Source organism: Ursus arctos, unplaced genomic scaffold (genome assembly GCF_023065955.2).
Source record: "Ursus arctos isolate Adak ecotype North America unplaced genomic scaffold, UrsArc2.0 scaffold_3, whole genome shotgun sequence".
In the NCBI taxonomy this organism is placed as follows: Eukaryota; Metazoa; Chordata; class Mammalia; order Carnivora; family Ursidae; genus Ursus; species Ursus arctos.
Window position 1 is genome coordinate 2824788 of NW_026622985.1, and position 72089 is coordinate 2896876.

Sequence of the window (72089 nt, forward strand, 5' to 3'; positions counted from 1 at the left end):
TAAGAAGTAAAACAGAAATAGAAGAGTGATAGCTCAAATATGGGTGAAATAGAGAGCAGGAAGATTATTAGTGATATCTGCATGGCTTCTGGCTGGCAGAACTGGAAAAACGCATCATGCTTTCCTACAAAGAAATATGCAGGAGCAGAAAAAGAATTCCAATAAATTCCACAATATAAATACTTCAAGAACATAGGAAAGAAAACAAGTTCTAACTCAATAAATGACACAAGCATTAATCTACTAAAGCAAATAAAATTGAAGAAAAGAAAACTGTAAATATCTTTCATGATCACATTTTTAAGATCCTTTAAAAATGTAGGAAATGGAATCTTGCAAAATAAAATGATATGACATCATAATCAGTTGGGTTCCGTACCAAAAATGCAAGAAACATTTAGTATTGAAAATTAGTCATTTGTAATTTGCCTCATCCTCATAAAGCACAACTGTGGTAAACCTACAGCTAACATCATATTTAAATGGAAAAAGTAAAATACTTTCACCCCAGTTAGGGAAGAAGGCAAGGATATCTGCCTTCAAAAGTTTTATTTACTAGTATTTACCAGTGCACTAGAAGTTGTAATTACTGCAACAAGATAAGAAAAATAATGAAATACATACTATTGGAAAGGGAGACATTAAAACAAATTTTATATGCTTGTATAGCATGATCATCTATATAGAACAACCTGAGAAATTGGCCAAAAAATTTATATCTATCTGGTCTATCATCTATCTATCACCTATCTATCTATCTAATACTATACAATGTTAATGGATTAGAAGACTTAATATTGTCATTGTCAGTATGAAAATTCTTCTCAAATCAACTACAGATTCAACACAACACCAAGCAAAATTCTAGCAGGGTTTTTTTTGGTAGAAATTAATGAGTTAATTTTAAAGTTTATATGAAAATGCAAATGACATAATAACCAAAGCAATTTCAGAAAAAAAGAAAATGTTGGAAGATTTACACAACCTGATTTCAAGGCTGACTAGAAAGTCATAAGCAAGGTAAAGTAGTATTGACCAAAAAATAGACATGTAAACCAATGAAATAAAGCAGGAAGTCAAGACACTGACCCACACATATGTGGTTAATTAAATTTCAAGCAATATGCCAAGTTAATTCAATTAGAAAAGAATATAATTTTTATCAAATAGTAGTGGAAGAACTGGATCGTTGTGTTAAAAAAATGAACCTTAATCATTACCTGATGCCATATCTAAATTATAACTCAAAATAAATCAGAGACCTAAACACAATAGCTAAAATCATAACCATTCTAGAAGATAATATAGGCAGAGATCCATAAAACCTTGAGATATCCAAATATTTCTTAGACAAGAAACATGATAAAGTGCACTTTATCAAAATTAAACATTTCTACTTTTCAAAACACATCCTCAGGGGCACCTGGGTAGCGCAGTCGTTAAGCGTCTGCCTTCGGCTCAGGGCGTGATCCTGGCGTTCCGGGATCGAGTCCCACATCAGGCTCCTGGGCTGGGAGCCTGCTTCTTCCTCTCCCTCTCCCCTGCTGTGTTCCCTCTCTCGCTGGCTGGCTGTCACATAAATAAATAAAATCTTTAAAAAAAAAAAAAAACACATCCTCAGAAAAATTGAAATGAAAGACATAATCTTAAAGAAACTGTTAGTACTGCATGTTTATGCAAACAATTTATACTGATAGTATATTTTAAAAAAACGACTCACTAAGAAGGAGGAAATCTACTCACCTTAAAAAGCAGAGGATTTAAACAGACTTAATAAAAGATGATACAAGAATTGCTGATAAACACTTGAAAACATGTTAGATATCATTAGTCACTAGAAAAATGCAAATTAAATCCACATTGAGAAACACAGTCTCCATGATAGCTATAATTGAAAAGATTAAAAATTTCTCATATATTGGTCTTTTGAGTATATAATGGGACAATTATTTTGGACAAACTGTTCTTCAGTTTCTTGCATGGTAACCTTGCACTTACAATTACATCCTACAGTTCCACATTGTGTGCTTATTCAAGAAAACCGAAATCATGTCCATACAAAGATCTTATATACATGTTCATTACATTCTTTATTCTTAATATCTGCAAACCGTCAACCGCCTCAAGCCTATCAAGGTTTGGATAGGTAAATAAATGGTGGTATAACCATATAATGAAATACTACTCAGTAGTATAAACAATGCATTACTTACTCATTTAACAACATGAATAAATCTAAATATGCATATATTTATATTATATATATATAGATTTATATATATGACAATGTATATATTGACAGGAATGAGATGGACACAAAAGAGGATGTAGAGTTGTGGTTGTGTGCAACTGAGGACTGAGAGATAGATTGAGGCTTGAGGACACTTTTTGTGGTAATGGAAATGTTCTATTTATTGAGTGAGATGGTATATACATGGTTATACATGAATGTCTATTCATCATTATCCTTTAATTAAAATGTGTGCTTTCTACCATATATAAAATATTCTTCAATAAAGTTTATTTTATTTTATTTTTTTAATAATAATTTTTATTATGTTATGTTAGTCACCATACAGTACATCCTTGGTTTTTGATGTAAAGTTCCATGATTCATTATTTGCGTATAACACCCAGTGCTCCATGCAATACGTGCAATACATGCCCTCCTTAATACCCATCACCAGGCTAGCCCAATCCCCCACCCCCACTCCCTCTGAAGCCCTCAATTTGTTTCCCAGAGTCCATAGTCTCTCGTGGTTCAATCCCCCTTCTGTTTACCCCCCCTTCATTCTTCCCTTCCTTCTCCTACCGATCTTCCTATTTCTTATGTTCCATAAATGAGTGAAACCATATGATAATTGTCTTTCTCTGCTTGACTTATTTCACTTAGCATAATCTCCTCCAGTCCCATCTATGTTGCTGCAAATGTTGGGTAATCGTTCTTTCTGATGGCTGAGTAATATTCCATTGTATATATGGACCACATCTTCTTAATCCAGTCATCTGTTGAAGGGCATCTCAGCTCCTTCCACAATTTGGCTATTGTGGACAATGCTGCTATGAACATTGGGGTGCATATGGCCCTTCTCTTCACTACATCTGTATCTTTGGGGTAAATACCCAGTAGTGCAATTGCTGGATTATAGGGTAGGTATATTTTCTTGCTCTCCAGTTACCATGTCTTGTTATTTTCAACTTTTCCTGACACATTTTTCACATTTTTCAACTTGGTGGGAATGCAAGTTGGAAAATAAAGCTTATTTTAAAAATGAGAAGAGAAAAATGAAAAATGTGTCAGGAAAAGTTGAAAATAAAAAGACATGGTAACTGGAGAACAAGAAAAGTTTAGAGGGGAATTAGAGTAGTCTGGAATTTTTAAGAATCATTTTCAATAAGTAATACAATTATATGATGTTGACTGTGTACAAAAAAATACTCTCTGAGTGATTCATACTTTTTGAGAAAACAGAGAGAAAAACTACCATAAAATGTTGGATTAAAAAAAAACAACTATTATTCAGTTTTCATTAACATAGTATAATATGAATCAAAGTACAATTGTAATGACAATCAAGAATACTTTTTGAAAGTTCTATAGATTAAATTTTATCTGCTCATTATTTTCTGTATTTCACCAAAATGGAAACAGCCATAGATCATACAGGATTAGTTTAAACAGATTAATGCAGATAAAGAAATAAATAAACTCCATAATGTAGAAAACAAACTTAAAGAAAACTTGGGGGATGCCTGGGTGGCACAGCGGTTAAGCGTCTGCCTTCGGCTCAGGGCGTGATCCCCGCGTTATGGGATCGAGCCCCACATCAGCCTCCTCCACTATGAGCCAGCTTCTTCCTCTCCCACTCCCCCTGCTTGTGTTCCCTCTCTCTATGGCTGTCTCTATCTCTGTCGAATAAATAAATAAAATCTTAAAAAAATAAAGAAAACTTGGGATAGAAAATAACCTTCTAGAACATACTGAGTAAGCAGGACACAAGAATAAAATATGGACACAATGAGAGTGAGACCCTAAGGGACCTTGGGGAGGGATTATAAATATCTAATAAATATCTAACATCATAAGTGTTTAGAGTAACCAAGTAGTTGAACAAAGTAAAGTAGAGAGAACAAACTGAGGGTTACCATATGTGATGTGTGTGGGGGGAGGATGGGTTAAATGGATTACGTGGGTTAAGGAGGGTGTTTGTGATGAGCACTGGGTGTTGTAGGTAAGTGATGTGTCACTACATTGTCACCTGAAACTAATATTATACTGTATGTTAACTAAGTGGAATTTAAATTAAAAAAATTGAAATTACCAAAAAAATAGGACATAAAGAAATAACTAGTGGGGTTATTGTACATATCCTCCACTAAAACCCCATTTGGACATTAAAAATGTGTTAACCATAAGATAAAATTAAGCTTTCTTTCCCTAGACCTTTAGCCTCAACCACTCTCCCTATTAGGTGAAAAGTAATCATTTAGTTCCTAAAGACTTGAAGAAAATACAGGTTATAAACTTATTTTAAGTCTCATTTTTTCCAATTACCAATGTCATACCTACTAAATCTGTTCGCTACAATAAAATTCAATCAGAAAGGCAGCTAGGTCAGAAGGAAACATTCCACTACCATAGTTCATAATATTTAGTTATTATGCTAGGAAAAAAAAAAAAAAAGCAAAAAACCTAGCTCCTATCTTTTTCTAAATTTTATACCTGAGAACCATGGCTGCATATATACACACACACAAAAATATTAATATATACACACACATATACATAATACATATATATATATATATATATATAATTTTGTATTAAACTGTTAACTGAGCTTTAAAATAACATACAAAATTTTAAAAAAACATAAAACAACAGTTTCTTTCTTTTCTTTTTTTTTTCTTTTTTCGGACTACAATCTGGTTTTATTAACACATTGGTCTGAGTAACTCATCGGCATTTCCTGAGAGCCAAGTAGGACACTAACAAGGTTCCAATGAATATGGTCCCAGAAAGACCTGCCATCCAGGTCTGGGACTCTTTGGTTCCAGAAAGACCTGCCATCCAGAGCTTGGGACTCTAAAGAGAAAATGAATATTTATGAAGCTTTACTGAGGAGACTTAGCGACTTAGAGTAGAATCATGGGACTCCTGGTAGAAATGTTAGTCCTGTAATTCTGCAAATTCGGAGCGGTTTCTTGAACGCTTCCTGTTCACTGCGCTATTGCATCTGTCGCTTTGCTTTTTCTCTGATTCAGTAACTATAGTGATTTTTCTTCTTACTGCAATGCCAGAAGGGATAGTGAGGTGCCTGGTCCAGTGAAGGCACCCACCATGCTGAAGGCCAAGAAGAATTTCTTCTACTGATGACAGCCAAGGTTCCAACCCCTACTGTCCTTGTCAGGCTATTAAATACCCATGGAAAGTGCCTTGGTCTTTTCCAAATATGTTAAGTAAGCACTCAACTAATGAGTTAATTCAATCACTTATTAATTTATTTAACACACATTTATTAATCATTTGCCAGCCTGTTTTAGGCTCTAGGCAAAAGTAGTGAACTAAACAAGATAGAGGTTTTTGTTTTTTGTTGTATAGATTTATTTATTTATTTTGGAGGGAGATAGAGAGAGAGAGAGCACAAGTGGGGTGAGAGACAGAGGGAGAAGCAGACTCCCCACTGAGCATGGAGCCCAGCATGGGGCTCAATCTCAGGACCCCAGGATCATGACCTGAGTTGAAGGCAGCCACGTAACCAACTGAGCCACCCAGGTGCCCCAACAAGACAGTTTTGCCAACAAATTCTTGTGGCATCAAAGACTATGAAAATCAAACTTAAACTTAATTTAATAGAGTTAAATTTAACTTTTAAGTTTAAGAATGTTTTAATGAATATTCTTTTAATTTTCACCCAACTTTTATTTTTGACATCTCACTGACTCAGGCATGAACCCATGTACCTATGCCACAAGGAAATCTCAAGTAAACATTTGATGCTGTGGTCAGAAATATCTAGATTATTTTCCCTTTCACCATTAAATAAATGGGTTCACCTAAACTGTATCTCTTGCTCTTGGTGTTAGCTTTTCCCCATTGTCTCTTGGTCATTCATAGAGTGAAAATACCCCAAACCATACTCCCAACTGATCCAAACATAACCAAGTCTTAAATACTCAAGTGAACACAGATTTGGTTTAAATTGAGACCCTTATTACATATGGTATAATGAAACAATTTCAATAATTAGGTGTAGCAATGGTAAAAACAAAAAGGGGTATTTTACACTGAGAAGAATTTGTAAGATCAGGCAAGCATTCAGAAATCTCAATCTGGTTGGAGCACCTGGGTGGTCAGACGGTTGAACATCCAACTCTTGATTTCAGCTTGGGTTGTGATCTCAGGGTCATGGGATCAAGCCCCACATCGGCAATCGACACAAAGTCTGCATCAGATACTCTCTCTCGCTCTCCCTCTACCCTTCCCCCTGCATTTATTTAGAGATTCTCTGTCTCTAACTAAATAAAATCTTCAAAAAAGAAAGAAGAGAAAGAAAGAAAGAAAGAAAGAAAGAAAGAAAGAAAGAAGAAAGAAAGAAAGAAAGAAAGAAAGAAAGAAAGAAAGAAAGAAAGAAAGAAAGAAAGAAAGGAGGAAGAAAAAGAAAAAGAAAGAAACCACAACCTGGAATTTCCTTTTATTTTTTTTAAAGATTTATTTACCTATTTATTTTAGAGAGTGAGAGAATATGCATGGGTGGGGGTGGGGGCAGAGGGAGAAGGAGAGAAGTAGACTCCACGCTGAGCACACAGTCCAACATAGTATTGAATCCCACAACCCTGAGATCATGACCTAAGCTAAAATTGAGAGTCAGAAACTTAACTGACTGAGCCACCCAGGTGCCCCTGGAAATCACTTTTAAAAGATCAAGAGAAAACTGAATATTCTCATCAAAATAAAAAGCTAATTACAGAGGGGCATGTGGGTGGCTCAGTTAGTTAAGCGTCTGCTTTCAGCTCAAGTCATTATCCCAGGGTCCTGCGATGGAATCTGCTTCTCCTCTCTCTGCCCACCCCCCTTCTTGTTCTCTCTCTTTCTCTCTCTCTCTCAAGTAAATACTTAAAATCTTTTTAGAAAGTTTAAAAAAAAAAGCTAAGAAAATCAAGTCCATATATCAACTTTGCAACAGTAAATACCATTACATACAGAAATAATCAAAAAGAAAAAATGTGGTTTAACAATAGCCAAACTTTGGAAAGAGCCCAAGTATCCAATGACTGATGAATGGATAAAGAGAATGTGGTATGTATATATACAATGGAATATTACTCAGCCATCAAAAAGAATGAAATCTTGCCATCTGCAATGACCTAGATGCAGCTAGAGTGTATTATGCTAAGTGAAATAAGTCAGTCAGAAAAAGACAAATACCATATGATTTTACTCATATGTGGAGTTCAACAAAACAGATGAACATATGGAAAGGGGGGAAAAAGAGAGAGGGAAGCAAACTATAGAGGCTCATTAATAGAGAACAAACTGAGGGGTGATGGAGGGGAGGTGGTTAGGGGATGGGCTAGATGGGTGATGGGTATTAAGGAGGGCACTAGTGATGAACACCGGATATTATATGTAAGTAATGAATCAATAAAATCTACTCCTGAAACCAATATTACACACTAACTAGAATTTAAATAAAAATTTGAAAGGAAAAAAAAGAAAAACTGTGGTTTAAGAAGTCCTTATATGTTGAAACTATTAGCATAGGAAACCACAAAAATATATTTAAATAGTATTATTTATTTGACATGACAGACATATTTTTATTCTCCAAAGCCACTATGTTATTTATAATAATTAGGAAGTAGTAAATTCATTGTAGTTAATGTTATTTAATTATAATTTGAGTAACAACTTTTGGAGCTATTAAGAGCATTGAATATTCAGTTATATGAAGATTAGGTTATTTTCCAAACCTGATATTCTACTTCAATGAATCATACCTGAAGAAATAGCTGTGAAAATAATTTGTATCAACAATATTTTCTTTTATTGTTAATTTATATGTTTGAAATGAAATGAAAGAATTACGATCGTCGACAGTGTGGAAAATACACATTATGTTCATCATGGCACAACGAACAAAGAGAAGGTTAAAAATACCATTAGGAGACTCTTTTTGGCAAATACTTCATGCTTTCACTTATAACATATACTTTTAGAATGCTATGGGGAACCCTTCAAATTTATTCCTAACGTATAATAGAATGTCTTAGTACTACTAAAATTAGTATGGCACTAGAAAATAAATGCACTTTGTATTCATTATTAGGTAGAATGTAATGAGTAGTTATTAATCAGAATTTATACTTCATATCTCCTAACACTGACAAAAGATATGAGGGCACATTCTAAATGGATGAACAAGTGACATTTTCATTTATAAAATATAGAGAGCAGTTCTTGAAAAAATGAATGTTTCAGTTTTACCATAGAAACTATTGTCATTTCAGGAAAATATCATAAATTTAAAAATTCAGATAATCATTGCGATCAAATCTGCTTCAACTTTTATGCTTTTAATTTTAACTTCCACTTTCTTGGAAGCTAGGTTATTTTTAAAAATCATTTTGCAGAAGAAAGAATATGAATCCTGAGTGACTCTAAGTAACCTGAGATTCGATTAAGGCTACAATTGTCAGGCCAGCACCTGGAACCCTGGGGAAAATCCCCACTTCTGCTAGTCTATTACTTTTCTAAATTAGCTTGTCAACCCCTGCCCATGCCCAGGCAATAGCCTGGCTTTTTCACTTGTCCCTCCTCAGTATTATTACCTTTGTATGTGAATACCATTCATGTGTAGTTTCTGACACTTCCATTCCTCTTAATCATATCTAGATGTTTCTTAGCTCAAAATTAAAGTAAATTTACTTCTCAAAGAAAGTTAGGAAATCCTCCCATGAATCCCTCAGGTTAATTGTGGAATGCTGACTTTTCTTATCTCAGCAGCCCCCAGTATATCCCTCTATGAGTCAGCATAACTTGACTGTAATAATGTTGCAGACACATTGAAATACTTGCCATGTGTTATTTGACCTTATATCTCCTTGAAGTGTGTAAGGCATTTCAAATACCACACGTTAAATAAATGTTGTGGATGAATGAATGCTGTTATTTTACTTCAAACTTTCTCTTTTCTTGCATTTTTCAAACCTCTGCTCCTGGAGCTTCCCTTCACAGCTCACCTTTGTTCTTCTTGGAGGGCTCCTTTACTTCCGCCAAGTTAAATGTTTATATTTCCAAGACCTCTGTCTTAACCGCCTTTTTTCTTCAGTTGTTCGTAGTGTCTTGTTTATGTCATTCATTCTCACGACTTTACTTTCTTCATAAGATGACAAATCAAATTGTACAGATAAAATTTCTCTTCACAGCTACAGGCCATTATTACCTTCCTAACAGATGAAAAATAATGTACTTTTTCTGCTAATCATAGCCCTTGTCACCAGTTGGCTTTTCTGGAAAGCATACCCTGTGGCAGAATTTAGTGTACAAGATATTTATATGGGGGTGCCCTTGGAATTTATACTTCAGAAAGGATGAAAGGGGCCAATTAGCCAGGTTGGGGTCAGGTATTGATCTGTGATGCAGGCCTTAAAAGAGCACTGGTCAATCTAGCAACAATGCCGAGTTCAGGAACTCAATGACCCATCAGAGTTGTCCTGGGTTGGGTCAAGATGGTCAGGTCTTTAGAACCCAAATCAGTCATTGCACTGGGTCATCCCTGAACATCCAGTTGTGTAAATAATTAGGAAAATAATTAATGGATCACATATTGCCTATATCCAGCTTTGTAAGAAATTGCCTGTCTCCCAAAGTGCCTGTGCCATATTGCATTTCAACAGGAATGAAAGAAAGTTTCTATCACTCACATTTTTGTCAGCAATTGGCATTGTTAGATTTTGAATTTTAGCCATTTTAATACATAATGGTAACTTGTGGTTTATTTCTTCAATACCCTAATGGCAAATAAAGTTTAATATTATTTCATATGCTTATCTGTGATATATATCTGCAGTGAGGTGTCTGTTCAGTGTCTGGTTCAGTGTGTTTCTAAATTTCCTTGCTTTCTTATTGTTGACTTTGAAAAGTTCTATATATAGTTTAGATTTAATTCCTTTAGCACGTATGTATTTTGCAAATACTTTCTCTTGGTCTGTGACATATCTTTTTATTCTCTTAACAGTGTCTTCTGCAATGTAGAATTTTTAATTTTAATAAATACCAACTTAAAAATCCATCTTTTATGAATGGTGCTTTTTTGTGTTTTATGTAAAACTCATTACCAAACATAAAGTCTCACATATATTTCCTATGTTTTCTCTAGAAGTTGTATATTTTTGCATTTTTTATTTGCTTTAATGATCCAACTTTATTTAATTTTTCTGGCGGTCCAATTCTCCTAGTACCCTTTGCTGAAAACACTATTCTTTTTCTAGTTGATACTGCACATTTGTCACAAATCATCTGACTCAATTTGTGTGCTTCTATTTCCAGTTTCTCTATTTTGTTCCATAGATCTATCTGCTTTTTTGCTAAGACTGTTCTGTGTTTGGTACTGGAGCTTTATAGCAAGTCTTAAAATAGGGAAGAAATTCAACTTTTTTTTTTTTTCCACTATGGTGTTGGCTAATCTAGGACATTTGCTGTTCCATAACATTTTAGTATTAGTTTGTTAATATGCACATAATAGCTATCCACAAATAGCTTTTGTTTTAAATTTCTTTGAACTGATAGATCAAGTTGGCAAGAAATGACATCTTAATAATACTGAATTTTTGAATTCATGATCATATATTACATCCCCATTTATTTTTATCTCTTTTGATGTCATCATCAGAATTTTGTAATTTTCCACATCTAGATGCTATAAACAAAATATTTTACATTTATATCCAAGTGTGTCATTTCTAATTTGGTGATAGTGTGAATGATACTGTATTGTAACTTGAAATTTCAGTGTTCATTGTTAGTACATATGAAAGCAATTTGATGTGTGTGTGTGTGTGTGTGCACTAATCTTGTGTCATTCAACCTTGCTGAAATTGTTCATTAGTCTCATGAGATTTTTGGTTGATTCTTTGGGAATTTCTACACATTCATGGCATCGGCAAAGAAAGATGATTTTGTTTTTCTTTCCTAATGTGTATAGCTTTCATTTCCTTTTCTTGTCTTAATACACTAGCTGTGACTTCTAGTATGATATTTAATAGACACATGAGAGGGGGCATCCCTACCTTTTTTTCAATCTCAGGGAAAAAAATTGTCCAGTTTCTTGCCATTTGCTATGTTAGCTGTAGGAGTTTTGTAAATATTCTTTTTCAACTTGAGGAAATTCTCCTTCTAGTCCTAATTTACTGAGAGGTTCTAGCATGAATGGAGCCACTATTTTGTCAAATGATATTCTGCATTTATTTATATGATTTTTTCTTTTTTAGCTTTTGATGTGGTAGAATGCTGGATCAGTTTGCGAATTGTCGAATCATCAAAAGTACCTGAAATAAATCCAACTTGAACATTTTGTATAATTCTTTTTTTTAATAAATTGTTGGATACATCTGCTAATATTTTGTTGAGAATTTTGCATCTATATTCATGTGACATACTGATTTGTGTTTGTTTGTTTTTTCTTTTTGTAATACCTTTGCTGGTTTTCATTGTTAGCATAATACTTGTATCATAGAATGAGTTGGGAAGTATTCCCTTTGTTTCTATTTTCTGAGAGAAATAGTAAAGAATTGGTATAATTATTTCATTAAGTGTTGTGATTCACCAGTGAAACTGTCTGGGCCTGGCACTTTCTGTTTTGGAAGTTACTGGTGATTCAGTTTATTCAATAGACATGGAACCACACAGATAATCTATTTCTCTTTGTGTGAATTTGCTATATCGTTTGAGTTTTTGTTACCGGGTCACACTGAATTAATAAAGGGAGCTGGAAAATTCCCTCAGCTTCTATTTTTGGGAAATATTTTATAAAAAATCAGCGTTTTCTTTTGGGGAGTTTTCAATCTAATACAATCTCTACTTGTAGGCCTATTCTGATTTTCTATTTCTTCCTGAATCAGTTTTGGTAGTTTGTGCCTATATAAGAATTTATACATTTGATCTAGGTTATTTAATTTGTTGGCATACCATTACACATAACATTCTCTCTCTCTCTCTCTCTCCATATATATATATATATATATATATATATATATATATATATATATATTTAATTTCTGTAAGATTAATAACAATGACTCCTTTTTCATTTTGATTTTAATAATGTTAACCAGTCTAGCTAAAATATGTGAATTTTGTTAATTATTTCAGAAAATAGTCTTCAGAGGTGAGGGGGAAGGGGGAATGGGATAGGCTGGTGATGGGTGGTAGGGAGGGCACGTATTTCATGGTGCAGTGGGTGTTATACGCAACTAATGAATCATCGAACTTTACATCAAAAACCAGGGATGTAGTGTATGGTGAGTAACATAATATAATAAAAAATATTTAAAAAATAATAAAAGAAAATAGTCTTTTGGCTTCACTGATTTTCTCCTGTTTGTTTATTGTTTATGTCATTTATTTCTGTTCCTGTCGTATTGCTTCCTTTCCTTTTGTGGATTTTGAATTAATTTGATCCTCTTTTTTTAGTTTCTTGTGGTAGAAAGCTAGGTTTTTTATGTGGTACTTTTTTTTTTTTTTAATTTAAGGTAGGCATTTACAACTCTGGGCTCTTCTTTTGTTACATCTCCTCAATTTTGATATGTTGTGCTTTTGTTTTTGATTATACCAAAATATTTTTACTATCCTCTTGTGATTTGCAGATTGACTCATTCTTGATTTTCTATTTGAATTTCCCCAAATTTATTTTGTTATTTACTTTTTTCTATCTCATTCCATTGTGGCAAGATACATACTTTGTATAATTTTAATCCTTTTCAATTTATAGAAACATATTTTATGGTCAAACATATAGTTTGTCCAGCCATGGTCTATGTGTGCTTATGAAGAATATATATCCTGCAGGGCACCTGGGTGGCTCAGTCAGTTAAGCGTCTGCCTTCAGCTTAGGTCATAGTCTCAGGATTGGGATGGAACCCCATGTTGGGCTCCCTCCTCAGTGGGGAGTCTGCTTCTCCCTCTCCCCATCCTCCTTCCCTGACTCCTGCTAGTGCTTGGTCTCTCTCATTCACTCTCTCTCTCTCAAATAAATAAAATCTTAAAAAAAGAAAAAGAATATATATCCTGCTGTTCTTGAATGAGTGTTTCCTGGAAATCTCAGGTCTGGTTATTTTGGTGTTGTTATTCTAGTGTTCTACTACCTTACTGATAATTTTACCTAGGTATTTTTTTAAGATTTTATTTAGTTATTTGAGAGAGAGAGAGAGAGAGCATGAAAGGGAGGAGCAGAGGGAGAAGCAGACTCCCTGCTGAGCAGGAAGCCCTATGTAGGATTTGATCCCAAGACCCTGGGATCATGACCTGAGCCAAAGGCAGATGCTTAACCAACTGAGCCATCCAGGCTCCCTTTACCTATTTTTTCTGTCCATTATTGAATGTTAGCTATTGATTTATTCAATATTATTTTTATTATATATCTCTCCATTACTTTTGTCAGTTTTTGCTTCATATATTTTAAGGCTCTGTTCTTAGGTACCTTTTGTTTACACTTATTTTTTCCTTGATGGGTTATTCATCATCATTATAAAATGTTCCTCTTTCTTGCTAATAACATTTGTCTTAAATTTTATTTTTGTCCAATATTTAGTACAGACATGTGGCTACTTTTGGTTACTATTAAGATAATATACATTTCTGCATTTTTAAAATTTGAACATTTTTGTTTCTTTGAATTTAAAGTATGTTTCCTTTCAACAGCATATAGTTGTATCAATTATTTAATCCATTCTGATAATCTCTGTCTTTTGGTTATACATGATAATTATTGTTATAAAATACATACAACATAAAATTTGCTATTTTAATTGTTTTAAAGTATATATCCCAAGGGTATTTACAAGATTCATAGCTACTTAGTTCCAGAACATTTTCATCACCAAAGAAAGGAAACTCATGTCCATTAAGTAATTGCTCACCATTCATTCTTCCCACAGACCCTGCCAACCACAAATTTGCTTTCTGTCTCTCTTGATTTGCCTATTCTGAATATTTCATGTAAATGGAGTCTTACAATATGTGACCTTTTTTTTTCTTTTTTCACTTAGCAAATGTTTTCAACATTCATCTATGCTATGTGGAAAAAGCCAGCACATATTAATGTATTATTCTATTTTTTGGCTGAATACATTGTACATCCATTGTATGGATATAGCACGTTTCATTTATTCATTCATCAGGTGATGGAGATTTGGTTATTTCTACTTTAAACTATTGCTAGTAGTGTTGCTATGAATATTCATGCATATTTATGTTAGAATATATGATTTTATTTTATTTTATTTTATGTTTTTATTTTTTATTATTTATTTATTTGACAGAGAGAGAGCATGAGCACACGTAAGGGGAGCAGCATGCAGAGGGAGAGGGAGAAGCAGGCTCCCCACCGAGTGGGGAGCTAGTTGTGGGGTTCCATCCTGGGACCCTGGGATCATGACCTGAGCTGAAGGCAGATGCTTAAATACTGAGCCACCCAGTCACCCCTAGAATATATGATTTTAATTCTCTTGAATATAATTGGAAATGTATTTGATTGATCATGTGGCAATTCTATTTAACTTTTTGAGGAACAATGAATGTGTATTCTAATTTCTCCACATCCTTACCACCACTTGTTATTTTCCTTTGTTTTTTCTTTTTCAATCATAGCCATACTGGTAGATATAAAGTGGTATCTCATTGTGGTTAAATCCATTTTCATTTAATGCAATTACTGACAAGGGAGGACTTATGTCTGCCACCTGCAATTTATTTTTGTTTTGTCATGTCTTTTATTTTACTTCTGCCCTCTACTATTCCCCACTTTTGTTTTAAATAGATATTTTCTACTGTGCATTTTAATTCCCTTTTTGTTTCTTCTATATTTTTTTACATAATATTTTAGTGTTGCCCTAGGGATTATAATTAACATCTTAAACTAAACCAGTATAATTCAGATTAATACCAACTTAACTTTAAAAGTAAATAAGAATCTTTCTCCATTTAATAGCTTTCTTCCTACCCCCTTTTTTTGTGATGATATTTTCATACGTGTCACTTCTTTATATACCATAAGCTCATAAACACAGAGACATTATTGCATTATGCAGTTTTTAAAATTTAGATAGAAGAAAAGAATCACAAATAAATACACACACTGTCTTTTATATTTAACTATGTAGTTACACTTACCAGTGATTTTAATTTTTTTGTGTGTGGATTTGAGTTTTTGTACAGAATGGATTCAGTAGAGTGTATTTTCATTTAAAATTGAAGGACTCTTTTCTATATTTCTTGTAAGGTATGTCTACTAGCAATTGATTTTTTTAGTTCACATCTTAATTCACTTTCATTTTTGAAGGATAGTTTTACTGGAATTACACTTCCTTGACAGTCTCTAATTTCAACCATTTGAATATATCTTCCCACTAACTTTTGTCCTCTATAATTACTGATTAAATAACACAGCTACTATTCTTACTGAATATCTCTTGTACATAATCAGGTGATTCACTCTTTTTGCCTAAACATTCTTTGTCTTTGCTCTAAATAGTTTTATTGTTATGTTTCTAGGCATGGAGCTCTGAGATTCCCTTATTTGGAGTACATTGAGCTTCAAGGATAGATGCTTTTCTGTTTTTCATTAATTTGGAAACATTATTTATTTAAATATTATTTCTGTCTTCTCTCTTTATCCTCTTTGGAACAACTATTTTAATAAGTTATTATACCTTATAGTTTCTCATGAGTCTTTGAGTCCCTGTTAATACTTCTTCACTTCTTTTTTTTTCTTGTTTTCGGACTACATAATCTCAATTCACCAATCTTCAAGTTCACTGATGCTTTCTTCTCTCATCTCAAATCTGCTATTGATCTCTAATAGTGTTTTTGTTTGTTTTTCATTGAGATATTGTACTTTTCAACTCAGGAACTTTCTTTGGTAATTTTTATAATTTTTGAATTATTATCCATACTTTACTTAGAGATATTTCATTTTCAAACTTTCTTTTTAGTTCTTTAGACAGGTTTACGTTTAGTTATGAGCATATTTATTTAATATATGATTAATATATGATTAAAAGCTTTTGTTTAGCAATTGTTTAGCTTCCTCAGGAGCTATTTTTATCAACTATTTTCCCCCTTTTTAGGGTCATAATTTCCCTGTTTCTTCACATGTTCTCATAATTTTGTTGTTCATTGTTAAAAACTGTACATTAAAACAGTACAATATGGTGGTTCTGAATCTAGATCCCTCCCACCCCCACAATGTTCATTGTTGCTGCTGTTCCTTCTCTTGACGCTGCTGCTTTGGAGTTTTGTGTGGTAGTTTTCATTGTTGTTTTATAATGAGTTACCTGATATAATTCTGTAAATTTTGTACTCTTTTTTATATACTTCCACTACATTCTCTTCTTCCTTAGCATACCAGTCAGCTTATGATTGGATACTTTTCCTAAATGACTGAAGCTGGTAAGTCTCTCAGTCTGTGCCAAGGAGCTGTGCATGTTTGGGGCACAACGGTAATGCTTCTGCAGGCATTTCTAACTCTACCCTAGCTTTTACTTTTACTTTGCATTGAGCCCCAAGGTCAGTCAAATGTGAGTGCTTAGGGCCACGTCTTTTCTGCTCATGCACACATCCCTGAATGCATTGGAGGTCTCCTACGGTCCCAGCAATATTTCAGAGCTTTTCAAAACTTCCTATGTTCTTTGAATCAAACACCCTAGCTTTAGTTTAGTTTTTTTTTTTTTTTTTAAATCAGCATCTTGTTTGCCCCAACTGCTATCATCTCCTGAGCCAACTGTCATGTTGGACAATTGCAACTGAGTTTTTGAACAAAGACCCCAAGGTAAAGGTCATTCACTTTGAAGGAGCTCTGGGTCAAGTTGAATAAAGGTCAAGTTGAATAAAGGCGATCTCTGAGAAAGGAGTTTCTGCTGTCAGGTGAAATGCTGAAAATTATTTGCAATGGGCTTTTCAGCGTCTCCAAATCCATTCCATCCCGCCAATGGATGCCAAGTCGTTGGTTTTCTCTACTACCATGATTGGTACTCAAAGCTACCACACAGCTGGGAAAGTTGGGAGGAATTAAAGCAAATTAACATCACAAAATTCACTTTTCTTGCCAAGAGTGACATTTTTCCTTGAATATACACTTCTCGGACTAATATAAGCTTTTGGCTGCTTTTGAGAGTTTTAAATTTTTGTTTCTGACAGTGTTTGCCAGTGTTTTCATGGCTCTTTATGGAGGAATTGGTTTTTAAGGTCCTCATTCTGTCACTCTAGAAATGACTCCTGCTAGGGTATTTTTTGTAGTCCCTTTGTTTCTGTCAACTGTATTTTCTATTTCTTAAATATATTAAAATATATTTTGTCTGATATCAAATTGGTAGATTATGATTTGACTCATTCTAGTACTTTATTTTATGCTACATAAGCTACATACTATTTTTTGCTTTGTTGACATTCCCTTTATTTAAATTCTTTCCAGGTATGATATATATTTTATTTTGAATGCCTTTGAGAAGTTTTATATATGGGTGTGCATATACATATATATATGTATATATATATGTATATACACACACACAGACACACATTTTCTTTTCATTGAAGGATATATGTTCTGCTTAAGGTAACATCTTTTTTCTTTTCAAAAAGAATATTGTACATAAATTCTGTATGATGCACTGTTTCATTAAATATTCAGTTCTAATAATAATAATAAATAATAAATATTATTTATATAATAATAAATAATAAATATTATTGATACATTATCTTGCTTTATGTTAACCAATTTAAAATTTTCTTTTATTATCCTCTAACTAGTTAATATTATAGGTTCTGCATCTATATATACCTCAGTTTTTTGTAGTCATTCATAGAAAAAGCCACTTGGCTGAGACTAAAATTATTGGTTAATATTTATTTTTGTGAACTCAACTGAAAATTAATAGTCTAATATGTAACAGATTCTGTTTTTAGCGTGTACATGTAATAGAAATAATACTAGTTGTCATTTATCAAGTCCTTACTATATGTAACTAGACATTATGTTGTTATTTATTTATATGCTTTAGTCGTTAATGTGTTTAGTAGAAGTAAGACTCACCCCGGAGGACGTGAGAGAAGCTGACAAGAGATGACAAACTTTTGTGATTTAGCATAGATAGTAAGTGTGGAAGTTAGGATTTACTCTTCATCTTTTCTGTCTTTGAAGTGTATATATTAATAGGTACCCCTTACTGCTCCTCCAGTGATTAATGTCTTGCACTTTCCAACAAGAAAGCTAGTAGCATGAAAGAATATTGATTTTTTGCTCTTTTGATTTTGTTTACTTAAATCTATACTTATGTGGTAGCATAGGTAAAGAAATTTGAAGAATAGGGAAACCTCTAGTTCAATTTCATTTCAACATTGAACCATAGCAGTGAGATGGTGAAAAATGGAATAACTAAAACAAAATGCAGTTTTAGTTACGTCAGAAAAATAATTTCTTCCTAAATATACATCAGTAAAAATCAGTGCTCAAATTATCGAGAATTGCCACATTTTCGAGGAGTTTACAGGTTTGTGTTTTTTTTTTCTTTTCTTTTTATCCAAAGAACTGTATTACTGGATGGAATTTATAAAAGAATCAGCAGGCATCAGTGGGGATTTTGCTGATTAATTTTAGATAAGCTGCAATAACATTACTGGCTAATTAAGGGTTAGACTCCACATGAAGCATTTTAAAGATTCCTTAACTCTGTTGGTGTCTTACAAATCCCAAGGGTGATAATATGCATCTATCACTGTCTCTTTCTTTATCTGTATATGACTGTATTATGAAATCCAGTTATTGCAATATTCAAAAATTTTCACTGAACCCAAATATAAATATGTCATTTTGTGCTTCAAATCAGTAAACATATTTCAAATGGCCATTGTGGTATTACATTTAAAGCATGGTTTTAAATGTTTTCTACATTACCTTTTTAAAAATGGTTGATTTTATCTATTCAAAATGTTTATAACATACGGTTTGAATCACAAACATATAGATCATACTACCATGGCTCCTGTGAATATCTGCTGAGAAAGGGGAGAGAAAATCTACTAAACTATGAACTAGTTATGTAATTTGCAGCATGCCCTTCAATCTCATTGGTATCATCTATGGTATTCAACTAATATATTTCAATATTTTTATGTTACTTGCATTTGAATGCTAATTTATACTTTTTAAACACATTTTCAATAATAACCTCATAAACACAAAAAAAATGGAAGGCAGATGCAACTACGCTCATCTCAAAGACTAAGAAACTAAATCCCAGACATTAACACATGCAAATGGATGCCACTGTTAGTACCAGAACAAGGTTATAAGTTTTCCTCCATATAATTTTTATACAAGAATATAATAAACATACACACATATGTGTTTATGCACTATTATTATATACTTAATATAATAAAAATATATGCTTACCTATACAATTAATATACACTCCCATTTATTTTTACTATTGTTATTTTTTAATGGATAATTTAATACGTAAATTAATAAGGCTACTTAGAATACATAGGATCAGGACATGAGAACCAGGGAGGGATGAAATGAATGCTAGAACAGATGTAGGTATGTTTGCAACCTACATATGTATTATGTTTTAGAAAGCTGCAGCATTATTAATTGAAGCTTTGTAATCAGATCCACTAAATTTATATTGGGAAGAAGGGCTCTTGAAATAATCAGAGATTTAAAAGAACCAAATTAGAATCTTCAAGTAGGTTTTGTTATGCTAAAACAGGTAATTGTCATAACAACAACTGAGTCTATAGAAGCCTCTGATTTGAGGAACTTTTCACTTGGAAGCTTCTTTATTAGCCCCATAGACCCGGTTATGTAACTAACACCTATAGGCAAACTCTTCTGTCACGTATGTGCTGGTAACAATGACATTTTGTTTGTTTGATTAATTGGAACATCTACCTGATGGAAAAGAACTAAAAGAATGACATCCACTACGCTGAACAGTGTGTATTCAACTAAAAATAGTATAATTTTGAATTGCCTTAATAAATTTTATTATTTTTGGCTGTTATTCAAAGAAAACTAAATCATATTAGACTAAATTAGTAAAACTAGTGATCTTTTTGAAACTAACTGTAATGAGTTACAAGTCAACATATATTACACAGACATGCGCACACGCGTGGGCAGGCACGCTCATGCGTGCATGCGCACACACACACCGATAAGACATAATTCCAGCCTCAATGCAAAATTTTCCCATAGAGAAAAGGTGAATGGACTATTATGCAGGCCATCTGTACTATGAAATGGATACAATGAAAGCCATTAAATATTTGTCACAGCCAAGTATCCTGGTTTTGAAACTATTTTCAAAACACACTTTTCTGGTGGGAGTGGTTTTATGACCAGTTCTTCTTACAGAAAATTACATAAATGTAACACTGACTTCACACATATAGATTACTAAAACACGTTTTGATTGTTATAAATCAACATGTCTCTCATACTGATGTCAATCCCAGCCTCAGATGCACTTTAACAAGTCAGGATAACAGCTTCGAGGACTCTGATAATCTAGCATTTGCAAGAGGACATGTTTGGACGTTCAAAGCTAATATCCAGGGTCTGGACTCCCCTTAGAGGACACCACCATCACCTCCACTCTCTCCTTGTGTAGTTCCACAGTATTGCTTTTATCCATTTTGTTAAAGAAGCAACAACAAAAATCTTACATGTGACATAACACACTGTTTATCACTTAGAAGAATAGGATGATGGTAAAAGTTCATATTCTAAAACTTAGCATAAAATATGTTTTGTTTTGCCAAAATATACAACTTGAGCCTTATTTTGTTATGTATGACTGATGGCGAATTTTATCATTCAATTATAGCCTACAAAAATTTATCATGATTATTTCTCTTGGAGCAGGGTTATAGAAAAACCAGAATAAGTAATTCTAGAAATAAGCCAGGCCATGCAGCAAATGAAGAAGCAAAATGGTATGGGCAAAGATTTTATAATATTAGAATACATAAAATAAAAATAAAACTCTGGTATAGACTTTTTTTTTTTAAGATTTTATTTATTTATTTGACAGAGAGAGACAGCCAGCGAGAGAGGGAACACAAGCAGGGGGAGTGGGAGAGGGAGAAGTAGGCTTCTCACGGAGAAGCCTGATGTGGGGCTCAATCCCAGAACGCTGGGATCACGCCCTGAGCCAAAGGCAGACGCTTAAAGACTATGCCACCCAGGCGCCCTTGGTATAGATTTTTTAAATGGAGTCAGAAGTCCTGTCATAGTTCTTAACAGCATTAGGGAACACTACCACTTTGTTTAGGGGAAAAAAAATTCTAAAATAACGGCCTTACATTTTTATATGTTATAGTTTAATCTCCAGCTCTGGCTCATTGCTTTCTTATTTTTCATCTGAAGGGAAAAATAAAATTCATGGATATAAAAAAAAAATCATCAGTAGTGAAAACCAATAATAGTCTCTCTAGAAAATAAAGGCTAGCCCAGGAAATAACTGGAAGGATTTTGTAGGAGGCCCCACTGAGACATAGTAATTGAGATTCTTAGGGACTGAATGTAATGATAATTTAGGATCTGGGAGTAGGCCCATTAAGTGGGGTCTGTTTTAGAACCTTAAATCTGTAGCTTCTGGAACTGTCCATGGTAAGAAAAGTCTTTGGAGTGTCTGCATGTTATAGATTCTATCCTAGGAAACAGATGATTAATGATCATGGAGAGGCCTCCAAAATGAACCCCAGACAATCAACTCAGAGAACCCATTACAAATGGGTTCATAATTCTTTTGAATGTGAATTTGGTGATTACCAAAATTCACATTCACATTACCAAAATATGTGAACAGTGGCATTGTTTCTAATGTGATCATTATGAAATCATTCAGTGATCATGAATCCTGTCAGACGGCTCACTCTCAGAATTTACCTTTTATTTAAGTCTTGATACAAGGATGTGGGATTAACAACAAATAAGGGAATTAGTATTTAAAAGGAATGTGAGGGGCACTCGGGTGGCTCAGTGGGTTAAGTGTCCAACTCTTGATTTTGGCTCAGGTCGTGATCTCAGGGTCATGAGATCAAGCCCTGTGGGGCTCCATGCTGGGTTTGGAGACTTTTTAAGATTCTCTCTCTCCCTTTCCTTCTGCCGCTTCCTGCTCCTGCTTGTCCACACATTTCTCTCTCTAAGAAATAAAAATTAAAAATAAATAAAAATAAAAGCAACCTGACATGTATCTCTCAGAGAACATGTAATAATTATATTAGTTTGCTATCGGTGACTGAATGACTTACACAACAGAAACATATTTTCTCAGGAGGCTAGAAGCCCAAGATAATTCTCTGCCGAGACCTCTCTCCTTGGCTTGCAGACGGTCACCTTCATGCGTGTCCTCACATGGGTTTGTCTATGTGTGGGCACATCACTGGTGTCTCTTACTTTTCTTATAAGGACGCCAGTTACACTGATTTTGGGTTCCACCTTAACTGCCTCATTTTAACTTAATGACCTCTTTTAAAGGACTTACCACCAAATATAGTCACATTCTGAGGTACCAGATTTGTAGATTTCAACATATGAATTTCATTGGGACATAATTCAGCCCCATATCAATGATGTTAAGAAATTACAAATGACCGATAGCCATAAGAGACATTTTAAGGTTTCTAAAAATTCATCCCATGATTTCATTAGAATTTGAGAATACAGATAATTTATGCAAAATATTTAAGAGCTGAAAAATAAGTATTGAAATTAATATAGTGAAACAATCTTGCTCTGATTTTTTAAACTAGACAATAATACATTAAAACAAAAATAAATATACTGATCCTTTTTCAAAGGTACTCATTTAAAAACAAATAACAAACCTTATTTGAATCAGGGTTCCTATCAAAAGAATAACACACTTTTTTACTTTGCAGATCTGTCTACTATTATTGTCTTTCAGCCCCTAAATAAATTATTTTAAAGGCAATAAAACATATAAAAAGGTTTTATGACTTAGGGCCAAATGAAAAGTGAATATATGAAAGCCAATAGCTTATTTTTACTGGAAAGATTAGGTAGAAATAAGAAAATAAAAGAGAAAAAAATACTTTTTATCACAGAGGGAAAAATTATCAGAAAGAAATTTAACAAGAAATATGAAAGTCTTCTAATATAAATGTTTTGAAAGATATAAAGAGCACTGATATCATAATTTTGTCAATTTTATTTCAAAGCTAAAATTGATTAAAAAAATGTGAAAAAAATCAGTTTCCAAAATTAACTTTTTAGTGTTAAATAATTTACTTCCAAAATCCATAAATATTTTTGGGGAGATATCATTATAAATTTTCTCTAAAACAAACCAAACAGTGATGATAGCTAAATGTATGAGAGAGAAATCGTTTGAGAGAGAAAAAGAGAGGGAGAAATTGGGACTTGGAATAACGACAGGGCCCTCATTTAAACTACACCTACCAGCTGTGAGTGTGTGTTTGAAAGTCTACAAAATTATGCTGAAGAAACTTATTTATAGTAAGAATCTCTTAAGGCTCAGCTATTGTTACTATTATCTGCACAGTTATCTTGAATCTTTAAAAAGTCTTTAATTTTAATTGGTTGTTTTGCTTGATAATGTTATTCTGATAATGCAAGACTACTTGACATTTCTTTATCTTTAAAATTATATATATATATATATATATATATATGTAAAATTGAACAATTGCTTTTTCATTTTTTTCTCTGCTCTCCCTCTATGCTTGGAAGTATAAAAACCATCTCTTTGTTGAAGTCCTAATTCAAACAAAAAGTTTGAAAGTCTTTGTTTTACTTAGTTAACAACCTTTTTCTCTTTCTTTATACTGACAGTTAAATGTCCCTTCTCTTTTTGCGATTGCTCTTCCTTTACAGGAGATAGGAGCAACAGTGTCTTGTAGAGGAGGACATCGCTCCATTCCCTTCATAATGGTAATGTTAGCCGCTTTAATCTTTATGACAACAATATAAGGCAGATACTGCTAGTGTCCTAATTTTCAACATGACATTGCTAGGTGTTCTGTTTTTACACAATTGTCTACTCTAGAGAAGCAAATATGAATGTTTCTTGTGAATGTTCCCAATGTGACATTTTATGTGATTATACATTTATGGAACGTGTACTGTGTACCCTTATGGAGTTAACATTTAATATAAGATGCTCTGCATTAATTTTATACCAGAGAATGATACCTTCTCTCTGTAAGTACAAGGGAAGTGAGGATATTACTACTACACTTTTCCTTTTTTTTTTTCTTTTCTCTGTGATTCCAATTTTGTAGCAGCCCTTTGTGATGGATTCCAACTGGTGGCATGGAAAAACAAAGATTGGTATAGCTCAAATGTTATAATTAGGGGAATGAAAAGGACAAAAGAGATTTTTAAATAAATGGCATATGAAGCATGAAATGTTCTTTATGCATACTGCTAATGTTCTAAAGCTTCAGCAAAGCTGATCTCACCCCCACCCCCCAACAGGCCTGCTTCTGTAAAAATATAGTTTTCTTTCTGGCCAATTGAGTACCATGGTATGTGTGAGTTATGAGTTTGGTAGCAAAAGATGGATAGAAATATTTCCCTGACTTCACCTATTAAGATCTAAAATTTATGTCAGCTTCTTATATACAAAAAGGGTTTTGTTCAGGTTTCAAAGGAGACCACTTTGTTTTCTGAATAAAAGTCTCAAAATATAAAGAGTATCTATTTTTGTGACCTTGTCATTTATCCTAGGAAAGAGGGGGGAGTAACAGCACAGAGTTGTTTGATGATCAGAGCCCAAAATTAGGATGCATAGACACAGAAAAAATATTTTCTCTATATATTTAGGCAGGAATTTATGCAAGTCTGTATCTTTATAAGAAAATTCATCTTGGCTGTAGCTGTCCTTTGTTATATTTACTAAAGTAATTTATATTTCTATAAATAATTTCAATTACATATTTTAATTAAAATTTATATTTGGTCAATTTCTTATCTATTTGTTCATTTACATAAACTGCCAATGTACTGAACTCTATAATATACTATATCTGTATATTATACTAAATATAAAACTAAATCTGTAATTAACATATTAAATTATATATTATATACAATTTATATATGTTGTTCATTATCTTTATATATATATGATTAATATAATATTTTCTTAGTTCTTCTGGATTTTTCAATAAGAATTTCAACATGAAAAAGAATGATATTACTGCACAATATCTGAATTTTAAAGATTTATTTATTTATTTATTTGACAGAGACAGCCAGTGAGAGAGGGAACACAGCAGGCAGAGTGGGAGAGGAAGAAGCAGGCTCCCAGCGGAGGAGCCCGATGTGGGACTCGATGTGGGACTCGATCCCGGAACGCCAGGATCACGCCCTGAGCCGAAGGCAGACGCTTTAACGACTGCGCTACCCAGGCACCCCTGAATTTTATATCTAACCTTTTCTTCAACTTACTATATTGGAAGAATATCAGAATAAAGATAATCAGTGTAGTGATAGAGGGCAGTCATGCCTGGATTTTAATGAGAATATATCAAATTTCTATCAATTAATACATTGCTTATCCAAACGTTTGTGAATTTGTCAAATGCCTGTTATGTGCCAAACATTATATCAGATACTGAGGATCCTTAATTTGGATCTTTCTTAGAAACTGGTATTTTTTATGGAATTGACGAAGGGTGTTTTTATTTCACATCCACTATAGATTTTTTATTAGAAATGAATGAATATTATCTTTGGGCATCAATAAGGGTGATTCATGATGAATCATTATTTCCTTTAAATTAATTATGTAATTATACCAAATTAATATTAAATGTTGAAATATCCTTGTCGCTATTATTATTTACCATATTGCTGGAATCTCTCTGCTTGATTTAGAATTTAAATGATGTATATATATGTGAGGTTGTTTATTTGCCACATATTTGTATATAAAACTAGTTATATTAAACATGTATAATATGATATAAATATTGTATAATAATACATATGTTCATGTGTGTGTGTGTGTATATATATATATATATACACATATATATGTGTGTGTGTATTGACATAAAACATACTAGAAATGGTCACTACTCTGAGGAGTAAAATTGTGGTTTACTGACTTAAAATGCCTATATATATTAAAATTATGCAATAGAGCTTACATTTGCTTTCACAAGTATTTTTTTAATCCTTAAAAAGTCCAATGGCTGCAGTTACTACAAACACTATAATATAATTTTGAAATATAAATATATGGTAATATCTAACTTCATCGGTAACTCAGGAATAAAAATAGGTTAAAATGTAATATTCATTTCTTTAACTAGAGATTAAAACAATATTATCAAATGTAGGCAAACATTCTGGAGAAACTAAAAGCAAAATTCCCTTTTGCTTAGGAACAAAGCAAGTATACTTTCTCTCATTAATTATTTTCAATATCATACTAGAAGTCCTAGAGAATGCAATAAGAAGAAAAGGAAATAAGAGTACACAGATTGGGAAGGATAAAAATAAAACTTTCTTTACAGATATGAGAGTCTATACAAAAAATTCAAAAGAATTTACAAAAACCTTCATAACTAAAAAGCAATTATAGCAAGGTTGCATGATACAAGGTTATATTAAAAAATCACTTTCCTATAAACTATAATATACATAGAAAATCCTATATACCATACATACATGTATTCTATAACAAATGGAATTTGATATTAAAATCACAATATCATTTACATTAGCATCTCCTAAATGAAAGACATGTATAAATCTAGCAAAATATATACAAGATCCTTTTGAGTAAAACTTTAAAACTCTAATGAAAGAACCAAATGAAACCTAAAATGGAGAGTTATTCCATGTTCATGGACAAGAAGCCTCAATACAATGGAATATCACCGACCATAAAAAGAATGAAATCTTGCCAGTTGTAACAATATAGATGGAGCTAGAGAGTATTATGCTGAGGAAAATAAGTCAGTCAGAGGAAGACAATTATCATATGATTTCACTCACATATGGAATTTAAGAAAGAAAACAAATAAGCAAAGGGAAAAAAAAGAGAGAGAGGCAAATCAAGAAAGAGACTTAATTATAAAAGACAAACTGATGGTTATCAGAAGGGAGGTGTGAGTAGGGGAGTGGGTTAAATAGGTGATGGGGATTAAAGAGTGCATTTCTTGTGATGAGCACTGCATGTTGCATGGAAGTGTTGAATCACTATATTGTACACCTGAAACTAATATTACACTGCATGTTAACTAACTGGAATTTAAATAAAAACATAAGAGCTCCTGGGTGGCTCAGTTGGTTAAGTCTCTAACTCTTGGTTTGGGCTCAGGTCATGATCTTAGGGTCATGAGACTGAGCCCTGTGTTAGGCTCCATGCTCAGCTTAGAGTCTGCATGAGGTTCTCACTCTCTCTCTCTTTTTCTCTTTCTCTTCCTCACCCCTTCTGTACCTCCCCCATTCTCTCTCTCACATAAATAAATAATAAATTAAATAAATAAAATCTTAAAAAAATAAATAAAAACATTTAAAAAAAGACTCAATATTGTCAAGATGTCAGTTTTCCCAAATTGATCTATATATTAATGCAATCCCAATCAAAGCTCATTTTTGGGTGGGTATACAAAACTTGTTCTAAAATTTATATGGGGAGACAAAAAGACCCAGGATAGCCAACACAATAGTGAATAAAGATAGTTAAAAAACTGATACTATATTGCTTCAAGACTTATTTTAAAGTTATAGTAATCAAAACAGTATGATATTGGTGAAAGAATGACAAATACATCAATGGGACAGAATAAAGTGTCTAGAAATAGACCCAGACAAATAGTCAACAGATCACTGACTAAAAATGAAAGATGATTTGGTATACAAAAGATAGCCTTTTCAAGAAAAGGTGATGGAACAACTGGACATCCACATGTTAATAAATGAATCTAGATACAGAACTTACACCCTTCACCAAAATTAATTCAAATTTAATTCAAACTACAGTCATAAATATAAAACAAAACTCCAAGAATATCACATTTGAGAAATCCAAACTAACCTTAGGTTTGGTGATAACTTTTTAGATACCACATCAAAATCACAATTAACGAAATAAATGACTGATGTTTGACTTCATTAAAATTAACAACTTCTGTTCTGCAAAAGATACTTTCAAGAGCACAAAGAAATTTTAGAGAAATGAAACTATCTTGAATGATATTATGATGATGGATACACATGACATTATACATTTGTCATGGCCCACAGAGTATATAGCACCAAGAGTAAACCCTAGTGTTCATTATGAACACTGGGAGATAATGAAGTGTCAATTATGACTCATCAATTTTAACAGAAATGTCATGATAGTGCAGGATGCTGAGTGTGGAGAGGGTGTACATGTATGGAGGCAGGGATCTACTATAACTCTGTAGTGTCTGGCTGAGTTTTGCTGTGAACCTAAAACTGTTCTTAAAATTAAAATTAAAATCTATACTAAAACAATGATTTAAAAAATCTACAGTATCCTGATTTTACAAAAATTTTCAGAAACATTTATTTTATTTGAACATAACGATTTGATTCCTATGAATTCAATTGTGAAGAGTTATTATCACAGTTTTATTTATGATAAGGAAAACTAAAAAGTATGTGAGTGCCTAAAATAGAGGACTGGTTATTTCAATTATAATTATGAACATATGGCAAAACAATATTAACATTACAATTTAAAAAACATTTAGTTACATTAGAAAATACTTGTTATGTAATTTTAATTTAAAATGTAATAGATATCACCATAATTGATCAATTTACGGTTTTTATATGTGCTATTTACTTATTACTAATTCATCGATGACAGGTTTAGGAATGTTATTTTTCTTCTTTATTTTTCTATATTTCCTGAATTACTTATAATTAATTCATGGATTTTTCTAATTAGAGTATTGTATTTTATAACTTTATTTTTCTGAGTTTTAGCTAAATCCATAATTGTCAGACTTGTCAGTCTTCTTTTTTTTTTTCTTTTCTACAAGTCTTATGCACTCCTTGTAGTCCTCTGAGGTTTGCTGTCTTCCCATTTTTAGACATGATCAAATAAGGCAGTGAGAGAATGTAGGTGGGAGCAACTGTAAACTAAGGGCCATCATAATTTGAGCAGAACGACCTTTCAATTCTGAATCATCCAAGTGGTTTTTATGAAGTTAAATTGATTTTGTTCAATGTTTCCTGTTTTCCTTCTGATCTGGAATGATTCATGTCTGATGTCATAACTCTATTACTACTATTACTGCTATTATTATTAAGAATGAAATAATTCTGTGTAGACATACTTTTTAATAGAGTGTGTAGTAATGGAATCATGTCATGATATCATAGAATTCTACAGCTGAATGGATAGCCATAGTATCCTAATGAGTAAACTACTGATCTAAAGAAAATCATTTTTCAGGCTAGTACAGTATGAGAATTATAATTTGGCATATATAGTTCTCTTAAATGTTTAATTAATTTTCTAATATCACATGATTCAAAAGTATAAAAAGCATAAAGACAACACATCTGTCATTCATCATTTCCTTTTACACAAATAAACATTGTTACAGTTTATTTATTTTTCCAGATATATATCATGCACGTAACAGCAAATTCAGAGATAACATTTTTTCTCTTTCTCGCTAGTGTGATAGCAACTTAAAGTGTATATACTATACACAATATTTTGTACTTTGATTTTTTCCTCAAGGATTAGCATTTTTACTATATTTTTATATCAGTAAGTAGTGAGACTCCTTATTTTGACTTAAGCATAAAATACCATATATTCTAATATTACGGTCCCCCTGTTCAAGGGCATTTGAGACCATACTTCTGTTATTAAAAACAATACTCTAATGAATTGCTTTTAACATAAGTCATTTTACAAATGTATATATCTATTCATGAAATAAATTTTAGAAATATAATTACTCGATTTTATTTCTTGTGCATTTTAACAAATAGCTCTCCACAGAAGTTGTACCAAAGTATATTCTTACCAGGAACAAATAATGTTGACTCCACAGCCTTTTCCCTGATATCTCAATATAGTCTATTGCTAAACTTTAGGGTTTCTGTCAACCTAATTGAAGAAAAATACTGTATCAGTATAACTCATTTTCCTTATTTTCATATTTTTACCCATTTTTCAGATGGCCATTTTTCAAATTAATTTGCAGGGAAAAAAAACCAAATTAACTTGCAGAAGCACATTGTGAATTAGAGAATATTCCCTTTGTCTGTAATAGGCATTGTCTATTTTTTTCTGAATTAGCCTTTTATTTTTCTGCTTGCTTCATAATACTTGTCTTCATGCAGATTTATTATTATAATGGAAGTTAATCAATCTTTCATTTATGTTATTAAATATAACTCTAAAACTATTGCTCAATCTGAAGTTATAAAATAGTGTTTTTATCATTTTATTTTTTATTTTAAAATAATCACATTTTTAATTTTTTCAATCAAGATTGGAGATTTGCATCAAAGTCTCTTGTCTTTCAAATTAAACTATCCTCAATTATTCAAACATATTTGTATTAAAATTGATTATTTTTTGCATTGATTCAGATGGTACCTTTATTATACTTTAAGCACTTATATTTATTTTTGCTCACTTATGATCTTTCTATTTTTTGTATACCTGTGCCCATATGCAAATACTATAATGGCTTTGTTTAGTGTCTTTCTGGGCATGTTAAACTTTTTATGGCTCCTTAAGTTTATATGTTGACATTTCATAAATCTTCTTAGTTATTACATAAAGGATATTTCTTTTGTTAAATATTTCAATTATGTGTTGGTGGTATATATAAATGGTACTAATTTCTACTAATTTTTTGAATTGTTGTATCATTTATTCATTGTTTAAAATAGTCTTTCAGGTTTCTTTCTCTCAGTTTTCCCAGTAAACCATCACGTCATGTGTAAATAATCACACATTAACTTCTTTTCCTTTGTGTATCTTAATTTTATTGTTTTATCTAAGTGTTTGGGTAATATGTCTAGAACAATGTTTGATAATAAAGATGATGAATGTGATTTAGTGTTTTTGACTATCATACAAAAACATCAGTTGTTATCTAATTACATTTTATAATGGATTTTTGGCTGATTATTAAATTTTATCATGTTAAAATAACAAATAATTACAAATATTTTGTTTGATGTAGGGAAAGATTTCTTGTACTTGCAAACACAGTAATGTTAAAGTGAAATATAGACAAAAAAACTGCATCAAAATTAAGCTTTTCTGTTCATTAAGAATCATAGAAGAAAACAAGCTACAGAATGAAAGAAAAGACAAAAGGATCCCCTCTAGAATATAAAATAGCCTCTGCATATCAGAAAGAAAGAGACAACTCAATAGAAAAAAAGTGAGCTAGACACTTGATCTGACATTTCAGGAAAGAGCACATTCAAATGACCAGAAAACTTGAAAAGTCACCTAATCGCAACCATCAGGAATATACAAGTCCAAACAACAATAAAATTAATAAGAATGGTTAAAATTTGTCAATACCAAGTATTGCACTATTGATGATACCCGGTACTGGCACACTTCCGGAATAAATGAATGAAAACTAACCAAATACTGCCAATAATAAGGAATGGATAAATAAATTACTATAGAGTTATTGATAGGAATAATGTACAGCAATAAAAATTAATTAGAACCCCTTATAACAGTAAGTATAAATCTCACTGACATGTTATTGAGACGAGGGTGCCAGATTCACCATAATACATACAGCTGTGTGAATCCTTTTATATAATTTTCAAAAATAGGCAGAACTAAACTCAGGTGTTACAATTAAAGTTAGTTGTTCATTGGGAAGACAGAAAGGAGTTCAGGATTGGGAAAGGATTTGAGATGAGTCTTGTTTCTTAGTCAGGCGATTATTTTGTGTGATAACTCATGAATTTGTATATTCATGTCTTAGGAAATTGTATGTGTTATTATGCTTTGATTTTAAGTCAGAATCTCAATGTTGCCTAATATAGGACAGTTTTTCTAGAGAATTATTGTATCATTCAATATATAGATTTGTGTCCTTAATTTTTAAAAAAATCATGAATTATCTAAATATTTGTTCCATTTTTAACTTTTCAATACAAATTCCAAAACTCCTACATTGTCTCTAATTTATTTGTCTTTCCCTTTCTCTATAACCATTTTAGATTCCCAATTTAAAAAAAAAATGCTTTTCTCATGTCCATTCCTTACTATCTTTACTAAGTATTTCACAATGGTTATTTTCTTTTTTTTTTTTTAAAGATTTTATTTATTTATTCGACAGACAGAGACAGCCAGCGAGAGAGGGAACACAAGCAGGGGGAGTGGGAGAGGAAGAAGCAGGCTCATAGCGGAGGAGCCTGACGTGGGGCTCGATCCCATAACGCCGGGATCACGCCCTGAGCCGAAGGCAGACGCTTAACCGCTGTGCCACCCAGGTGCCCTGACAATGGTTATTTTCTTACATATTTTTCCTGTGTTCTTTAAGTGATCAATTTCCCCATCCCCCATCTGCTTTCTTATTCAAAGATAAGATTGGTTCACCATTGTGATACTTGAGACTAATTGTTTTAAATTTTCATTCATTGCAACAAATTTTTTTCTTTTTTTAAGATTTTATTTATTTATTTTTCAGAGAGACAGAGAGAGAAAGAGCAAGTGAGCAGAAGCAGGGCGAGCAGCAGGCAGAAGGAGAAGCACTCTCCCTGCTGAGCAAGGAGCCTGATGTGGGGCTCAATCCAGGACCCTGAGATCATGACCTGAGCCAAAGGCAGATGCTTAACTCATTGAGCCACCTAGGTATTCCAAACAATTTTTCTTGAATATATTCTGTTGGTAGGTTTTCCTGTACTTTCTCTCCCATCTCCTCTTGTGGTATTGCTATACGGATGCTTTTTTTAGCAATTTCTTAAAATAATAACTTATTTTTAAAGCATATAGATTTTTCCTGGTCCAATTTATTGGAGGATGTCTATGAGGATGAGGAAAAGTTCAGACTAGTCCTGCAGGTTGTCCATTTTTCACAAAGCAAACTCTCTTATTCTTTATTTTACTTTCTGAAAATGTCACTTGGCTCCCCTCAGTCAGAACAAAATGAATGCTGGTGCTAGTGTGCCAACAGGCTGTGGACTTTTATTATTATTTACTTACATTTTTGTCCATGCATTCTTGAACATCTTTTTGTAATCAGGTGTTTCATCTTACTGGGTCTTTTATCATTGGAGTGTGTGTTTCTGCTGGTGCTGTCTCTAGGTATTCTCACAACCTATTTCTCTCTATACCATGTATCACCTCCTCACCTGTACGAAGTTATGCCTTTCTCTGATGTGTAAGGAGTTTTAATTTCTTGCATTTTCTAAAAATAGAGCTGTGTTCCTTTTCTGCTTTGTTCTTAAACAATTATCAGGACTTGAAAGGGGAAATGCTGAATCTAAGACACTATGTTCAAGCCATAAATCCAAATGATCTGTTTTATATTAGATAAGAGTTGCTTGTGAATTTTTCATTATCAACAAACAATAATGATCCTAAATGTTTACTTCAATTGTTTATCTCATATAAATGACATTACAAACATTAGAGATAATACGAGTACAGATATGTCTATGTCTATATCTGTGTCTACACCTGTGTCTATGTACATCTACATTGTATCTAAGTGCTATGGCATTTGTAAAAGATATCTCGGGGAAGCCTGGGTGGCACGGTCTTTTGAGCATCGGACTCTTGGTTTCAGCTCAGGTTGTGATCTCAGAGTTGTGAGATGGAGCCCAGTGTCAGGCTTTGCGCTCAGCTCCATCTGTTTGAGATTCTCTCTCCTTCTCCCTCTGCCCCTTCTGCTCATGCTCCCTCTCTCTCTTTCTCTCTCTCTCTAAGAATAAATTAACCTCTAAAAAAATATATCTCAGTGTAAGCCATTCATATCTCATGTGTTTGAAGGAAAACTGTATTTCTCTCAAGAAGAGGACTAACTAGGGGAGTGTATATCTTTAATTGATATTATTCTCTAGCAATTTATCTTACATAATTGTTATAGGCATATCCAGCTGATATAACATGCTTTTAACCAATGCAGTAGAAGATTGGGATTATCTAATTCTTAAAGCATCACCCAGAGGACTCAAGCAACTTTGAATATTAGTGATATGCATTAATCTTATGAAAAAAAAAAGAGGAGTAGATACAGTATATGATTCTATCCATAATGAGTTTTCTCTATTTTTCCAGGCATATAGTCTGAAATCCATAAATTGATTTTCTTTGAAAATCAAGGATAGAAATGTGAAAATACATTAGATTAAGGTTATTAAGATAATGCCTTAGAGAAAAGAAAAAAATTTCCTCAGTCTCCAGTGTATATATGCTAACCTTTGCAGATGCCTTTGTGCCATTTTGTGCACTGATCCAATTTAATTGGACATAATGGCATATTTGAATATAGCTCTCATGTCTTCCTACTTCTAATATTGCTCCTGTTGGATGTAAAGATCATGTTAGATGCTATTTATTGTTCTATTGCTTATCTATGGAAAATACTCTCTTGATACAGAGATTCTCTTAAAACAAAACTTTTCCTTGTGGCTATTACATGCTTATTAATTATGCAAGTTAAAACACTGTGTTTTGTGCTGTGTGTTGAACTGTGCCTCCCCCTACACCATTCATATGTTGAAGTCCTAACCTCAGGATCTCAGAATGTGACTGTGATTCAAGATAAGGTCTTTAAAAATGTACTTTAATTAAAATGAGGATGCTAGGGTGGTCCCTAATCTGACTGGTGGCCTATTAGAAGAGGAAATTAGAACACAGAAGGAAGACCATATGAAAACCTGGGGAGAAGAAGGCAGCCAGAGAGGGGCCTCAGAAAAGTTAAAACTTGTCTACACTTTAATTCCAACTTTGGACTGGAACCGTGAGAAAATAAATTTCTGTGGCTTAAATCACTCAGAGTGCTATTCCATTATGGCAGCCTTAGCAAGCTAATACAGTCTGCAGGTTATTTGGGGATATTATTGTAGATCAAGAAAACCAAGGAATATATAGATGGTTAATGAAAGTGAAGGATAACAAACAAATGAATAAATAAATGATTCCAGGAATCTTAGTAGGAAGAGATAACGTCCTTTCTTTCTAAGGTGTCGCCATTAATCTGACATAATCTTTAACCTACTGTGACCCACATTCAACATCCTATGCCAGCCTCTGGTATCTCCAAATCCACTGATGCCATCTGGAAGAGACATCTGAAGTCTCACACTAGTTGAGGGTCTCACTATGGAGGAATTTACTAATGAGGGTGAGTCCACATAAATGTAGTTTTAGGGGACTTGGCCAACTGTGGCCCTGGAGCGCTGGTTGTATGCCCAACAACTACCCAAATCTTACCTACTCTGATAAAGTTTATAACCACTTATTTTTAATAATAATTTTAAAAAAAGAATTGCCATGGACTCAGTGTCCCTAATATAATTAAGATGCATCACTTACTACTCCTGCTATACCACCTATTTTTATAGTTTTAATGATGTTTATACAACTCAACTTCTTCATGTAAGATGATAAAACACACTTTTAAATTATTTATTGTTCACTGTGTTTAAAATTAGAATATTATCTCAACTAACACACAGATTACAGTATTAAGCCATTCCTCTTTGGTTGGACATTTAGGCATTTTAAAGAATTTGCTATTTCCAGTTATCATTGCAATGAACAGATGGAGGGTCTTCCTATTGTTTTCAGGATGTGTCTGTTAATAATCCGTAAGGCTTGCCACCCTGTGAGGTTGAGTGCATTTCTCCTGCCTGTTTAACCAAGATGCTATCAGCATGACCACTCGACAGGGAATAGGTCTTGATAAACCCTTTACCATATGTCCATTGGAAAGTGATCTCTAATCCTGCAGAATTAATTTCAAATGTTGTGTGATATAACATATTTCTATGCTTACCAGAAGAATAAGCATAAACAAGTAATTTCTACTCTTTAAAACAAGAGGAAATACTTGTTATATAAAATATGTTAGGCAGCATGTAACATATACTTCTGTCTTTATCAGGAGAGTAAGAATAGAAAAATAACTTTTGCTTGCAAAAGTAAAACAAATATGAAGTAGTATTTTTGGTGACTTCTTGGACCCCATAATAAACTATATAATAGATCTAAGAAGGACAAAATATATCCTATTTTTAAATCAGAGTAAGAAATATCTTTACAGTCAGAGTTTGAATAATGTAAACTCAGACTTACTTCCTTGCTTCCAATTCTGAATAAATTCACCATCAGTACACCTGTATGTCGATTAATCTAAATCTCCTCTTTGACTTAATTATTAGATTCCAGATACCAGGTCTTCTTGCTTATTTAGGCAAAATCTATCCATTATAATTGTTAAGCTAAAGACTCATTGCTGTCCTTACAACATAAACATTTCTTGTCAATACATACATAAGGCAACTTTTTAAAATACTTTCCTCAAAAATACAGGTATAGAAGGAACTAACCTCAACATGATAAGACCACGTAAGAAAAGTTCACAGATAACATCATAATCAGCGGAGAAAAATTGAGAGGTTTTCCTTTAACATCTAGTACAAGGCAAGGATGCCCACTCTCACCAATCCTATTCATGTAGTGCTGGAAATACTCAGTCAACACAAAAGAAATAAAAGTCATCAAATAGGAAAGGAAGAAGTAAAATCTCTGTTTGCAGAAGATGTCTTCTTTCTACATGTAGAAAAACTTAAATAGTCCATAAAAGACTGTTAGAACTAATAATCAGTAAAGTTGTAGGATACGAAGTCAAAATTCAACATACAAAAATCAGTAGCATTTCTTTACACAAGCAATAATCTTTCTGAAAAGGAAATCAAGAAAATGATCCCATTTAAAATAGTATCAAGTGAAATAAAATATTTAGGAATAAAGTTAGCCAAGGAGTAGAAACATCTGCACTGAAATGCACTGCACTGAAAATTATAAAAGAGTGGTGAATGAAATTGAAGAAGACAAAAATAAGGAGAAAAGGAAGGGAAATAAATAAGTACAAATACACTAAAAATATTACAGATTTTCTTGAACAAATACTTAACATTAGCCCAAATTATGCATCTGATTTCTATAATAAATGATTAATTTAAAAACATTTCTTGAGTTCTGATTTTATGATAAATACTGATTAGGTTAGGAAATGCATAAATACCATAATCAATATTCTCTAAGTGAAAATATAGTAGAGGACAAATAACTTTAGACAAATTATTATAATAGTATGTAATTTTAATAATTGAATTATGTCCAAGATGATTCATGTGTCAGCATTCACATTTAAAGATGGAAAGATTCATATAAATTATTTAGTTCCAGAAACATATCCAATTTCTGGGAAACTGATCTTTTTCAAGATGCATTTTTGTCTGAACAATGTTTACTTTATCATCTTAAATGGTCAAGTAAAAAAATTATTTCAGTAGTTAACAAACTTGCTCATTTTCTTCTATTCTCTGGTGACTAGAATTGAAGTACTTTTTATTTTCTTTCAGGAAATGTTTTGAAATGATATGTTTTCAATTATATTCAATTATGTTTGAAAGTAATATATATATTTATTTATAGTATATTGTAAACTAAAACTTAAAGAAGATGTATATAAAATAAAAATTTTAAAAGGTCCATTTAAATTAATTAAAATGTGAAGTGGGAATAATTTCCTTCACCCCCATAGCATCAGTATATACTCTTGTTTAGTTACTGCTGGCAAAGCAGAGAAAATGTAGGTAATAAAATATGGGTTTTTTTAAATCAAAATCCTTCTTGTGTTTTATCTGGAATGCCGTATTATTGTTTCCCCTTTTATTTTCCAAATGGCTTTCTTTGCACTTCCTAAATAATCTTTTTGCAATTCATCTTTATTTCATGATCTACTGGTAGGAGACCCCAGACTGATAGAGATTGCATTTTAAGATAAAAGTGCAGTCCTTAACCTAAGAAACTAGCTGAAGTTCTGTGTGATGAGTAAACTCAGGAGTAACCTTAGGGAAGAGATCTCTGAATAAGAATTAGATGATTCATGGGCCAGACCCTTAATTGTATTGAATATCATATAACCATTCTTTTTGTAGTAACACAAGCAAATTTTGAAGTATGCATTCTTTTGAAATTATCATGGCACTAATATTTCCATATAAGTGTATTTGAGCTCATTATGTTACAGAGGCACAGATATTTTTTTCATAATTGTAAAAACTGTGTTTATCTCCCAAAACTTCCATTATAAGATTATTGTTTTTAATTATCAGCATCATTTAATGATTCTGTATTCCATTTTCTAAAAATAAGTTAAAAATTATTTTTATCTCTCTAACATAGCTAATTTAAAATTTAAAAAAAGAGGAAATAGCATTAGCTTCCATTCTGATATATTGCTTTGATAATAGACTAATGCTTTTTATTTATCTCACCACAGTTTAAAATCACAGTCATTCCAAGGTTAACCCGAAACTGACACTAGAATACTTATTTGAACAATTGCTCAAGGAAAGGAGTTGCCCCTACAACCTGTCTTACAGTTTGTGCAGCCATTCTGCCTCTGTTCAAAGGCCTTTGGAGATGGGCAGTTTACCAATTTGCTTTATTGTCTGCCATTGGTAATTCTTAGATGAAATTCCTTTAAATTAAAACTAAGTCTGACTAAGCTAAGGTAAATACTTGCTTGTATGGTGTGAAACGTGTTCCAGAACTTTTCAGTTCCTACCTCTGTCAATGCTTCAAATTGGCTGAAGTTAAATGTAGATGCTTTCCAGATGTTAGCTATAAGCTGTTAAGCAGCTTCAAATATCACAAAAATAAAATAATAACATTAGAGCATTGTGCACAGATGGTCAAAACAGTGTCCAAGGAAAAGCTTTTGGTAAACACAAGCCAGTGGAATTACCAAGAAGTTTTCCATGTAAAAAGGGAGCTTACGAAAATATAAGTTATTGAGTATATCTGATCAGATCAATTACAAAACCAAGAGTCATAAGAATTGCCTAAAATAAATGAGATGTTATCTATACAGTATCTTCTTTCAACTGTCGTTTTCTTTGTATCCATCATATAACCTAAAGTTTGGATTCTGAGATAAATAAATTTATAATTTTATGCACATTAAGGAAAAATGCCAGTGACACTATCTTATTTGCTGTATCTCTCAACAGAACCACTCTGACAGCTTTAAGACATCAGAGCTATAAATTCTACCCCACGGAGATAAGAGAAACTCCTCATCTTCCTAGCTGCCTTTAGGATAATCAGCACTGTGTTGCATCATTTATAAAGGGCATGTAGACATATTAGATCAATGACTTTTTTTTAGGAAGAATAATTTATGTGTATATATAGAGGTTTATTTTTTAATTAATACATTTTAAAGAAAGGGTATTGAGCAAAAAGATCTCCATAAATACAATATGTGTTATTATTGTTTTCCCAAAGTTATGAAGCCAGTCTCCATGCTGGTGATAAGTTATGACACATTTAACTTCAATTCCGGGCCTATTATCATTTGTCATTTTTGCTTTTTCATTAAAATAGATGGGAAGCAATAAGAATGAGTTGCCAGACACATTACCATGATACCCAGTGAAGTTTGTGATTGAGGTTAATACATATTCTGAAGAAAGTTCACGCAGCCAAATCACTTTCACATACCGTATTTATAATATGAGAACAGAATGACGAAGAAAATAATTTTTACAAATTCCTAAAAAATAAAACATGGCAAGAAAAAGACAATGGGCTTGTGACATTCAGTATAGGTGCATACATCCCATTTACTGATTTTCTTCCAGTGGTAACAGTCACGCTGCAGCATTCCCTGTCCCATAAAAGCAATGTACTTCTCCTTGAGGCAAAATAACATGAGAGGAATTTGCAGAATATAAGTTGTGGTATCCTTTGAGACAATAGATCTCTTGATTTCATTTTCTTTTAGTTAAAACACTATTAGGCAATCTAGTTATTATGGATTATTAATCAGGCTCACATAGACATTTAAAAGTCAAAGTGGGTTATGTAGCAGTTACAAGCCAAACTAACAAAGACAGGAATTAAAATCTAAGCATTCTTCATTTTGAGAAGTTGCTAAATCTCTAATACATTCAATGTGTTGTTCAGATGGAAAGGGAGGTTATGCAGAGAAGCTCCACCATGACTCATTGTTTACCTGTGAAAAAGACAGAGAACAGTATCTATAGACCAGAAAGGATAATGGCCAAGGTCTTAGAAAAGTCCTGCCAATGACTCCTTGAAAGCTATTATGACTTCCTGAGGGTTCTGTAAAGAATAATGACCCACTTTCTGCAGTACAAGTATACACTCAATTTACTTTCTCTTAGAGGTAGTTAGATTTGTTAAAAGAAGCCATTCATTTTAGGACCATATGATTCCCCTGATACCTTTAATAAATATATCCCTTCCCTTGTTGAATCATCTCTTCTGTACAATAAGTGGGGGTGGTCTTTTGAGACTTCGTTCTTACCTCTTAGATTCTTCCAAATCTCATTGCTGTGTTTTATAACTCACTTGCTATAAATACACTCATACATAAATTGCACTATAGCTAACAAAAATCCATCTTATCTGTGATAAAACATAAATGCAAACAGAGCTGAGTACAAGGTGATGGACACATATAATTGAGAATTATATTCTTGCTCCTCAATTTGGACAAGGTTTATTTCAATTTTAGCCCCTCGTATTTATTCTGTCTGTGAAAATCATTTTCCTTTTTTTTTTTTTTCACATAATAGGTCTATACAGCTCTTTGGATGCATCCTTCAATTTTTAATTCAAAGGTCTTTACATGGTTTTTCAGAATTTTGAAATGATTAAGAAAGGAGTCTCAAATGATTAACTGCAGACATCATGTAGCCATATAATCAAAAAGTAGAAGTTTTCTTGGGGGGTAAAGTCCTTCCTTTCATATTTCTTATTCTTTTGCCAAGTAATGTCTTGATGGCTTTTAAAAAAATTGCTCACAAATAAATAAAAAAAAATGGACAAACGATTTTTATATTTCTTTCTCGTTACAATTTCTCTACCCCAAGGCAAGAAAAATAATGTTCAATTTCATGTATCAATAAAGAGTTCACCAGTCAAATTTATCTCATAGAGTCATTTCACCTGATGTAATATTTCAGTTAAGCGTTCTTGCCTTTCATAACACTACACTCTCTGATTCTCTGCCTACCTCTCTGGATACTGTTTCTTTTTCTTTTCTTCCTTTCTTTCTTTCTTCCTTTCTTCCTTTCTTCCTTTCTTCCTTCCTTTCTTTCTTTCTTCCTTTCTTCCTTTCTTTCTTTCTTTCTTTCTTTCTTTCCTTCTTTCTTTTTTTTTTTTTTTTTTTTAAGATTTTGCTTACTTATTTGAGAGAGAGAGAGAGCATGAGAGGGAGAGGGAGAGGGAGAGGGAGAAGCAGGATCCCACTGAGCAGAGAGCTCAACATGAGGCTCCATCCCAGGACCCTGGGATCACGACCCCAGCCGAACTCAGACACTTAACCGACTGAGCCTCCCAGGCACCCCTGGATATTGTTTCTTTTTTTTTTTCTTTTTATTTTCTTTTAATTTAATTTAATTTAATTTAATTTTTTTATTTATTTATTCGACAGAGATAGAGACAGCCAGCGAGAGAGGGAACACAAGCAGGGGGAGTGGGGGAGGAAGAAGCAGGCTCACAGCGGAAGAGCCTGATGTGGGGCTCGATCCCATAACACCGGGATCACGCCCTGAGCTGAAGGCAGACGCTCAACCGCTGTGCCACCCAGGCGCCCCTGGATATTGTTTCTGAATCAACTGTGCAGGCTTTCCTTTTTCTACTTTTTCCTTAAGTTTCAGCATGTCTTACAACTCATTTCTAGATCCACTTCATTCATTCTTTCTTCATGAGCTTATCAATTTCAGAGATTTTCATTGTCACGTATATGCTGACAATTCTCCCAAATCTCTGTTGCTTGCTTATCTCCTGAGACTTACCAAGCTGTACTCAACTGCCATCTGATGTAGTTATGAGAGCGCCGAGCAGGTAGGTCAAACTCTGTGTTTCCAACGTGTATTCATATTCTGTTTTCCTAGTTTCTCCTGCAGTAGCCCCCATTCTCTCCAGTACTTAGATCAGAAAAGTGGGACTTGTTTCTTCCCTTTCCTTCTGTGTCTTTAATTTTACTCAGCATGGCCAGCTGCTAATTTTATTTTTACATACCTTTCTGATACAGTCTCCTTTTTTGGGATCACAGATAGCACAGACCATATTACTTCTCACTGGAACTGTAAAAGACTAATAAACCTCAAAGTCTTTCTCCTTTCCACTGCAGTTTTCCTTTGAGAACTAGTAGAGTTTCCAAAAATCACATTGGTGATCAGGGTCAGACTGCTGCTGAAAATCCTTCTGTGATATCCTATTTCCTGGTTATATTCCTAATTCCTCTAATGTCTCCATAAGGTTCTCCATGGTGTTTTGCTTTCTTAACTATCCAAGCTGCATGTAACAACTCTGACCTTCAAAGTGCATTTTTAATTACACATTGGTTTTCAGTTCCTCTTTTGCCCCATGCTTCACTTTGCATAGAAACTTTATATATGGTGATTCATTTACTGGAACACTCCTATTTTACCTTATTCTTTCTCACTCTTCATTACTCCTTAACCTTGGCTTACATACCACTTCTCAAAGGAAGCTTTTGCTGTCCTCTTAAAGAGCTCAGCCTCCCCTAATGCATCTTCATAGTTTCCCTTTTGCTTCATTCCATCTACTTCCATTACTTCTGTTTTTAAGGACTTGTTTAATTCTTTTTTATTCTCTCATCAGATGTTAGCCTTGTGAGGACAAAAGCTCTGTCTACCATGTTCACCATAGTAGCCATAGAGCCTAGATCAGTTAATAGCAAAAGGCTATTGTATAATAATAAATAAAAAAAAATATCTGCTATTCATCCTGAGTTTTTTGGAAGGAGCTTCTAAACTCTTACATTGCCAAAGTTGTAGGAGTGTCTTTGTTATTCATGGAAGATCCTCGGAAAACACCTGAATTTATGCTCAGGAGATGACTCAGGATGCCAGAAAAGACTAATTAATTATGTGATTACAGAACTGAGGCTCTGAGCCACAAATATTGGCCCAACCTCCTGGGAAGGGAGGGGGAGACAGATTGAGTTCACTCATGGGGCTAATGATTCAATCTATCATGCCTGCAAAATGAAACCCAAATTTAAAACACTGAGGCTTGTGTGAGCTTCCTGGTTGATGAGCACATCCGTGTGCTGAGAGAATGGTGTGCCTTGATCCCATGGAGACAGGACTCAAAAGCTCTGGGGTGAGACCATCTAAGACCTTACCCTATCTATTTCATTTGTTTGGTACTGATTTGTATCCTTTATAATAAAACTGTGATGATCAGTATAGTGTTTTCCTGAGTTCTGTCAATCATTTTAACAAATTTTCAAACCTAATGCAGTCATGAACTCCCAGAACTTGTAGTCAGTGGTCAGAATGAGGGTGGCCTGGAGATCCCCAAAATGTGGCTAGTGTCTACTTTGAGTGCAGCCTTGTTGGTGACCATGCTTTTAACCTGTGGAGTCTGTGCTAACTCCAGGTAGTTAATGTCAGAATTGCACTGCAGTGTTGCAAACACTTCAAAGTTTTTGCTGAAGAAATGGATAAATGTATGAATGAATGGAAAAATAGAACCTCCAAACTTTCATAGAGAATGAAAATCTTTAATTAAGCTTCCTCCCCTCTTTATATATATTTAATTTTATTTTATTTCAGGGCACCTAGGTGGTTCAGTCAGTTAAGCATTTGACTTTTGATTTTGGCTCAGGCCATGATCTCAGGGTCATGAGATCGACCCTTGTGTCAGGCTCCATGCTCAATGCCGAGTCTGCTTGAAATTCTCTCTCTCTCCCCCTCCCTCTGCCCGTTCCCCCCACAAATAAACAAATAAATAAAATCTTCAAAAATAATTATTATTTTATTTTATTTTTATTTTATATATATTTAATTTTAATATACATTTGTATTTGTATATAATTTTTATTTGTTTTATTTTTATTTATTTTTAGTATATATTAAATATGCTGATTTTTTTTCTTGTGGTAGGCAGATTTCTAAGGTGGTCACCAAGATTTCAGTCCACTAGTGTATGTGTCATCTGCTTTGAGTGTGACTGATAAGATAGCTCCTGTGATTAGGTTACACTGTAAGAAAAAGGTGATGGGATAGTCACTCCCATTATATAGCATAAGACTCCCCTTAGCAGACCAGAGTGGGACTTTCCTGTTGGCTTCCAAGAAGTCAGCTGCCATATATGAGAAGGCCATTTATCTAGAACCTGAGGGGAACCTCTAGGAGGTAATTTAAGCAGCAAGAAATAAGGATCTCATTTCTACAACTTCAAGGAACTGAATTCTTGTCACAACTTAACTGAACCAATAAGAGGACATCATGTTCCTAATGAGAACATGGGCTGGCAAACTCCTTGCTTTCAAACTTTTGAAGACCTAAGGAGATTCTAACCACACTGTGCCTGGCTTCTGACCTACAGAAACTATTAGATAATAAGTGTGTGTCGTACCCACTGACTTTGTAATAATTCGTTATACAATAGAAAACTAACATACTTCTCTTCCTCTGTTTACCCTGAAAGAAAAAAAAAAAGCATTAGCCACTTTGATATTCCCTTTTATAATAAAAATTTAGAAAGCAATTATTTTATGTCACCCACTAAAGGGAATTCTGTATTTTGATATTCAGCCAAGCATCAGGAAAAGGGTAGTAACTTCTTAGGAAAATTAAAATAAAAATGTTATTTTCACTGTGACATCTTAAAATAGATGGCTAGAAACTGAACATTCATATATGGAGTACTTTACAGATGGAGAGAAATATGTAGGAAAATAAGGGGTCTTAGAGGCAGACTTGATTTCAAGTGTCTATTGTTTCCAGTAAGAAATGCTTATCCACAAACAACCAAACTTAACAAAACTGCAACTGCTGTTTATTTAAAAATCATACTCTTAGGGCACCAAATTGGAAGGTTCATCATGTCAATAACATAAACAAAGCAGACGTAGAAACAAACATTTTCTAAGAATAAGGAGTTTAAGGAATAATAATATGAACTAATGAGAAGGTTTTAATGATTGAACTTACATGTGTTTGTGTGATTATGGTGTTAAATACATGCTTTAACAGCATGAATTGTCTTCTACAGTTTCACTTAGAAGCCTTGTAATGAATAATCACTTTAAAAAAATCTACAGTGTAATTAATACAATGTAAGATCAAAGAGTTATGTTTTTTGTTTTGGTCAGATCTTATCACATAGCTCTATTTTCTGTCTGTAAAACTTGAGTGATATTTAGTCATATAGCGGTTTTGGGGGGAAGAAGGAGTATTCTGCTGAAAATTAAGAGCTTGTTCAGTTAAACGCCCTTGCACACTGTTTAGGTATGTTAAGCTGTACATTCCAGTCGGGCCTCCTATAATTGGATAAGCATGTCAGCTATGCCATCTATAATTTGATAAAAATGGTGAACAGAATAAAACGAAAGATGATAACATAAATCATTCCATAGAGAATCCCATTAGTTGGGTGCTGTTTTTTCTTACTCATCACAGTGATTGCTCAGCCCGTTCTTTATTACCATCACGACCAATATGACCACAAATAAATCCCTAGGGATCTTGAAAATTTGTCTTATTAAAATTCAAATAACCTATGTATTGCAGCAGTTTGTGGATGAAATTGCGGACTTATGCAGATTTCCTGGAATAGACATACAAAGGGAACCACGGAGTTCTGACTGCAGCTTTCTTTCGCAAGATTTAGATAAAGCCTGTGCAGTCGGCCAGTTCCACGGCTTGTATATGAAGGCCACCGCATAATCACTTCAGCATAATTGTCTAGGTCCAGCTATGTGTTGTTTTCCAAATTTTCTTACTCTGCAGCTATATATATTTTTCCCTTTCCTTCCAGACCCGAGACATCAAGAAAAAAAAAAAAAAGGATTTATTATATCAACATCCCATTCAAAAAGTTTACTTACTTTCCATCCAGTTTCATTTTGTTGCATTAATTAAAAATGTTAAAGTGTACGTTTTCTATATTTTGTAATTACTTTAAATATAATTTTTATAGCTGATGTTACAAAATTTGCACGGACTTTTTTAGTTTTCTCTGATAAAATTTGGTAAGATTCAGAGTTTCACATATTTTAAAAGGGTGAAATGAAACCTCCAGGACAATAGTGTTATTTATTATGGTACGTTATTCAATTGCACTGCACCTGTCTGGATCATAGGTTTGCAATAATGCAATGAAAATGATTTGAATGGGTCATAGGTCTAATGTGTTAAGCACATAAACAAAGACTGCCCAGGGAGAGTGTTAATCCATGCTCATTAATTTTTGAATTCACATTCTGCAAGTTCATCCAAAAATTTATGAACCACATCAGAGTTTGGCTTCAACAGCAATAGAGACATACTGAAACATATGGCTGGGGGGCAAATCGAGTCCTTGGCAGGGCTCCTGCCGAGAGCCAGGTGAAGTGAAACACATCAGAACCTCCAGCATGGCCGTGAGAGTTACGGCCCACAGAAGAGGAACACTTTACACTGTCTCTGAAACTGTGAAAGGCAAAGCAGATTCATTTTCAATTACTCCCAAAGAGAATATCACTGCCCTAGTTTAGTGGGTTCTGTTTCTCAGAGTGTATCTGTACACATGAGAAATTATGTAAAATCTGTTGACCTCATTTTTCCATGTTCCATGTATATACATCTGTATAAATAGATATACATGTATACATATATATATGAACCACTGCTCTAATATAGTAAATTATTTTAAAGCATGCAAAATCTATCTCCAACAAAAGCGTATTTTAATGTATTTTATTTTTTAATTTATTTTTAAATTTAGTAACAGTATAAACACTTTGATGCTAAGATATTATTCTAATTATCTTATTTTTAATGGAAATATGAGGATTGAATTTGGCAATTTTTTAAAAAAAATCTTGATTTAACATGTAGTGATATATATGAGTCTGATTATTTTAATGTGATTTTATTTTTCCCAAGGACTATTTTCCCAGAATAATAATTCACAAAGGGATGAGAATCAAAATGGAAGACTGAATTATGATACTTAGTTTCCTATGACATACACTGTTATAAAATATTTCACTAATATTTAGAAGTAAATACCATCTTGGGTAGTGCCAGTTTTTCTCAAAAAAAAAAACGGAGTTACTTTAACAGACGAGAAATGTAGACAAACTTTCATTTGTTTAAATGCTAAGATACAAATCTGTTCATAGACAACCCCTTTAAATAAGTGTCCACTAACACCCTGTGGCCTGCCTCAGCTGTGCACACTCCAGCTCTGGACTCACACCAGGACACAGAGTTCTCTTTGCTACTGACGTGCCAAACTGGCTTCAATTCTGAAGTATCCCATCCTGCTTTTCCTTAACTATCCGCATGTTTATAAAAACAAACATCTAAGTGTAGTTAACACACAATGTTATACTAGTTTCAGGTGTACAACAAAGTCATTTGACAAGTGTATACATTATACTATGCTCACCACAAGTGCCTCTACTATCTCTCGCTATACAAGGCTATCACCATATCGCTGACTATATGTATCCCTTATGCTGTGCCTTTTATTCCCACGATTTATTCAGTCCCTAACTGGAATCCTGTGTCTCTCACTCCCCTCCACCCATTTTTGCCCATCCCCCCACTACCCACTCCTCTGATAACCATCAGCTTGTTCCCTGTATTTACAAGTCTGATTCTGCTTTTTGTTTGTTTCTTCATTCATTTGTGGAATCTAAGAAAGGAATAAGTAAAATATTCATTTGTTTCTTAGATTCCACAAATGAATAAAATCATGGTATTTGTCTTTTTCAGTCTGACTTATTTCATTTAGCGCAATACACTCTAGATCCAGCTGTGTTGTGGCAAAAGGCAGGATCTCATCCCTTTTTATAGTTTTATAATATTCCTATATAGTCCTTTTTTTTATCCATTCATCTATCAATGAATATTTAGGCTGCTTTCATAGCTTGGCTATTGTAAATAATGCTGCAATAAACATAGAGGTGCATATACTTTTTTAAATTAGTGTTTTCATTTTCCTTGGATAAATACCCAGTAGTGGATTATTGAATCATACGGTATTTCTACATTTACATTTTTGAAGAACCTCCGTATTGTTTTCCACAGTGGCCATACCAGTTTACATTCCCACCAACAGCTGTATGAAGGGCTTTTTTTCTTCTCCACATCCTTGCCAACACTTGTTATTTCTTGTCTTTTTTATTCTAGCTGTTCTGACAGGTATAGGTGGGATCTCACTGTGGTATTGTTTTGCATTCCTCTGATGATGAGTGATGTTGAGCATTTTTTCATATGTCTATCGGCCATCTAGATGTCTTTAGAAAAATGTCCCTCTAGATCTTCTGCTCATTTTCTTAATTGGATTTTTTGGTGTTTAGTTGCATAAGTTATTTGTATATTTGGATATTAACCCCTTATTAGAGAGATCACATGTAAATATCTACTCCCATTCAGTAGGTGGACTTTTTGTTTTGTTAACAGCTGCCTTTACTGTGCAAAAGCTTTTTATTTTGATGTAGTCCCGATAGTTTATTTTTGCTTTGTTTCGCTTGCCCTGGAAGACATATCTAGAAAAAAAGTTGCTACAGCCAGTATCAGAGAAATTACTACATGTATTCTCTTCTAGGGTTTTTATGGTTTCAGATCTCACATTTAGGTCTTTCATCTATTTTGAGTTAATTGTTGTGTATAGTGTAAGAAAGTGGTCCAGTTTCTTTCTTTTACATGTAGCCATTCAGTTTTCCCAGAACCATTTACTGGAGAGACTTTCTTTTCCCAATTGTATATTTTTGTCTCTTATGATAAATTAAGTGACCATATAATTGTGGATTTACTTCTCAGCTCTCTATTTTGTTCCATTGATCTATGTGTCTATTTTTTCTGGAGGTACCATACTGTTTTGATTACTACAGCTTGATAGTGTATCTTGAAATCTTGAATTATTATACCTCCAGCTCTGTTCTATTGTGGGTTTTTTGTTTGTTTGTTTGTTTCTATTTCATTGATGTCTGCTCTAATCTTTCTCCTGCTGGTTTAGGCTTTACTTGCTAGTCTTTCTCCTGCTCCTTTATAACCGACTGAGACACCCAGGCACCCCTCCGTGAATTTTTTTAAACTCTTCTTTAATTTCCTGGTTGATCTATTCATTCTTTAGTAGGATGCTCTTTAGCCTCCGTGTTCTTTCCAAATTTCCTCTTGTGATTGAGTTCCAGTTTCAAAGCATTGTGGTCTGAAAATATGCAGGGAATGATCTCAATCTTTTGGTACTGGTTGAGACCTGATTTGTGACCCAGTATGTGATCTATTGTGAAGAATATTTCATGTGCACTAGAGAAGAATGTGTGTTCTGTTGCTTTAGGATGGAATGTTCTGAATATATCTGTAAAGTCATCTGGTCCAGTGTGTCATTCAAAGCCCTTGTTTCCTTGTTATCTTCTGCTTAGATGATCTGTCCATTGCTGTGAGTGGAGTGTTAAAGGTTCCTACAATTATTGTATTATTATCAATGTGTTTCTTTAATTTTGCCATTAATTGATTTATATAATTGGCTGATCCCATGTTAGGGGCATGAATATTTATAATTGTTAGATTTTCTTGTTGGATAGACCTTTTAATTATGATATCATCTTTTATTACAGTCTTTGGTTTAAAATCTAATTTGTCTGATATAAGGATTGCTACCCTAGCTTTCTTTGGATGTCCATTAGCATGATAAATGGTTTTCCACCCTCCACTTTAAATCTGGAGGTGTTTTGGGGTCTAACATGAATCTCTTGCAGACAGCATATTGATGGGTCTTGCTTTTTTTTTTTTTCTTTTTCCCCACTCTGATACCCTGGGTCTTTTGATTATGACATTTAGCCCATTTACATTCAGAGTAACTATTGAAAGATATGAATTTAGTGCCATTGTATTACGTGCAAAGTTGCTATTTCTGTAGATTGTCTTTATTCCTTTCTGGTCTATTTTACTTTTGGCCTCTCTCTTTGCTTAAAGGATCCCCTTTAATATTTCTTGCATGGCTGGTTTAGTGATCACAAATTCTTTCAGTTTCTGTTTGTCTTGGAAGGCTTTTATCTCTCCTTCTACTTTGAATGACATCCTTGCTGGATAAAGTATTCTTGGCTGCATAATTTTTCTCATTTTGAATCCTGAATATATCATGCCAGTCCTTTCTGGCCTGCCAGGTCTCTGTGGATAGGTCTGCTGTCAGTCTAATGTAACCCTTGTTGGTTACAAACCCTTTGTCCTGAACTGCTTTCAGCCTTTCTCTTTGTCTCTGAGATTTACAAGTTTCACTATTATATGCAAAGGTGTTGACCTATTTTAATTGATTTTGAAGAGAGTTCTCTGTGCCTCCTGGACTTGAATGCCTGTTTCTTTCCCCACATTAGGGAAGTTCTCTGCTATAATTTGCTCCAATATATCTTCTGCCTCTCTCTCTCTCCTTTTCTTCTGGAATCCCAATTATTCTAATATTGTTTTGCTTTATGGCATCACTTATCTCTCAAATTCTCCCCTCATTATCCAGTATTGTTTATCTCTCTTTTTCTCCATTATTTTGTCTTCTATATCACTAATTCTCTCTTCTGCCTCATTTATTCTAGCAGTTAGAGCCTCCAATTTTTATTGCATCTCATTAATAGCCTTTTTTATTTCAACTTAGTTAGATTTTAGTTCTTTTATTTCTCCATAAAGGGATTCTCTAGTGTCTTCTATGCTTTTTTTCAAGCCCAGCTAGTATCTTTATAATTGTTATTCTGAACTCTAGTTCTTTCTTTCTTTTTTTCTTTAAGGTTTTATTTATTTATCATGTCAGAGAGAGCACAAGCAGGGGGAACAGCAGGCAGAGGGAGATGCAGGCTCCCTGCTGAACAAGGAGCCCAGTGTTGGACTTGATCTCAGGACACTGGAATCATGACCGGAGCCAAAGGCAGATGCTTAACTGACTGAGCCACGCAAGCATCCCTGAACTCTAGTTCTGACATCTTACTTATATCCATACTGATCAGGTCCCTGGCAGTCAGTATTGCCTCCTGTTTTGTTTTGTTTTGTTTTGTTTTTTGAGGTGAGTTTTTCTGTCTTGTCATTCTTACAAAAAGTGGTTCCTTTTCTGTTTGTAGAGTTGCAGCTATTCTTTTCATAGATCTCCGGTTGAGTTTGTAGGTGTTCGGAATGATTTGAGCTAAATTCCTGGGACCAGATGAAACTATGGTCTCCTACTCCTTCACAATCTTGGACTTTGACTGGTATAATTCCAATCTTAAATTTTTTGAGGCTTTTTTCAGGGCCTAACATGTGATCTAGTCTGAAGAATGTTTCACGTCCTTTCAAAATAATGTGTATTCCATTGTATTTGGATGCGATATTCTGTATATATCTGTAATGTCTATCTGGCCTGTGTCATTCAAAGACTGTTTCCTTATTGATTTTCTGCCTGGATAATCTATACACTGATATAAGGGAGGCCTTAAAGTCCACTGCTATTATTGTATTACCATCACTTTCTCTGTTTATTGGATTGATCCATTTATCATTATATAATTCCATTCTTTGTCTCTTGTTATAGCCTTTGCTTTAAAGTCTACTTTGACTGAAACCAAGAAACGGCTCTTAACTATATACAACAAACTGATGGTTACCAGGATAGAGGAGGTAGGAGAACGAGTTAAATAGGTGATGGGGATTATATTTGTCATGATGAGCCCTGGGTGATGTATGGAAATGTGGAATCACAATATCATACACTTTCATCTAATATAACACTGTATGTTAACTATACTGGAATTAAAATAATATTTAATAAAAATATAAAGTCTATTTTGTCTGATAGAAGTATTGGTACCCAGCTTTTGTTTTTTAAGTTCTTTGTTCCTTTCTTTTCTTGCTCTATGTGTGTGTGTGTGTGTGTGTGTGTGTGTGTGTGTGTGTGATTGATGAGTTTCCGTACTGGTATGTTTGGCTTTCTTTTCCTTTATTTTTTATGTATCTATCATAGGTTTTGAGTTTGTGGTTACCATGAAGTTCATGTATAGTATCCTAAGTATACACAGCAACCTATATTAATTTGATGGTCATTTAAGTTCAAACACGTTACCAAAAAAATTTTAAAAATAAAAAGTAAATAAAAAATAAAACTTTCCATTTTTTTTACTTCCTCCTCCATGCTTTATATATGTTATATTTTACAGCACTTTATTCATGATTTTCTTATATCTAATTATGGCCATTTCTTTTACACATAAAAAAGTCCTTTTCACATTTCTTGTAAGACTGCATTAGTGATGATAAACTATCTTTTGTTTGTCTGGGAAAATCTTTATGTCTTTTTCACATCTGAACGACAACCTTGCCAACTTTGTAAGACTGGTGTGTTGTGTGTGTGTGTGTGTGTTTTCTCTTCAGTATTTTGAACAGATCATACCACTTTTTTTGGCTTGCAAAATTTTTGCTGAAAAATCAGCTGATAGCCTTATAGGCCTCCCTTGTAGATAAGTTTTTGCTTCTCTCTTGCTGCTTTTAAAATTCTCTCTTTATCTTTAACCTTCAATATTTTAATTATATGTTGTGCTGTGAACCTTCTTGGTTTGGAATTCTGTGCTTCTTGAACCTGTATGTCTATTTCCTTCCCCAGGTTAGGCAAGGTTAGCTATTATTTCCTCAAATAAGTTTTTTACCTCCTTCTTTTTCCTCTTCATCTCCTTCTCCTCCTTCTTCTGGGACACCTGTAAGGCAAATAGTTGTTCACTTGATGTTGTTCAAGAGATCTCCTAATCTATCCTCATTTAAAAAATTATTTTCTCTTTTTGCCGTTCACCTTGAGTGCTTTCCGTTACTCTCTCTTTCAGATTGTTGATACAGTCTACATCCACTAGTGCACTGTTGATTTCCTCGTGTGTGTGTGTGTGTGTGTGTGTTTTATTTCAGTTACTATTTTGTTCAACTCCGATTGGTTCTTTTAAATATTTTCTATCTCTTTATTGAAGGTCTCACTGAGTTCTTCAACTCTTCAATCCAGCTTGTTGAGCATCTTTGCAATCATTACTTTAAATTCTTTATCAGGCATATTGTTTATCTCCATTTTATTAGTTATTCTTCTCAGGATTTTGTCTTTTTCTTTCTTTTGGAGAATATTTCTCTGTCTCTCCATTTTGCTTGACTTTCTGTTTGTTTCTATGGATTTGGCAGAATAGCTACTTCTCCTAAACTTGAAGGAATGGTCTATATGCACAAATTTTATTTGATATTCTTTATTATCATTTTCATTTTGCCACCTTGTCAATCATCTCCTCAGAGAAGCCTTCCGTAAACACCTAGTCCAGGGAAGATCTATCTGACTTCTTCCCAGCTCCACCATAATTAATCCCTGTTATGGTCATTGTGCATTTCTACCCTTACACTGTAAGTGGATTGAGGCTACTCTCTGTCTTGCTTACCAATGTCCCACCCCCTTTCCTAGCCAAAGATTTTTACTTAGCAAATATAGGGTTGAACAAATTAATAATGAGACAATCTAAAGCCAAGAAAATCTTTTTAAGGAAAGATATGTTATATATTTGTGCAGCTGTGCCCCAGCAGACTCTAAGCCTATGGATGGTTGATGGTCTGGTGAGGCCAAAGAAAAGACCCAGAGACAATGATCAAGACAAGGATTTACTGGGGAAACTTATGCACAAGGACTGTGAGTAGTTGACCAATTAATCATCCACTGCTGGGATTTATGTGTAGCAAGTTTTTATATAATAGCAACTTAACTTAGCATCTATCAGTGGTCCTTCCCCTCCTTGCATGGTCAGTATTTCCAAGGAGATCAAGGTTTGCCATCTGGGCACTCTTCTTTATAAAGAAGAGGCTCTGGGTTTGCCATGCCTAGAGCCCCTGACTCTGAACAATGAAAAACACATTTTGCTGTACATTCTGCTTGATGTAAATATAGAGGGAGAACAGGATCTCTACGTTTTTAAGATAGTGACTAATAAGGGCATTTGGGATATCCTTGTAGAAACTAGCTATCCAGCACATACCATACAGTGTTAAGGAAGAAAACTGAAATATTTATTCACAAGATAGTGAAGTAGGAAAGAATTGTGTAAATACAATAATGTCTACAAAATTTCCTCAGCCAGAATCAAATGGAAGTAATGGTTTATATTCTTCACTGAACTTCTTTTGTTCAATGAATTAAGGAAATAATCTGATTTTTAGGTTTCCTTCAGCCAGTCCAGCACTCAGGGATAGGATTACTATGCTCTCAGTGATAAAAATTTATTGAACATAGATTTTTAAATATATGATTGAACTGAAAATAAATTACAAAGAAAACATTTTTTTTGGAAATCAGAAGCAAATTCAGAGCATACCTTTCTAAGGGGAAATTTGTGGCAAAGCCATTGTTTGTCTTAGCAGCCCTCTTCTGATGCCTGGGTTATAAAGTATAGAACTTATCTGGACTGGCTTTTGATGGAAGTCAGAGTTTACATCTAGAGGAAGGAGAGGTTCTGATCAGAGACTCCCATAAACCAAGAACTATGTATAATATCACTGGGAAAATACGTAAAGAGTTTCTGACAAATCACCGCTCTTCTCAAAACTCTCTCGTGCCTACACTTATTATCCAGATGAAAATACAAGCCCCCCCAACCCACCCTTATCATCTGGGCTATAACAGAGGCCCATCTCATGTTCTCCACATTTCCTCTCACCCACCTGTCTCTGCACACAGATATCTTACTTCCATTGACTATTTCAGGTTTATTTTCACCTCAGGACCTGTGTAATTCTGTGTCTTCTGCCAGGAAAGCTCTTTCTCAGAATCATTCCATCATTCTTTTCACTATTTGATTCTAGTGTCTGATTAATTGTCTTACACTATACAGAATATTCCTGAACATCCAGTCCAAAGTAACATGCCCTACCATGCCCTTGCATCTAAATTTGCTTGATTTTTGTTCATGGTATACAACATTATCTATATCCTTGTCATAGCATACCAGTGTATTGTATTGTATTAGTATACTTAATGCTCTTTCTAATTGTGTGACACATAGCAGCAATTATTTCTTGTATCTCTGATTACAATAAAGTGTCTGACATACAGGTAATACTCAATGACTGGATGACAATGGACTTGATTCATCTGGATTTTATTTTGGTATAGTAGGCAGACCCCCATCCCCCCTGCCACAAGAGCTACTACTGGCACATGCCATCATTAAATAATCACATTAAAAAATGGTCAACTGTTATTACCTGGTCAAGTGCTACAAAAACAAAATTCCATATGTATTTTTACATTTGTATAGGTTCTACAGATAGGTACAATTATCTGTGCTCCTCATAAGTACGATACATGTAGCCCGATTCATCTTTTCTCCAAATTCCCCTTTTTCATGCAGGATTAACTTTAATTCAGATCTACTGTAACAATAAATTTAGTAATTTTTAACTTTTGTTATTTCTTTTCAATTCAATGGTTAGGGTGATCAAAGCATTTGATCAAAATCTCTACTAAATACTATTTTTCATCTTATTTTTTCCATTGAGCTTACTTTACTTCTTGTCAAATTAGTCCCTAGAATCTTTCCTGCAGCTATTGAGAAATCTACTTTTAGCTAAATTTTAGATCATTCACAGACATGTCTCTACTGTTCTAGTCTCATAAGATGTTCTCTTATTCTTCCTGCCATAGGGATTATTGGACAATATCAAATAAAAATCTTGTCTCCTTGAAAAATTACAAATTAATTAAACTCTCTTTCTTTCTTTCTTTCTTTCTTTCTTTCTTTCTCTTTCTTTATTTTTTCTCTCTTTCTTGTATGTCTTTTAAGGAAAGATTTAAAATGCCAAGAGTCACAAACAAGTTAAAGCACTTTTGACATACCTCACTTATTTTCTTTTTAAAATTACATTAAAATATAATTAGATAAACTCATATACTATGTTGTGACTCCTTACTGCTAAGATCTTCCTCAACTGTTTTCAAAGTCCAAGTAGAACTGAGCAAGCCCCCTCCTCCAAAAGAAGAGACACTAAGAAAAGTTGGTTAATTGTCAAAGTCTGTAAATGATCAGGTCATTGCTTTCCTTCTTAGGGTAGACCATTACATTGGTGACCCCTAGTGAACCATACTTTCCTATATCCATGTCCTTGGGCAGTCCTTACCCACCTTGACTATGGGCTTGACCATGAGACTTACTTTGGCAAATTTTATATTAGCAAGATTGATGTAAGCAGAAGATTGACAGGTGTTTGTGTTCATGTTTCTCTTAGAAGATTCCTCCTTGGAGACCAGTTGCCATCTTATAAAGAAACTTGAACTCAATTACTACATAATGAGAGACTATGTATAGACAAATCTTGGTTATTAACTGTCTTCTTAGAAGTTCCACCCTCCACTGAGCACCTAGCTGAATGTGAATGCAGGTGACTTGAATAATTCTACATGGAGTGGAAGCACTGTACTGCTGATCACAGTCAACACCACTGGATTTCAATACATGATAAATCTTTGCTGTTATATGACACTAAGTTTTGAAATGTTATGGAATGTAGCAGCAGATAACAGATGTTCCTTGGTAGTATTACATTCAGTAATAACTTTTATTTCTCATTCAGTGCAAGGTGAGGTAGGCCTAAGTGAGTTATTAGAACATGACACACATGACAAAAAATTTATTAGTTAACGTAAGGCAGACTATAGAAGAGCTCATATTTTAGTTTCCTTCCTTTCTTAAATGTGCATACATTATCTCATGTGATTAGAACTTGCTTAAGCTTCTACGTGCTATGCATTCCCACTGTTTGTTCACATTTTCACATGTCAAATAGATGAGGGTTTGTTATTCTATGGGGAGTTGTTCACAGGTGGAAAATTTCACTCTTTAATTTTTTCCTCCCAATTAGGAACAGATGTTATGGAAACACTTCTCATTAAGGGTTATAGAGGTTTTCTTTAAGTTATAGAAACCCTTCTGCCATTCCATTATGAAAGATAAAATGAAAGCAGGAGATGTTTCCTTCAGGTTCAGCAACTATATAATTCAGGTAAATACTGATACTAATTTTGAGTATGAAGGACTAAGTTCCTAGGAATGGGTGTTTTTATGTTTACAGCTCAGAGCCTGCCATCCACAGTATTAAATTTGTTATTAATTTGTATGTACATTGTTGGTACGTTCATATATCCAATTCCATGGCCTCTGCTTAGACTGGCATATCCTAGAGTACAAAATAAGAGACGCCATGTCAGGTGGTTCCAGATTAACGTGACCTAGAAACTAAGCGCATCACTCTCATTGAGCCACAGGATCATACTCTCACCCTTATGAGAGCCCCATTTTATTAACTAAATAAATAAAGACTGTTACAGAATCTCCATAACTTTGTAGGCCATAGTCCTTTCAGAAGAATTAATAGTAAGTACAGTGGGTTTAATTAAAATGACGAAACACATTTGACCTAGTGTTGGAATTGCTCATTATTTACTCACATCAGTATAGTGGCCAATATGGCACTCATTGTCTCTTAAGGCAAAGCCAGATAATTTCGTAGGACCTGCCGTGTGCAGAAGTCTAAGGCTCTTGGGTTAAGCAGTGAAAGTGAACGCACTATATCTTATGTACTGACACACAGGGCAGCTTCATTATAGAGTAAAATTTAATGGTTGAAAATCTGGGCTCTGGAGTTATTGTACCTGGATCAATTCCCAGGTCTGCTGCTTTTCAGATCAGTGATGTTGGGCAAGTTATCAAAACTTTCTGTGCCTCGGTCTCTTAATTTCAAAAATTGTGTAATAGGCCATGCCTTATAACACTATGATAAGTTGTGAGTGTATGCAACCATATCACCTAAAGTGCTCTAAAACTAACTGGCTGTTAGGGACCCACTATATGTTAAATACAATTATTTCTTCAATATCATTATCACAAATTTAATTTATTTATTTGGAAGAATAAAAGTGAACACGGCCTGTCTCCTATTGAAGTTTCTCCTATCATGGGAGACACCTATTGGTCCAGACAGCTGGATATGGCATTATTTGATGTCCAGCAAGTTCTGTTTTTACTTATTAATTTCAAATCACACACATTCATTGGTTGAAGCCACTCAGCAAAAAAATAAGTTGAATGCCAATAAAAGCACTAGTAGCCATCATCAGAAAGAACAGGATTGGGGGAACATATTGAAAAATAAAACTAAGTACTTTCTTAAATTAAAGCAACTGAGTGGTCTTAATCTTTTCATAGCCAGTCTAGCTTCTAAAGTACACTGTTCAAGGTCCTTTGTGATTTCTGTTGCAGCTAAATTACAATATTTAGGAAAAATATTAATATTCCTTTTATGTTTCCTTGAGTTACCACAACAAAGAATTACTGGGTGGCTTAAAACAGCAGCAAAAATAATAAGTCAAGGTTCGAACAGTTCCGGGCTCTCTTGAAGTCTGGGCAAGAACTGGATTCAAGACTTTCTCTTAGTTTCTGGTGTTTAACCTTGGTATTTCTTCACTTGCAGCTGCAAAATTCCCCTCCCTGTCTCTGTCATCACATGACATTCCCCTTTGTTGCCGTGTTATCACAGAACACCTTCTTAGAAGGTGTCCCCTAGTCATGGTGGATCAGGGACCCACACTTTTCCAGTAACTAATTACATCTGCAATGATCCTCATTCTCAATAAAGTTACATTTTGGGGTACAAGGATTAGAATTCAAACATATCTTTTTTAGAGGATGCAATTCAACCCATTAGTCTACTCTTTGTCTCCTCTCCAAATGCATGCCCTTCCCACATGCACAATGTATCTGCCCCATCTCTAATTCCCAGATTCATAACCATCCCAGCCTCAACTCTACATCCAAGATCTCATCTAAATATAAGCACCTTGAAAAGTCCCACATTTTGTTTTCTAAGTCATCTGAATCAGATGTTCATGGCTTATTCTGAGGAACAATTCCTTTCTATCCATAAATCTGTGAGACTTACAAAACAAGTTATCTGCTTTCAAGATAAAATGGTAGGACAGACATGGGGTAGACACTCCCATTCCAAAAAGGAGAATTTGAAATGACAAAAAAGGGTGACTTGTCTAATGCAAGTTCATTACTCAGCAGAGCAAACTCTATGTGTTCCAAAACCTGAGAATGATTCTCTGTAGCTTGATGGACTATCTCTTGCCTGAAGGAGTGGTCCTGTCTCCTCAGCTCTTAGCAGTGTCTAGGCCCTATGAAATAAAGCAGGTTACCACAATCTCTGGAGCCAAAGATTTCCTGTCAGCCCAAACCTTGGCAACTTTGGTTCTCTGCCCAGAGAATCTTCCTTCTTCATTAAGACTCATCTCAGTTCTTAATGCCCAGGCTCACAATATTTCTAGTTTCTCCAGCCACAGCTTGACCCTGTTTCCAGAGGAAGTATTCAGGATGGCTGATAATTTTCAATCATTAAGTGCTAGAATTCCTTTTACTCAGTAGTTCCTTCTTCACTTTATCTCTTTCTTCTCACAGTTTACTGTAAGCAGAAAGGAAAAACCAGGCAACACTTTCCACATTTTTCTTGAGAATTTCCTCAGCTAAATATCCATGTTGATTACTTATAATTCCCACTTTCCACCACCAAGCAGCAGAACATAATTTAGCCAAGTTCTTTGTCACTTTATAACAAACATCATCTTTAATTCAGGTTTCAGTAACATGGTCCTTATTTCTGTCTGAGACCTCACCGGAAGCAGCTTTAACATTCATTTCTAGAAGCATTCTGTTCATGATGATATATCTATTTTCTATGACAAGAGAAGTTTTCTGTGCAGCTCTCCTCTTTTCTTCTTGACTCTTCTCCAGGATTGACTGTAATATCCATATTTCTACCAACATTCTTTTCAATGCAATGTAGACTTCTTCTATCAGGCAGCTCAAAATTTTTCCAGCCTCCACCCATTACCCAAATGCAAACTACCTCCCACATTTTCAGCTACTTGTTACAGCATCACCCCACTCCCTGCACCACAATTTGCATTAATTTCTTAGAGCTCTGTAACAAAGGACCACAAACTAGGTGGCTGAAAATAATGGAAACTCATTCTCTCATATTTCTGGAGGCTAGAAGTTCAAAATCAAGGGGCTGACAGGTCTTTGATTTCTCAAAGGCTTCGGGGGAGAATCTGTGTCATGCTTTCCCTTAGCTTCCGATATCACCAATAGCATTTGATGTTCCTTGACTAGCAACTGCTTACCTCCCATATCTCTTTCCTCTTCACATGCCATTCCCCCAGTGTCTGGGTCTTCATATGGTCTCTTTATCCCTTCACCTTAATTTAACTAAATACCAGTGTAACAACCTTATTTATAAACAAGGTCATATTCTGAGATATCTGGGTTAGTATTTCAACATATTTTTTCAGGGGGACACAATACAACTGATATACTGTTTCTAGCAGGAGAGTGAAGGGAAAATTTCTGGTCCCAATAGAAGAAAAAAATCCCTGACTACCATGCATCTACACATTGCAGAATTTATAAAACTATATTAGGCAGGTTGATGACTAGAACCTCTATGTCTTATCTACCTTATGGACTGGCCAATATGATTAGGAAAAGACATAAAATATGAAACAGACCACCCCCAGTCACTCCTACTCAATTTCCTTCTATGATTCTATGCACTTCTGGAATCTAACAGTGTTTCACATTCTTGTGTAGTATGTAGAGGAGCCCTACAGTTTGCCAATTGGCAAGTCTATCCTTTAAGTGCTTCACAAAATATGACTCTACTCATCCAAAGAGCATGACTCTCCTGAGCATTTGCTGCACACAAAGAGTGTTGCACTGGTTTTTAAATCTTTTTCTTAATAGCCATTAAAATAACATTCCCTTTTAGAAAATAGGTTAATTTGGAGGAACAGTATCAAGAAATCATTTTAGCACTGTTGTGACCTGGATAGTAGGTAAGTGCATGGAAATCCTTTGTTCTAACTTCCCTAACCTTGTCTTTCTAGTTTTCCATGATGAGAGTTTTCCTCCTTCCTCAATTTGGAGATAACTTCCATGTTTCTTACTAATAAAAACAGTATTTATTAATCTCTTGGCCGATGTTCTCATTGAGTTTTCTTGCTACCATTTCAACCTGATTAGGTTGTCTTCTTCCTTTGATCTTTTGTACAAGCATGTTTTTCAATCACATTTAATTTTACATCGAAGCCAAAGCAAGGATTCCTCACTGAGGTTCAAAATTTCCCTCATAATTTGTGAGTTATCCATGGTAGCCTTTCTTCTGAAGTTTCTCATCCATCATGGCCTCCATATTTGAACAGTATAATGTGATTCTTTAAGAAAGTTTAAATACATCTGGCCAAAGACCTAAAGGAAAGAAGGAGCAGAGTCTGACCTCTCTGTCTTAGCAGAGACCAGCTCTAATTACCAAGGAGGAAAGTCCTCTAAATATGTGTTCCTGTTTTCATGTACAACATCCTCTGCTGGGATTCCCTCTCCTGGTAAAAGCTGATCCTACTTTTCTACCTTCCTTTCTTCTAAGATGCAAATATTGCTTATGTTGCATTTTACATAGTCAACTCTCTTTTCATGTTTAAGTATGACTGATTCAGCAATGACAACACAATTAAACATTTCTTCATGGCCACATTTTGAAGATCTTTTCAAGTACCACATGTGTGTTGCCGAAGTTGTCCCATGCAGCTCAGCTTCCTTGGAACCAGTGTGATTCTGCATGTGTGATATGTTGTGATCCCAACCTCAAACTCCAGCATGTGAGATATTGAGCTTTCTATTTACAATATTTTTAAAAATTACGAGTATGACTCCATATTTGACCAATAGAAAGTAAGTACATTTTATTTAAATATTTCTCTTTGAAGTTTTCTTCCCTAAGGGAAAATTGAACAATTTCTTTAGATTTTTGGAACCCAAAAGAACTTTTGGAACACACTACATTTTAAAAATAACAGAAAAACATATAGAGAATAGGAAAATCAAGAACTAAATTATTATCAGTTACATTTGACAGAAACACTTTTTTTTCACAAAAAGGCAAAGTTCACATTTATTCAAAAGCCTGTTAGGATTCTGGCTTCTCTCACAGCACATACACACTTTTTTTTTTTTTTTTTTAAATCTCACAGCACTGTGTCAGGAGTCCGGTCACAGCTTGGTTGGGTCTTCTGTGTAGGGTATCAGAAGGCAGCAACCAAGGTGTCAGCCAGGCTGCATCTCATCTGAAGGCTCCACTGGGGAAAACCCCCTTCCACATTCTCTCAGCTTCTGGGTGCAATTCATTTCAGTACACTGAAAGCACCAGTTTCCTGCCAGTTGTTGTCACCAGCTGGACCCCCCAAACCTGACCTTTACTGCTCACCTGCATGTACCCACTGACCTTTGCCCCACATTTTTCCTTAAACTCCTCTTTCCAGCCTAGCTCTTAACTCAGGCAAAAGACGTAAGGGGCATAGCATCCCATGATGGAAACAGAAACTACCCCTCAAACAATAACTGCCTGGACAAAGAGCTCTGGCTGCCCAGACCATCCAGGCAAATTTGAGATTAACTCCCCACTTGGGTTTGCATGGATAGACCATGAAGTGATCTCTAGAATGGCTGACAATTACCTTTACCTCACTATATTACTAAAATCCACACCCAAGGAGGAGCACAAGCCTCACTTACATAACATGCAATGAATGTAAAACCGTGTTTTCTTAAGGCACCTGCACAATCTTATATCCTCCTCTTTATGTAATGACAAGCCTTCAAAAGGAACCCATTCACCCTTGCTTGAGGAGTCATGTGGGGTTTTGGAAGTTATTCCCTATGATCTCCTTATTTGCTACAAATAAAATTTCCTTTGTGAGACAACTCCGCCTGATGCGGTTTCTATCTGTGACTCACCAAGGGGCAAACTCACATTAGTTTGGTTACATCATCAGCTAGATTGTGCCCCCACCTCTAGATGCCAGCCTCAGCTCCTTGTCATGTCGGTCTTCCAACATAGTGACTTATTTCTCCAAAGTTAGCTAAGGAGAGCTTGGTTCACTAGGGCCAATTAGCTATCTGACAGGTCTATGATGTAACATAATCATGGAAGTGAAATCTCATTTCTTTGCCATATTCTTTTTGTTAGAAGCAAGTTAGAGATCCCTCTAACATTCAAAAGGAGAGAAGGGTATAGAAGTATAAACACCCAGGGATGGAGATCAAAGGAGTAGGTGGGGGCACACATACCATGTAGGTGAATGCACCAGAATACTCAAATATTTCGAATCTTTTGCCAAGCCCATTGGTCAAATATCAAAAATTTAATATTTGCCAAGTCCATAATCTAAGACTGAATAGATTAATACATTAATCTTAATAATTAAAAAACTTAACAAATTCTTTTTATAAAAAAGTGAGAAAACATTTCAGAATTCTTTGAGGCAAACATTTGTCAAAGGGTTTTCTATAACAAACCCTTGATTTTATATTCAAACTCTATTAAATAATAACTAATATACTGGCGCTAACTGCTTGGATGTCTAGTACTGAGATCTGAAATCTTTCTCTTTCAAGTATCTGAAATATTTGAGCAAAACTAGGAAATCCATTTTATACGATCCTCTTTTTTTTTTTTTTTAAGATTTTTATTTACTTATTTGACAGAGAGAGAGAGACAGTCGTCGAGAGAGGGAACACAAGCAGGGGAAGTGGGAGAGGAAGAAGCAGGCTCCCAGCACAGCATGGAGCCCGATGTGGGGCTTGATCCCAGGACCCTGGGATCACGCCCTGAGCTGAAGGCAGATGCTTAACAACTGAGCCACCCAGGCGCCCCACATATAATTTTTTTTAACATTTTATTTATTTATTTGACACGGAGATAGAGACAGCCAGCGAGGGAGGGAACACAAGCAGGGGGAATGGGAGAGGAAGAAGCAGGCTCCCAGTGGAGGAGCCTGATGTGGGGCTCGATCCCAGAACTCCGGGATCACGCCCTGAGCCGGAGGCAGATGCTTAACCGCTGTGCCACCCAGGCGCCCCCATTTTATACCATCCTCTTATTCCAGGCACCGCACCATTATCCTGCTCTCCCATTGCATGTGTAAACATGTGTCTCCAGCCCAGCTCTGCGAAGACAATCTTCATTGCTTTTGCCACAAACTGCCAGGATGATTGACAGGAAGGGCATGTAAGTACACTTTGTATTTTAATACTTAAAACAGTGAAAAGCATGTTGCCCCTGTACTTCAAAAACGATAATACAAGAGAGACCGCATGTGGTATTTTTAGGAGGCAGCACAAAGTGTAAGATCGCTGAAGTATCTCATACTTTCATCTACCCCATTTGTAGGCATTATGTAAATTCTGTAAGAGAGAACTAGAACAGCAAACTCTGCGGCTGTATGGCCTTGTATGGTTGGCAAGAGCCAGGGCTTTGGGGTCACACATGGACTTGTGCAAGCATCCTCCAATTTATCAATTTAATGAGCTTTTAATTTAAATGACAACATTCTCAATTTCCTGTATTCCTTTTTGCTTTTCTGTTCAAATTCTACAGCTCTTCATTTATATCCCCCTGTATGTGGTTGTGTGATTTCTTGCCTCTGCTCTATCTCTTCCAGGATTCTTTTCCCAGCTGTCTCATGGAAATAACTTTAAGTTGCTTGGGCACAGGAATGCAGTCATTTCTTGATATGCAAATAAAGCAGAGGTAAAGAAGGCCCTCATTTCATGGGGTTTTTTTGGGGGGGTATGGGAATGTTAGTTTGAAGATCCACCTTTTTCTAACATTTGGGAGGAGGTATGAGTGCAAAATGGCTGTGTGACATTTGGTGCAAATCACCTGTCACCAACATGTGTCTAGGCAAAATGGCTGGAGGGAGGGCTTCCTGATAAGGATCATTTGATGCAGCATTAGATACAGGGTGGCCCCTTTCTGGAAGCTGTGGGCTGTAATCGTGTTGCCAACCTCCGTCTGTAAGCAGAAAGAGTTAGGGCTCCCCCAGAAAAAAAGAAAGATAAGATACAGCTCTCTGGCACAAGAGAAGTCATTTTATTTTATTTTATTTTTTTTTTTTAATGATTTTTTATTATATTATGTTAGTCACCATACAGTACATCCCCGGTTTCCGATGTAAGGCTCAATGATTCATTAGTTCTGTATAACACCCAGTGCACCATGCAATACGTGCCCTCCTTACTACCCATCACCGGTCTATCCCATTTCAGAGGGGAGGGGGGTGGGGGAAGAGAAGTCATTTTAGGCTCCCAGCTATTTTCTGTGATCTTCGCCCTACTTGCCAGAGCACACATCTTGCAGAACTTCCTAGGAGGTGTCAGAAATCACAAAGAAATGCAAAAGCCTCAGGAGTTAAGGATTTTTAAGGGAATGAAAGGAATGGAGAAACTAACAAGTCTCTAGAGTAATTATAACAGAGACAATAAATCAGTGATAAAACTTGCAGTGCTATTTCAGGAGTCAGAGGGCCCTTAGCTAAGATACTGAGACCAGGACCCCACCCAGCTGATACTGGAGCCTGCCCATCACCTCTTCTCTTGGCTGGACCATGTAATGTTAAAGTCTCTGCCCCGGGAGGGCCACAAGCTTCATTACCATGACAAGATGCCTGGATAGACCTGTTTTCTAAGTACCTGTGCAACTTTGAGCCTGCATTTACCTGTGAGGACAAAGCTTCTCTTTCTGAACACTTATTGTAACCCCAAATAAAAGTAACCCTTTCACTCCTGCTCTTGGGAAGGGAAGTCAGGGCTTTGGAAGTTTTCCCTGTGATCTCCTTATTTACTGCAAATAAGGTTTCCTTTGTGTGACACCATCACCTGGGGTAGTCTCCACCTGTAACCCACCAAGGGCAAAACAGATGTTACTTCAGTTACAAAACTGTTCGCCGGCAAAAACCAACATCTAGTCAGTAGAGGTCCCTTCCTTGGGTTGGATTACTGTGTCCACAATACTGAATATGGAGAGTGTCCTTCCATTCTGTTGCCTTCTAGAATCCTCTGGAAGATCCCTGCACTTGAAATACTGCATCTGCTGCTTGGCCACTGTACAAGAGGGAAAAGAAGGTTGGCAGACATGTCTGAGAATTTGAAATATATATTTCAGAATAAAATGTATTCTTTGTCGAATTTGAGTACTTTTCACAATGTAACTTTCCTAACATTTTGAAATTTTGGTTTATAATTTCATCTTGATTAGGATCTTCGTGTGTGTGTGTGTGTGTGTGTGTGTGTGTGTGATGAATTTTTCGCCCTTTCTGTAGGCTCAGACTTCCCTGACTCTCTCTCCCCACCAACATTCCTAATTCAACCCCAGGCCTCCACTGAAGGCACAGGACTCAAATGACGGAGTTACAAGTAACTCAGCTCCCAAGTCCCTTGGTGACTTGGCACAGACTCTGATCATGTGATTATTTCTTCCCTCAGGTCCTAACTCAGGCAGTAGCTGGATAAATTTGGTTTCTGGGTCTTGCAGAAGGAAGTGACCATAATTTTATTGCCCCTCTGTTTAAATTTGGGGGAGTTGGAGTGTAAGCAGAAGTTTTCACCAATAAGCCTCTTCTTTCTATTCACTGTGATCATCTGGCTTTTGATTCTAGCCATCCTAGTGGGTTCAAAATAATATCATGCTTTGATGTGCATATTCCTAATGACTAATGATTTGGGACATCTTTTCGTGTTTTTTGGTCAATTGTTTTTCTTTTTTTGGAGACATGAGTGTTCAGATACTTTGCCCATTTTTTTAATTAGGTGGTCTTTTTACTTTTGAGTTGTATTAGTTCTTTTTAAATTCTAGGTAAGTCCCTTCTCAGATATATGATTAGCAATTATTTTTTATCATTCTGTGAACTTTTACTTTCTTAATATTGCCCTTTAAAACTGAAAAGTTTTTTTTTTTAATTTTGATAAGTCAAATTCATCTATTTTTTTCTTTTGTTGGTCTTGAATTTGGTGCCATACCTAATCAGTTGCTAAAACCCAAAGTCGTAAAGGGTTATATCTATTTCTTTTTAAAAATAGTTTTATTGTTTTACCTCTCACATTTAAGGTTTTTGATGAAATTCAAGTTAATTTTTGTGTACGGTATGAAAAAGAGGTCCACCTTTTTCTTTTGCATGTGTTAATCCACTTGACCCAGTACAATATGTTCAAAAGACTGTCCTTTGCCCATTCAAAGATCCTGGCACCATTGTTAAAAATAAGTTAATCATAGATGCACAGCTTTATTTCTGGACCTCCGATTCAATTACATTAATATCTAGGTCTATACTCGTACCTGTACCACTATGTCTTGATTACCATTGCTTGCTGTGAAATCAAGAAATTTGAGTCCTCTTTTTTGTTCTTCTTTTTCAGGATTATTCTGGCTCTCATGGATCCCTTGCAATTCCATATGGACTCTTATATTGTTTAGCAATTTTTATAAAAACTTAGGTGGAATTCTAATAGAGATTAAGTCTGTAGATCAATTTGAGAGTATTGCTGTCTTAATATTAATTTTTCCAATGGAATTTTTCCCATTTATTTAGACCATCTTTACTTTCAACAATATTTTATAGTTTCCCCTATGCTTTGCACTTTTTTGTTACATTTACTCCTAAGTATTTTATTCTTTTTCAAAGTTTTTGTAAATATTATTGTTTTCACAATTCCATTTCCTACTGTTCATTGCTGTTATATAGAGACACCATTGATTTTTTATACTGACCTTGTATTCTGCAACCCTGATGGACGTGTTTATTAGTCATAACAGATTTTTAGTTGATTCCTTAAGGTTTTCTACATACCATGTCATCTGTAAACTGAGATTCTTTTACTTTCTTTTTCCAAACTGAAAGTTTTTTATTTCTTTTTCTTGCTTAAAACTTTGTCCACAACTTCCAGTACAAAGGTGAATAAAAGTAGCGAGAGCAGTATTTTTGTCTTGTTCTGGATTATAAGGGGAAAGCATCCAATCTTTCACCATTACATGTGATGGTAAGTCTTTCATAGATGCCCTTTATTAGGTTAAGTTTCCTCCCCTATTTATAGTATGCATGTATATATTGCATGCTTTTATCATAAAAGGATGCTACGCTATTTCAAATGGCCTTTCTGCATAAGTTAGATAATAATGATTCTTTTTGTTTTTTATTCTAAAGATATTGTATGCTAAATTAATTTATATTTGGATGTTAAGGCAACCTTGCATCCTGGGATAAGTCCCACTTACTTAGCCTAGTGTATAATTATTTTTATATGTTGACTAATTTGGTTTGCAAGTATTTTGCTGAAAATTTTCGCATCTAAATTCGTAAGAAATTAGTCTGTAGTATTGTTTTCTTATGATGTATTTGGTTTTGGCATATGATTAGTACAGACTTCTTAGAATGAGTATCATCCATACTTTTGGCTGTTTGGAGGCAAGAACATTTTTTTGAGAAAAATCTAAAAATCAAATCCATCATATTGTCAACTTTTTTTTTTCTAACTATAAAGTTTTCAAGTTTAATACCTACCCTCCATGCCTGAGCTTCCTTCCATCTTTGAATTTATTCAATGTATGGTGTTACTATTAGTTAATCAGGGTTCTCCAGAGAAAGAGAAACAATAGGAGATATTGATACCTACATCCATGTCTCTGTCTCTATCTCTACATTTACCTATTTGTATACCTACCTCTACTCATCCATCCATATCTATCATCTATCTACCCATCTATGTTTATTTATTTATTTATTTATTTATTTATTTATTTATTTGAGAGAAAGAGAGAGAGAGAGGAGAAGGGCAAGCAGACTCCATACTGAGCAAAGAGCCTGATGTGGGGCTCGATCCCACAACCCTGAGATCATAACCTGAGCCAAAATCAATAGTCAGAGGCTTAACCTACTAAGCCACACAGGTGCCCCTCAGGAGATTTATTTCTAAGGAATTGGATCATGGAATTATGCAGCACATGGCAAGTCTGAAATTCACAGGGCAAGCTGGCAGTTTGGGACTTCAGAGGAGTTCATGGTACAGTCTTGAATCCAGACTCCACAGGATTTGAAACACAGGATTTCTACGCTATAGTCTTGAAGCTAAATTTCTTGTACTTTGGAAAACCTCAGCCTTCGCTTTTTAGACCTTTAACTGATTGGATGAGGTTCACTCATATTACAGAGGACAATCTGCTTTCACTCAAAGTCTGCTGATTTAAATGTTATTCATATCTAAAAATAACTTCACAGCAATATCCAGACTAGTGTTTGACCAACTGGGCACCATAGTCTAGCCAAGTCAACACATAATATTAATCATCACAGCAACTTTTCTTGTTTCTGAACACCTATAGCACTCATTGTATTATTAACAATTGTTTATTACATTGACACCAAATTGCATTGTGTCTTGTTTGATTAAACTAATTTATGAATAAACTCCTTTGTGAAAACAAGGTAAGAGCACAGAAATATGTGTCTGCATTCCTAATTTTAAGGATCACTGACTGTGTGCATCTTTAATGTGTATTATGTCCCTGATCACAAATGTTCAAAAGATCCTCATTGCCTAATGAATGTTTTCTTTTTTGGTTCTACACATCAGGATTCATCCATATCCCTGTTTTTGTAAATAATATTTTATTGGAGCACAGAATTCCTATTAATTTCATACTGTCAACAGTAACATTCATGATGGAACTACAATCGTTGGAATAGTGACAGTATTATGGCTTACAAAGCCCAACACAATCTGTGTCTTAACACAAAAAGTTTGCCAACCCTTATTGTTCACTATAGCACTAATCCATTATCTCAGAACTCTACTCTCCATATTTGCCCTGGTTGCAGTTTATCACATTTTTGCCTTTCACCCACAATTTCCTCTGCAGGGATGTTCTACCTCTGCGGCATCTGTTGTAGACTAAAATTATACTTTTTACTACATTTGTCTCAAGTAATATCTCAATCCCAGGTGCCTTTTCTTGTGTCTCTGGATACAGATTAGTCTTTTTTTCCATCATTTTTTGCCAATGGCTACTTAAATATGTCTATTTTTATGAATTATATTGTACCTTTTATTTTATTACTATCATTTTATTTGTCCTATTTCTCTTTTATAAAGGATATGATCTGTAAATGCAGTCTACTCAGTTTGGTGTTTACTGTAGTTTCTAGTTTTCCCAGGTGTATTGCAAGTAGCAAGTAACTGAAACCAATATACTCCATTGAATTAAATTCTATTAAACTGTATTGGATTAAATTGTGTATGTTAGCCATTTTCCTGGACCTTTTAGATAAACACTTCTATTGGGGTAATAGTAAAGGATTTTCCCCAGTTGAAGCAGAGATCAGAAAACTTTTTTCTGTATCTAGTCAAATACTAAATATTTTAGGCTTTTTGAGCCATAAATGGCTCAGGTTCTACTTTTTTTTTTTAATTTAAAATTGTAAAAACAAAACAAACCAAAAAAACATTTTTGCTCATAAGCAACACAAAAACAGTTCCTGGAAGGATTTGGCCTGTTGGAAGCAGATCTTTGTGTCCTTGTTTCTCTTGTGCTTGTGGAGTTAAGAATCAGTACTACAGAGAGGCTGGTCCAGGATCAATGAACACAAGGTAGTCGTTGAAAGACGGTGTATATGTAGTAATGGTCTTTGCATTCGTATTGTACTTTAGACTGTTTAATGTAGACTTCTGAGCATGTAAATCTACCTCTTATTTTATAATACCATATATAAAAACATTTGCAAGACATAGTAAGGAATAAGCACACAAAATTATTTATAAACCTTTAATGTAGATTTGCACCTTTTTGAACATTATAATTTTCTGGGCATTTCTACTAGGACTCTAAGTAATATAACTTTATACTGCATTTTGAAAGCAGAGTGTAATTTCAATGTAAGGAGTGGGCTGCAATTAATACATGGTTTTTATGAAGGAGGATAGTGTTTTTCAAATATGACAGTAGGTTAATTTCTACTTAAAGACAGCTCATTTGTTCCTATAATATAAAAATGTTCTTCAAAATATACAGCTGTGGCAGTTTTTTATTTGCTTATTATGCTGTCTTCATGCAAGGGATAGTCTGGTACACTTTACTGGAGACTTTCTGAGAACCATTTGGAATGAGTGATTAAAACCTCTCTTATATATTTCCCTCAGGTATTAACTAAAGTGCTTTAATTACTTGTGAATATTTGTTTCATATTCAGACAGGTTGAGTTGTTTTACTAGTCATCAAGCATTAATTATCAGATTATCAGCACACAAATAAACTCTTAGAAAAAAATGACTACATCAAAGAAAATTTTAAAAAGTAAAGACGTAGAAGTGATAGAAATAGTGCTCACATATGCACATAAAACTGAGAAATCAGGTTGCTTAGCAAAATTGTAATCTTTTTATCTTCCCGTTAGAAAGAGTCCACATGTCTATTCTTTCTTCGACATCCTCACTATATCTTTATCGTGGATAATTATTTGGCTGATATACTACTTACTTATTTAGCAAACAATTGTGAAGAGGTTTATAGTGAGGATGTAGGAGCAGTTATGGGACTATAATATTCAGTTACACGAGTCATAATCATATAGAGGCATACAGAATAGCATTCTTTCTTTTCTTATTTTTTTAA